General features: G+C 41.5%; 2 protein-coding genes across 12 annotated transcripts; one reads left to right on the top strand and one right to left on the bottom strand.

The window, feature by feature from the left end:
• The first annotated feature begins 29,968 nt into the window (after positions 1-29,968).
• Positions 29,969-41,035, top strand: LOC110079035 (uncharacterized). 11 transcript variants are annotated; one of them, XM_078391486.1, is made up of 9 exons: positions 30,104-30,579; positions 31,035-31,231; positions 32,020-32,094; positions 32,906-32,972; positions 33,164-33,246; positions 33,506-33,632; positions 36,754-36,899; positions 37,087-37,216; positions 39,106-41,035. In XM_078391486.1, the coding sequence occupies exons 3-9, from the start codon at positions 32,071-32,073 to the stop codon at positions 40,347-40,349; spliced, it is 1,821 nt and encodes a 606-aa protein (XP_078247612.1). In that variant the 5' UTR covers positions 30,104-30,579; positions 31,035-31,231; positions 32,020-32,070; the 3' UTR covers positions 40,350-41,035. The 11 variants fall into 11 exon arrangements, with proteins under 11 accessions (XP_078247616.1, XP_078247615.1, XP_078247612.1 ...); XM_078391490.1 differs by lacking the exons at positions 30,104-30,579; positions 31,035-31,231 and adding an exon at positions 29,969-29,988 and having other exon boundaries at positions 32,020-32,289; XM_078391485.1 differs by having other exon boundaries at positions 30,104-31,231.
• Positions 41,036-44,738: 3,703 nt separating this feature from the next.
• On the bottom strand, positions 44,739-56,129 carry VPS18 (VPS18 core subunit of CORVET and HOPS complexes). Its single transcript, XM_020793754.3, has 5 exons — positions 55,864-56,129; positions 52,582-52,723; positions 51,495-51,586; positions 48,261-50,131; positions 44,739-46,958 (listed from the first exon to the last, which is right to left on the bottom strand). The coding sequence occupies exons 1-5, from the start codon at positions 55,952-55,954 to the stop codon at positions 46,230-46,232; spliced, it is 2,925 nt and encodes a 974-aa protein (XP_020649413.1). The 5' UTR covers positions 55,955-56,129; the 3' UTR covers positions 44,739-46,229.
• Between the last annotated feature and the right edge of the window lie 4,819 nt (positions 56,130-60,948).

Below are 60,948 nucleotides of genomic sequence, written 5' to 3' on the forward strand. Positions count from 1 at the left end.
TATCAGAAGTGATTTATCTGCATCTTTGGAGTTTTCTTCTTAAGTACCAAACAATTGTATAGTGACAACATTGGTGGAAAGAGTGTTGTAAGATTCTTCCCAGCCACAAAGCAAAAAACAGTAATTTCACAGTTTGTGACTGAAATTCTGAATATTTATTCTCTATGTTTAAAGGTATCTTTAAAAATATTTTACACTGGAAAGACAAACTCCGTTTAAAATCTGTTTTGCCAGCAAGGAGTTAAAAAGTTCTTCTGAGAGTCATTTGATTTGGTCCTGACTGAGAGGGTCAAAAATTCAGATCTCCATTCACCCCTCCCCCAACCCAACTCTCAAGCTTGCAAGAATTTTCACATTTAGAACATTTATGCTGATAAGAAAGCCAGAGTATTTTTGCCTCTCAAATGGCTTCCCCCCCCCCAAAAAAAGTAGTATTAACCACCCTCCAAAGCATGGATTTCCTCCAAAGAAATTGAGGGGTTTGCGACTAACCATTCTCTTTCAAAGTAAGCAAGTTTGATCTTTTCAATGTATTTGATCTGTTTAAATGTGCTTCTAGAAAAGATTGTCAATGTCTGCAAAGGAGGGAAAACAGATTTACTTTTTAAAAATCATATCCTGAAAACTGTTTGCCCCAAAGTCCCCAAACCTGACACACATCAAGAGCAGCCGGTCTGCTACATCTGTACCAAAGTTGGTGCTGATCTGAGGTCTAGTTCCCATCTGCAACCCCAAACATAACCACATTAGAGAGAGATACAATATCAAGTATTTGTCTTATTTGGTTAGGTCTATAATATAACCTTAACTTAGGAAGACCTATACTAGCTTTTAAGATTTATACCACCTTTTTTTCTTAACCCTTACTTGTTTATTTCCATTGCAAAACTTATTATAAATATTTTGCCAATATTTCAGTTGTTCTGTATTCTTTATTGATAACGTCATGAATTTTTTTCACCTTAAGTAAAATTTCCATTTTACACACCAGTATTTTACCAAACCATGTAAATCAAATCTTCCTAAAATCATCTAACTCATTTTGAATTTCTTTCTTCAATTTATTAGTTTTCTTTTTTTCAAAAATTCTAAATTCTTCTGAATTTTTATATCCAGGTACAGTATTTAATAGACGTTTTAATATTAACATCAATTTTTTCCTAATGGCCTCTTTTTATCTTTATCACAATTGAACAGCATCATTTCTAATTGATACCAGTTTATCTGTAACCCCATTACAGTATCTGTCCAAATTCTTTCAAACATAATTTTACCTGTTCTATATCCATTAATGGATTTTCTGTTGTTAATAAAATATCACTGGTGAATAAACTAGTCTTTATTCTATCCTTGAAACCTATATCACAAATTAATTTATCTTCTCTGATAACAGTTGCAAACAATCCTATAATGAAAGCAAACAACATAGGAAAAAAGGGGACATACTTGTCTAGTACCATGACCTAGAGAGAGCTCTTTGTTATGCCATCATTTACTAATACTATTGTGATATTCTCCAAATATAATTAATTTATCATACCTTTACATTGATTCCCAAAACCTAATGTTTTTATTAGAATTTTTAATATTGGCCACTCCACACAATCAAATACCATTAAAATATTTAATTGTATTATTCCTGCCTTCACTTTTTGTTTTTGTTTTTTGACATTTATTACATTTAATACTCCCTTGGTCAAATCTGCCATTTGTCTTCCTCTTTTGATCTTCTTTAATATATTTAGCAATAAAAGTATTCATTCTCTTTGCTAATATTGCAGAAAGTATTTTAGGACCTTGATTTATTAAAGAGATTGATCTATAAGCTCCAGGATCAGTTGGTTCTTAATTTGCTTTCAGAATCAATATAATTAATGAATGTTTCCAAGGTAATGGAATCGCTTCCCCTTCCATTATTTTATTTTATTAGAAGAAGACTTTGATTAGATATCAACATTTTTCTAAAAACGTTATAATACTTCAGTCCATACCCATGCATTCCTGGGGTTTTCCCTACTTTTATTTATTAATAATTTCTTCTGTATCTTCTTTTCTAATAGGTTGTTCTATCAGATCTCAACCCATTGATTACTGTCATTATGGGGAGGCATAGCAAGGGGTTGGTTTTCTCACCAGTAGCACCTGAACTGTGGAATAATCTCTCCTTGGAGGCCTGACTAGTGCCAACCTTGTCATCATTTTGTCACCAAATCAAAACATGGTTATTTATTTATTATTCATTAGAGTCTTTGAGGGTTGAGGATCTTGGTCTACACAGGTTTTAATGCAATGGTTTTAATGTGTTGATGTTTTAACAATTTAATTTTAAGTTATTTCAAAGAGGTTATGTTTTAAGAGAGATCTTGTGACCCAGAGTAGGCTATAAATATTTTAAACAAACAAGCCGGCAAGCTCATATTGTACAGCCACTTTGCCTCACACGAAGAACTCTACAGGGGATCAGAGATCATTGTCACCTTTTGTTTGTAGGCCCCAGAAAATGCTGGACCAGATAGGTCTTGGGTTTGATACACCATGACCTTTCTTATGTTCATATACAGACCTTTGGAAAGTAATCCTCAGACAGCACAGGCATTGACTCTCCCAAGCTCTGTTCCTATGTATCCTATGCCACCGTAATGTGGACAAATACTATTCCAGTTATTTTATGTGTTTCAAAACCATCTTATATATGTTGGGTTAGATTTCAGATTTGAGCCATACAGCTTTTGCCAGGTTTAAAGCTTGCCTGTTCTGGAATTAGAAAAGGTTCAATTTTAGGGTTTAATACCATTTGTTCAAACACTTTGTACAAGTGGCATAGTAGGGAGATTGGCCTGTAGCTTTGGGGGCTGGGAGTAAGCTTGGGAAGGTGGTGAACCAAAAGAAGGGGCCTGATGGTTCTTTGCCTGGTTTCAGTATTTTTGTCTTCCTCCATATTTGGGGTATTTGTTTGCTTATCTAGCAGTTATTGAAGAGCTGAAGGAGTCATTCCTTTGCATTTTGCCCAAAATGTTTAATTTGCTCAATTTGAATATCATTGCCTTTCCTACGTCTTCTTATGGCTTCCTCTAGTTTTGCCAATTTGAGGCAGTAGAAAGTTTGTTGGATTCAATATCCCTTTGAGATTTAATTTCTGTTATGTGTTCGTTGGTCTTCCCTGCCAATATCAGTTGGTGTGCTATTTGGTTGGGGGTTATACTTTCATACAGTGTCTTTTTATTTGGATCATTGTTTAGTCTTTTCAGTAGTCTTAAAGCTTTCTGGCTGCTTCATACCATGTAAAATTCTGTTATAGTGTCTATCCAGCAACTTCTTTTTGTTTCTGCAACAATCAAGATCAATTTTCACCCAGGTTTTATTGCATATTCACTAAAAGGATTTTCTTTGAAGTGTGAAATATAATCTATGTATTGGGCGTCTGTTTCTGGAGTAAGACCTGGAGGTAGTTGATCAAGCACTATCCTGGAATGGAGGCATGATAATATTCCAAAATGGAAGTTACAAATTGCTCACAGTCCTCTGGTTGAAGGGCAATCTGAAGCACAGCTGCATTGTTGTAAACTTTTCTCATTCATTCATTCATTCATTCATTCATTCATTCATTCATTCATTCATTCATTCATTCATATGCCACTTTTCTCTCCATAAGGTGATTTAGAGAAGATAAAACAACAGATTTTAAAGCATGGTATAAATATCATATTAAAAATAAATAAAGATATATTAAATTTTTAAAAAGATAAAGCATTTAAAAATTTGCCAGTTCAAAACCAGCATTCCTGAGACAATGTACTGCTTAAAAGCCTGTCTAACAAGGAAGCCTGTGGACAGAAGGGGCCAACCTGGCTTCTTTGGGCAATGCAGAAATCCAAGTCATAGCTGACCTGACAAATGGGAGCACTCACTGCCTCCCAAAGTTATTGATTCCATTGTCATGCTTCTCTAACAATTAAGAAGTTTTTCCTGATATTTAGCCTAAATCTGGCTTCCTGTAACTTGAGCTCATTATTATAAGTCCTGCACTTTGTAATGATCGAAAACAGATCCTGCCCCTCCTCTGTATGACAACCTTTCAAGTACTTGAAAAGTTCTATCAGGTCTCCCCAGAAACTCCATAAATGGCCATTTTGTCCTAAAACAGACAAATAGTCTGGTGGCACATTAAAGAGTAACAAATTTGTGTATGGAATGTGCTTTAATAGAATGCAATAAGCAGGTGTTTATTCATAATGTTTGGTGAGTTTTGCACTATGTGCTAGTCATGCACTGTTTCCTACTAGGTAAGCCTGCGCCAAATCTACACAAGTCAAATCCCAGACTCAGCAGTTGTTTTTACTCCAAATTATGTTCCAGTATTCAGTGACCAAAATCTAGCAATATGTCACAATTGGAGTAGATCTATTGAATCAGTGGAAATTTGGTGAAGCAAATCCTATGTAAGTTCCAATGATTTTATAACCTTATTCTAGTTGTGATTTACTATTGAATTTCAGCCAATGTGTCTCAATGGTATCCAATATTCACTGATACCAAATGTCCACATTTGACCATTAATCCTTCACTGACATCCTCTCTCACTGGTTGTAACACCACAGGTGTCATTTATTTTTGTTAAACTTCTTGCAGGGGGAAGAGATGGGCCATTTTCTTCTCTCTGTGTTTTTCGAGCCTTTGTGGGAGAAGGTGGAAGACTGACTGGATGTGGTCATCTGTCCTCCAAAGCCAATTTCACAGACATTTAACCAGGCTGTCAACTTCACCCATGCCTCTAATTGGGCTACTCATATCACCCCCATGATAAACTAAAACAATGCAGGAAGGCAAAGACAGAGAACTGCTTTGAAAGGAACGTAAGCTGTGTTCTTGGAGCCTCTAGAAGTTTGCCCGCTTGAGGTGCCAAACAAATGCCAGCCAAGATCATTTACTGCCATGAATATTCAAGCCCAGCTGCCAGCAAGAGGGAGCAGCTGTGCTGGCAAAAACTGGCACATCCCCTTCAGGGTGTCCTTGTAAAACTGACCCTAGCATCTGGGTCAGCTTGAGAAGAAAAGGCCCTCTGTAAGCCCCAAGCTTTTGAAGCTGATAAAATGGAGGCCTCGGGCCAACATTACTTTGTGAGGGAAAGGTGTATGTGGGGGGGGGGAGTTTGGGGAACATAGCAACAAGCTGGTGATAATCATCATTACACCTAGCTGTTGCTGGAGTATTCAGGTGAATCATCACATTCCTGAAATGTTCATGGGATCTTCATCGACAGAAGTAGCAGGACTAGGTGAAATAAGAGTAGAAATACAGAACATGGGAAAGTTAATTTTTATGGGTAAAAAAGTTACTTTTTGAACACCTTCCAGAATCCCTAGGCATCATGGCTGCTGGCCATGCTGGCCAGGGATATGAGGAGTTGCGGTCCAGCCCCGAAATCCTATTTCCGCAGCTCTGTAGAAATCTTTAACAAGAATTTAAATTGTATCAGTTTGGAAATAGTGCTTTGGTTTTGGCAAAAATCAGCCAATACCTCCCAACAAACACACATGTAGATCTCAACTGTTGGTGTTAGCGAAGCATGTTGGGGTATTACTGCTGGCATTAGAAGGATACGTGGCAACTTTGCTGGCTTCTGCTGCTGCAACAATGTCCTTAGAGGTGGCTAAGGAACTGCACACCTATGAAAAGGAACAGTAGCCCCAGGCTTTGTCCTTCCCACTAACAAGAAAGCATCTGAGTGAACAGCACCATTCACATTGCTCAGATGGCTTTGGGGCCGATGGGTGGCAATTGACAAAGAGTGGAGCACGTGGGCAGCAATGGACAGATACTCTGGGCCTATAAGGTGCTACAAGACTATTTGCTGACTTTGCAGCAACAGACTAATACTGCTGCCCCCCCCGCGAAATTTCCCAGATGCACTGTGAGTGGATCCCAGCTGCCGCCACTGTCACCACAACCTCATTTTCACATACAGTATTGGCTGTAAATTCAATCTGGCATGAGCTTTTATGGATTTCAGTGGGATGGGGACTTGAGTCACAGAACTTGCTGTTGAAGTGGCACGTTGCCTTGTTTTTTTTTTCCAGTGACTCAGACTCAACTCATGATTCAGACCCATTTTTCTGAGTTGTGTTTTTGAATCCCTATTCTTTCAATGAAGGACACTGTAAAGCTGGAAGAAGCTTTGTGATGCTCCCGAGAAGGCACAGGAGAGGCAGGCAAATGGCATCGAATGGTGGCAGCAGAGGCAGAGATGGGGAGGGAAGGTTTTCAAGAGGGTTTTGTATTGTCCATGATTCTGAACACAAGGGTGTACTGGCTTACAAGCCTCAAACCTCCCTACACACAGCCCACACAAAACACACACACAAAACACACACACACACACACACACACACATTTTTCTGGGAAAAATAACTTGTTTTGAATAGGGACTCAGACTGGTGGCTTGGGACATGGACCCAAAGACTTGTCAACATCCCTGCACGGTGGTCTTCAGCCCATGAAAGTTGGCTGGATTTAGGTATCTGACTGCAGAGCCAGAGTTTGGGAATTCATTTCCCCACTGTGCATCCCAGAAAATCTGGCCTGGGTGACCTTGGCCAAGTGCACAGTCCCAGGACATCACAGAAGAAGGGAATGGTAAACCACTTCTGAGTACTGTCTACTTAAAAAATCCTGGAAAACGGTTGCGTAAGTCAGAATTCACTTGATGGCGCATGATGATTATTATTCTGCTCATGGAAGCTTGTTTTTACCAAGGTTGCACTTGAAGGAGAAAGGAACGGCGCACATTGATATAAGACATGTGCAAAAGCAAGATCCAGGCTTTTTTTGGAATAAAAGGGAGAAAAGTCACCTTTATTTATAAAAATGTAAAAAGAATTCTGCTGAGTTAGGCCAAAAGCCTACCTAACGATGTTCTGTTCACACGCGGGCCAACCAAAGGCCTCTGGGAAGCCCACAAACAGGACATCAAGCCCATAGTATCCTCCCACTTGCATGATATACTGAAATATCCAGTCTATGGCACAGGAAGGAACATGTATCCTTCCTGGCTGGTAACTGGGATCTCTGAGTGTCTCTTTCAACTTTTTAAATGAAAAAGGTTTTATTGAGGGGAGGTATGCTCCAGTTTTGTCATGGGCATCATATTGTTGGGATTAGGAATTTGGATACAAAGGAAGTGCTTTCAGTCTTACGTACATCAAATATGGGAATATTCACTTACTTGAACACAGAGAAAAATGCATTCCTAGCAGCTGAGACTGACCTAAGAGGGTTTCTTTCTGGGATGGGAATAGTCAGGCTTGCTTGAAAACAGTTTTGCTTCCTTGCTTTGTTGTTGTATTTATTATTTTTTATCCTGCACTAGAACAGCCTCCTCTTTCTCTTGATGCCATCTCCTGGAGGCATTCGTCCTTTAAGTTCATTTCCATATAACGGCATGTTCAGTCCCAGGAGATCTAGCAACAACAACTAAGACAACTTCATTGAATCAGTTTGAGTTTCTCCAGCTAAATCTGGACTTGATTAGTCTTTTTCTGAAGGGTGAAGTTCAGAACAAAACTGATATATTTGCCAAAAGCCCATTGGGCTTTTAGCCTGCTTTAGTGCACTTGCATGGTGACCCACAAATACCATGAAAGAACAGGACAAGCCTCTAGCAATGGGAAAGGTCACTATTTGAGCCCTGGATTCACACTGCATTTGAACACTCAACAGGCTATTTCTCTAAGGTTTTTTTTTTGGGGGGGTGGCCCTACTGTCTAGAATCCTGTATGGCCACATCCTCAAGAGCTTCCTGGAACAACATAAACACCTGAGCCACAGTGCTACAGTAATGCCTACAAAACTCAGAAACCATCATGGTGGAGCTTCTCAATAACAATCGCATTCAATTAAATAAGGGATTGAGAGGCTGTGTCCTTCCACTGGTTACACTTACTAGAGTTGACAGAAGTTGCAATCCAACAATGGCTTGAGCACATATGTCACCCAGTCCTGATATTTATAACAAATAACAAACTACAAGATATTCTGTTGTTGACAATTATGGCAGACACATAAACGGAGGTCTCTATTCTGAGGGGTAGAAGTTCCTAGAACAAAAAGAACCTGGGAGATCTGGAGATATTAGATTCTCTACAACTTGTCAGGGGAGAGATTTTTCAGACATGATAAGCAAAATCCTCTTATGTTCTAATAGCCACTAATGCTTTTCCCAGAGGTAAGGATGCTTCAGGCATGACAGGCATTCTCCACTAAAACAGTGGACTGGGAGCCCCAACAGCAATCTTTCAGGGCTCTTTGGTATACTTTACATTTACTTTACATTTATGTGATAAGTCAAGAAACGCTGCTGGATGGGTATGAAAAATGATACCAGGCTCACCTCCTCCATACAAAGGAAGGAAAGAAGGAAGGAAGGAAGGAAGGAAGGAAGGAAGGAAGGAAGGAAGGAAGGAAGGAAGGAAGGAAGGAAGGAAGGAAGGAAGGAAGGAAGGAAGGAAGGAAGGAAGGAAGGAAGGAAGGAAGGAAGGAAGGAAGGAAAAAGAAAGAAAGAAAGAAAGAAAGAAAGAAAGAAAGAAAGAAAGAAAGAAAGAAAGAAAGAAAGAAAGAAAGAAAGAAAGAAAGAAAGAAAGAAAGAAAGAAAGAAAGAAAGAAAGAAAGAAAGAAAGAAAGATTCAAGAAAATATTAATATACCCTTCTGAATCAAAATGAAGCTGGTGAATTCTGGGAGTGATAATCCCAAAAGTAACTTTTCAGAGCCCTGGTTGTTGGTATGCGTTCACTGAAACTTGTTAATAGTACACTCAGCATGATCTCAGCACTGGACACTGCACAAGAAGCGAAAAGCAAAAGGCATCATACATCTGAAAGAGGATCCCTTCCTCTTTTGGCTGTCGTCGCTGTAGTTTTGGCTGGAAATGGAGGCTTTGTCCTTGAACATTATTGGGCCAGGCGTGCTTGGGGCAATGCCACTGACGACATCAGTAAAAGAGCCCAGGAGGGCTTTATTCCTCCATGCCAAGCTCCCTGCCTGTGAGGCCAGCACGGAGCCTCTGTCCTGATCCGTGCAAATGAAATTAGGAAAATGGGCTGTCTCAGTTGCATCTGCCTTGGCACTGAACAAAATGGCATTATGAAGAGAGTTTGTTGACGGGGGCAGATCGTAAATGCAATTTCCGACTCAAATTAGCTGTGCCAATCTGGCATACATTTATTACTATTAAAGGAGTCTAAAACCACAACACATTTTTTTAAAAATAGAATCCAAAAGCAACAACTGACCTTCAGCAACAGGATCAAAGAGGACTTGCCGGCACTGGTCCCTGAAGGAAAGAAGTTCAATGGATTTTTATTTAATTTTTTTTAAAAAAGTGTTTTTCAAATTAAGCTTCAGGCTGTTTGTGGCCTGAGAAGAAAAATACATTTTTTTCTGATTACAGTGAAAAGCCACTATAAGAGCTACAGACATGGCAGTCTCTATCCAAACCATTGTTTGAAAGAACCTTAGTCTGGGGGAAAAATGGTGGGTTTTGCACTGAATATGGAGACATGGTAAGTAAATCAGGCAAATTTTAGAGAAGCGTTCTAGTCATTTCTGTCATTTGCTTTTTTTAAGTACAAAATACAGCCTCATAAAAGCATGTACACTCAGCTCAGTGTTAGTCTTGTCCATTCAGCGACATTGCAGAGCCCAGCCACTTTTCAGAGAAGAGAGAGGAAAAAGGTGGCTGTACCACAATTCTGCCTGCTGGCACTGGCCACCTGGATAGCTTACTTGCTCCCCAGCCAGCTGCAGGAACAATGCTCTGGTCTCAAGGACCTTTTGAACCAAGGCATTATTCACACAGTTGGCAGAAGAGCAGACAGGCTATGTAAGGAGGCAGTAGAGGGGATAGAAGAACTGCCACCACTTCCCTTCCTTCTTCTCCTAAATCTGCTTGGCGAGTGCTGATGGGGCCAGTGAGTGGGAAGAGGTGTACTGGTGCTGCCTGCAAGCACTGTGATAGGAGAGTGGTGGCAAAATTCTTGCCTCAGGTAATTTGCTAAACTTGCCAGTAAGCAAAGCTTAGCTCCCCTCCTTGCCCTCCTGGTCATATCATAATCTCTTGTTCACATAATCCTATTTGGGAATGTTGGTTGTTCCCTCTTGTTAGCAGAGTTGGAGGTAGAAAAAGCCACAACAGCACAGAAAAACATGGAGAGCCCAGTCTTATCAGGTTCTCCTTTGGTTTTTTGCACATACTGTAGACTAGCACTTTGTATGATAAAATCTGTATGTAAACATTTAAAGTGGACAAAAAGGCATTTTTTACTTACAGTGACTATCTGTAGTTACGGTCAGAAGGAGAAAAGGGTGAAATGGGCTCTTCAGCTTGTGGAAGACTCTAAACTTGTTGCTTGGAGGAAGTTTGGAGGAATTAAAAGGCTATCAACAAAGCAATGGAAGCAAGCAAACAAACAGGAAGGGGGACAGTGGTTTGCCTCAAATGCCAGAGATGAGAAAAGAACTTTACCAATCAAGTTAGTGGCCTAGGGCAATCAAATTAGCCTGCAAAATTAGGCTCCACTGATACCCTGTGTTCGTGCATGCAAGATTGCCACTAACCCAACAAATCCCTCCCCACATCTGGCTTTTATCTACTCATTTTAAATATTTTAACCAACAAATTAATTGAAATTATGTGGCATTATTTCACTTTGCCTCTTCCTGTAATTTAGTGTAAGAAAATTCACAACTTTCAGTCTGTTCCTAAGCAGCAAATAAGAAGCCTCCACTATGATTTCTGTGGGTGTGCACATAAGCACCAGGCCAGCATGTCCCCCTCCTCAGGAATCATGGTGAGGACTGTGTATTTGCCAGTTAGGAACAAACTGAGAGTTAAGAAATTTTCTTATACTAAACTGTTACGGTTTTGGCGACAGTAGAAATACGCAGAGTTATTAAAGACACTTTACCAGTTCTTCTTGTGTTGCAAGACGTTTGTATTTACAAGTATTTACAGTTATATACAGACAGGTATCTTAACAGCACGGCAGGAACTCTTTGTACAGTCTGACAGCATGCGTGGCAGCAAGTGATAGTAGAGGAAGAGAGAGAAGCAAAGACACAGTCCACTTATATACATGTACATGGCTTTGTTCAGTCCAATCAGAATGCAGGTGACTTCATCCTTTTGCACCTGGTCTTCTCCTGGTTTCAAGTCATTGCATCAGCTCCAGAGTGATTCAGCATTCTCACATCTGTGCACAATGGCAGCTCGTTAATGAAACACATATACAGGTTCAGGCTTATAAAATTTCTGTACTCTGACATAAACAATAGGATTTCAGCTACTCTGTCTCTTACTGCTTTTCTCAAACTCAGTTGTCATGATGAAAATTAGGTGACAGAAAACTAAGTCTCACAAAAATAGGAATAAATTAGTGATGAGGTTGACTCAGAAAATTAATTTCAAAAATAATTCTTTATTGTTCGAAGACTCACAATTCAGCTACCATTGTTGTCACATGTAAAAAAGTAACTTATTTCTTCCACATTAGTCAAATGTGACTAAAGAGTTATTTATGATCGAAGTTGGTAGCTTCGATGACACTGTCCAACCATCTCATCCTCTGTCATCCTCTTCTCCTCTTCCCCTCACACTTTCCCAACATCAGGGTCTTTTCCAGGGAGTCTTTTCTTCTCATGAGATGGCCAAAGTATTGGAGCCTCAGCTTCAGGATCTGTCCTTCCAGTGAGCACTCAGGGTTGATTTTCTTCAGAATGGATAGGTTTGATCTCCTAGCAGTCCAGGGGACTCTCAAGAGTCTCCTCCAGCACCACAATTCAAAAGCATCAATTCTTCAGTGGTCCACCTTCTTTATGGTCCAGCTCTCACTTCCATACATCGCTACCGGAAAAACCACAGCATTGACGATGCAGACCTTTGTCGGCAAGGTGATGTCTCTGCTTTTTAAGATGCTGTCTAGGTTTGCCATCGCTTTTCTCCCAAAACATCTTTCTTTGGTGTCAGTTCTAGAAGGATTTGTACATCTTCTTAGAATTGGTCAATTTCAGCCTCTTCAGCATCGGTGGTTGGTGCATAAACTTGGATTACTGTGATGTACAGTCATGCCTTAGGAATTGTTAAAAGGAATTTATTACAAGTAAACTTCAATGTGTAAGTAGTTACTTCAAAGCTCTGTGGATCTGCCATCCCTGTTGCTGTTATGCCAGGTTGGTTGGGGCAAGAGGATTTTGTGGTGCAACTTATTTTCTGGTGCATCAGGTCAGGGAAGGCTGGCGTGGCCAGTATGGAGGTTCTCTGGTTCCTTTTCAGCACACAGGATTAAAACTACAGGATGAAGTCATCCGCTGGGGTTTGTATCACTGGATTATGTACAGTACATAATGGAAATGAAGGAGGCAGTTTACAGCTGATGGGCAACCTTTGGAATGTGGACACTGGCTGTTCATCAGGATTAAAAGAATAAGACAATGCAGGTATTTGGTTATAAATCTCCATCGTCTTCTGTTGCTGCTGCCACTGCTTCTCATTCTTCTCCTTCTGGAGGCTGGATGTCACCACACTATTCTGACTATTATGCAGCACCTCTAAATGACAATACCGTATTGTGTTGCATCTAAACCAGCCCCTCAGGTTCCTCAGCCATTAGATTCTCCCCCTTTGTGTACTTCTTTGCCCATCTATTTCACTCCGAATCAACCATTACCAATCTGTATTTTTCATTTCTCAATATGTGGCTGAACTATTCCACTGAAGAGCTACTTCTTCCCCACAAGGAAACATAAGCAAACAGATGCTTAGGAGATTAGGGGGTCTAGCATCCATGGATCCCCCTGGCAGCTTCTCTTCTGTCAGACAACTACATGTATTTGTAGGAAATGACAGTAGTAGTTACTTGTCCCTCACTTTTACTGCTCTCTCTTGCCTTCCCCCCAAAGCCCTCTCTCCACTCATTGATGTCTCCAATGGTCGAAGGGTTATGGATAGGTGTATAGCATGAACAATGGCAGATTCAGGGAGACTCATGGGGAAGATGGTTCCTCAAGCAACTAAGCACTTTAGGGCAGGAGTAGTAAACTTGTATCCTTCCAGATTTTGTTGTACTAGAACTCCTAGTAGTTCCAATGACCATGACCGATGGACAACATCTATAGGATATAGTGTACGTTTCTCCATTCTGCAACATGGCTTTATGGGTATTAACCAGTATTTCAAATTGTGCCCAGAAATGAACCAGCACACTATGCAACTGTTTCAGGTGCTAAGAAGAAGTATCTTTTAGCAACTTTGGTTGACTGCCCAGCTGTGCTCCTACCTGGATAAGAAATGCATAACAACAGTGGTCCATGTGCTGGTAATCTCCAAAATAGACTACTGAAATGCTCCATACGTAGGCGGCCACGAAATCAGTACAAAAACTTCAGCAGGTCCAAAATGCAGTGGCCAGACTGGTTACAAGTACCATATTGCCAGTCTTGGCATGCTTTCATTGGCTCTCTTAGTTTCCATGCTCAATTTAAGGTGTTGGCCAAAACCTATAAAACTCTAACAGTTTAGGTCCTTGATACTTGATGGAACATCTCTCCCAAAAAGCAGCTACTCGTTCCACATGGCATTCACACTTTTTGGTGTTAAGAACTGCAACACCTAAGGAGGCAAAAAAAGAAAAGAAAGAAAGCCAACTTAACAGTCATGGTCCCTTTCATTTGGAGCAAGCTTCCTAGAGCAGTTTGCCAGGTGCCATCCCTCTCTATCTTTAGGAAGTTAATTAAGGCTGAATTATGCAAAGCTGCCTTCTACTAATGTAAATTTGTCTGAGATGGTTAAATGAGTTTTAAATGGGTTTACATTTGCATATTTATTTAAAGTAGCTCCAGCTACTGACACCTTTAATCACTTTTTTCTAGTTTTAAATTTATTTTATTGTGTTGTTATGTTTTTACTGCATATTGTTATGTTTTTACTGCATATTGTAAATGGCACCCTAGAGTTGGACAGGAGTGGACTAAATGTCAAGGGGAACCTTTACCTTTAATCACTCCTCAGACCCCAAACTATCCTTTTCTCTCAGATTCCTAACACAGACTCTCTCTGAGTCCTCCTCTCTCAGGCTACACTTTTTAACATCTCTTGTGACCCCACCTTTTAACCACATTAGCATATAACTCATGAATAATACATAGCTTATTGTGTAACAAGGGTGAACACTACAATTATAATGCAAGAAAATAATTTTCAAAGACTGATCCAGTGAGAATGTTATATTGATTAGTACCCTTAAACTACTAACCAAATTCTTTTTACAAGGCATACAACCCCATCCAGAACATGTCCTGTACAACTTCCCCCATCACAAACCTGTTCTTCTTGGGATTAAGTGTCAGTGTATTGGCCCTCATTTATAATTCCCAAAAATACAAGTCTTGGCACTAAGTTCTTTTGAAATGCCATACAGATTGGACGTCGTTCCTGCTCAGCGTCTCATCATAATTAAGTATTGCTAGCTACACTTCAAATATACTGAGCTGTGTACAATATTAATATAATATTGTATACAGCTCAGTATATTTTACAATATATATTGTATTAATATATATGTTATTCTAAGATAACATTTAAAAAAAAAATCAACTATGGCCTATTCTGCCTGAAGGCAGAGAAAGCATTTGAAACAGCTGGTTGCCAAACAAACAAGAATTAATTTAGTGTAATGAGTAAGGTTCAGGAAGTTCCCAAGATCAGTTTTGGCCTCTATTGTGAATTCACTTGGCTGCCTGTTACATATCAGACTCAACAACCTACCTGTGGTATGAAAACAATAAACTTTCTTTATGCATGACAGAGTGCTGCACAATTTAAAACTATGGAGATATATAAAATACAAAAATCATTCAAGCAAATTAAAATATTAAAATGATTAGTTTATTTTTGACCAGAAGTGAACTACAGTACTTCAATAGTGTTGTCTCGACTGGTTGCTAGAACTTCTTTTGTACATGCAGTGGGGCATAAATAGCATGCACACAAATGCTGTACTGTATTATTGAATTTCTCCACATACAAAGACGGACAGTTTGTCCTATATCGACATTGCCCTGTTTTACTTGATTGTTCTTTTATCTTTCTACTTCCCTTTGAAGTTTAGTAAATGACTTTCACAGAGTCCAGCCAGAATCGTGTCCTGGTAGGAGACATTCTTCAGCATTCATCCATTCAGTGAGGTGTGTTGTTTTTGTTCTCCATGGGTTTATCCTAGCCTCTTTTGGTTCAATATTTTGAGTCTGAGAGGCGTGCAGAAAACATTTCCTCCATTTTAGCCATCATCTAGAGAATTGGTGTCAATGACGTCAATAGGTTTGGTTTTGTAGTATCTTATTTTATTCATTATTTGTTAGCACCTCTCAATATATTTCTGGAGGGACAATGCCAGCCAAACAATAGGTGTTTTTTTTTATGGGTTTCAGGCAGATAGTTCTAATCCACATGATTCATTAAGAGCTACATCCACTTCTTTGGCATATTCTGATTTATACCGTAGGCCACTAGCATATTCTTCTATGGAGTAGAACAGGGACTAAGCTGAGATTCTTATTAATATATTCGCGAAGGTTGTTTTGGGTTTTTCAGGTTCTTTGGCCGTGTTCTGAAGGTTGTTCTTCCTAGCATTTTGCCAGTCTCTGTGGCCGGCATCTTCAGTTGCTGTCCTCTGAAGATGCCGGCCACAGAGACTGGCGAAACGTTAGGAAGAACAACCTTCAGAACACGGCCAAAGAGCCTGAAAAACCCACAACAACCATGAGATTCTTATTGTTTGCTGGCATGCACCCCAGTCTGACCCACCCAGTTTCCTAAGTAAGTTATTTCTCATGGTAACTTTCTGTTTGGGGTTTAGACAATATTTTTTGTATGTCAAGGTTCAATCCAGAGTGATGCACAAATACATTGGGTCAAGCCAATGTCCCAAAATCTTGCCTTTCCAGCTAACTCACAACTTTCCTTCTGCTTCTCTGTTCTTTAAGTGGAAAGTGCAGACCTATGCTTTTAAAGGGTTTGGTTTCAGCTGCTTGCTTTTAATAATATAAGGAAGGAGCTTCTAATGGAAAGGTCAGCTAGCTAATGCTCAATAGATTCAAAGGATTTCCCCTGGATTGTCAAGGCAAAGATCATCAGCATAGATGAAATTCTTGGCATATGGGAATCTTCGCTGATCATTTGTTTACATGTATAAAAATAATGATGCCAAGACACCAGTGGCTAACCACTAGATGGATGAAATATAAAAACAAACGAATGAATAAAATAAGACACAACCCTGTAGGAGACTGTTCCATTGGTTTCTCCAGCAACTGTGCTTCCCATGATATTCAACAAAGAATCTTGCATTTTGAAGTAGAAAGACAAACATTTCTGTTAATTATGATCTTTAGTAAGGAGAAAGAACTTTTTGAGCAGTAACTTATGGTGGACAGTATCATATGCTGCTATAAGGTCGACAAAAACCAAGATCACTGAGCTTACTGGAGAAGGATTATCTATTTATCTCTATCAATTGATTGATAGATTTGTGTATGTGTGTATACATGAGATACGCCACTGACCTCACAAAACTTTCTCCAAGATGAATAAATAAGTGTATACAATCACAGTACAGAAAAAAATAAGAAAGGCAGTTTTAATGAACCTCTGGTCAAACCCAAACACTGAAGAAAACAAAATTTACTTGAGCAGATTATACATAAAACAGGCTTAATTAGATGCTTTAGTTATCATTTTTAGTAGAATGCCCCTCTTTTCAGGAGTGAATTACAGAGGACCAAGAGTAGGAGACAGTAAAAACAAACTATTCTTGGTATTCAAGAAGGTGGTAGTCATCTGAAAGACAAAAAAACAAACAAACAAAAAAACAAAACCCAGGAGGAACATGTACCTTGTGATTGATTATTTAATGTTAATGTTTCAGGATATGTAAGGAACCTCCATTCCACCTTCCTCTTTGTGGTGGAACTGATTTTTCATTCCACTCTGATCCATTGGTCACATATTTCTCTTGTTCAGTGTTTGCTCTGGTGAAATTTGCCTGAGAAGAAAGTTTTTGTCAGAGTCCCAAAGTCCCAGTGAAGAAGGAACAATTCTCAAAAGCTGACTGTTACGCAGATCAATCAACATTATCCTTTCACTCATTCCTTCATATACCTTTTGGCATTCTGCAGTATTAGTAAGAAACCTGCATTTGGCAGATCACTCCTTGATTTGGGCTCCTTTAGAACCTGAGGTGGAAGCTCATGGTAACAGTCCAGGCAAGTAGCACAGGGAAAAGCTATGAGTCCAAACCTTATAACTAATCAAAACCTTATAACGAAATTCATGTCAAGCAAGGAAAATGACTACAAACAAGATAATCTACTTCAGCAGCTGAAATCCAAGTTCAGTAGACTCACTGAATCAGTGCAAATTTGGTGACTCAACTCCTCTGTATGTTCCATTAATTCAATGGGTCTACCTTAGTTATGAATTGCTACACGAATCAATAGGATTTCAGTCAGTGTTTTATGGAGTATAGATAGTTCTTACAGTGATTCCTAGTGAGCCAATCCAAACCACTCCAATAAGTGGTTTTCCAAGTCTAATATTTATTTTTCCCTCTTATTAAGATCAACATGGAGGAAAAGGCAAACATGGGAGGGGGGTAGAAATATGTCACTCCATCTCTTTCCCCCTGCTGGTTAGAGCCTGACAGGGCTTTGACAAAAGCTACACCATGGTGTTACCTTGCCCTCAGTGCTGGGACTGGTTTGCCCAGAATGTAAATATGGGATTCCATGGTTGAAAGTCCACCCAGGATAAACACTCCCATCTTTGGAAGGCAGCCACAGGAAAAAGAACAAATCCAACTGACACTTTTTCTTGAAACACTAACTTGCTCTACATACGGAGTGCTTAGTTTCCTCGTATGAGGTGAGAACACATTCAGGAATGGGATATTCAATCAACATTTGGGAAATGTATAATCTTGGAAACTTTACTATTACAAGTTTTTAACAAAAAAATACATTAAGGCACTTCAAATACTGTAAATTAAATCCAATTGGTTGGGCACAGTAATTCCATGGGGGGGGGGACCAAAGGCAAGAACTTCTTTTCCTGTGCTTTGATTAGTTAATGGTGGTGTTTGTTCGTTTTGTCTTTGTTTTTTGTTTTTTAAGTGAATGACTCTTTTAAAAAATCATTCTGTGTCTCCTGATGGAAGGGAAATAAACCAAATCAGTTCTAGAGATGGGATATGTCCCACTACCAGCACCACTTTGGGGGGCAGACAAATGGGAGGACTTGGGGTCCTAAGGATCTAGTGCCACCCAATGCATCCTGCTTCCCCTCTCCCATAAAAGGTTGTGTCCTTGCCGCAGCCTAAGGAGATCAGACTTTCCACTCCAAGTGCCGACTTCTCTCCTCGCATCTAGAGAGTAAAATCCAAGAAATGCTATGGGATACATAGAGACCATGGGGCTGCATCCCATGTAAACCATTACTTAATGGCTGAAATATTTTTGCACAGCTCTGCATGTATAACTTGAAATTATTGAAGCAGTAGGGATGATTGTACCAAAGAAGTGACATTCAGAAAGGACTTCTGCAAGTGTGCTGCAAAACAGTTGTGCCGTGAATTGCACGATCAGATTGCACAATGCAGACTGCCTGGGCATAAAAGCGTAATTTTACGTTACACCAACCTCAGAAGGATTTCAGCCAATACCTCTTTTTTTCTGCAGAAAACAAGTAGTGGAAGCATTTACAACAGCATCAGAAAGACATGTGTGCATGCATTATCTCTTGTGGCCTTTAAAATTCCCTCTAAGATGTAAAAGCACATGCTGTTGTCATGCCAGAAGAATGCCCACACCATGCAATGCCCACAGGTGGCAACCACCTTCTCAATTTCTTTACCAGAATGGCAATCCGCTTGCTCTTGGGACACCAAGTTTGTGTCAACTTTCAGCTGGATAAGAGTCAACAAATGGAAGCTAATAAAGCTGCTGAGAAAGTAACTGCGGCATGCTTAATTTGTCTTGGGCAGGGTCAATCTTCTTTGACAGATCAGGTTTGGAGTTGGGAAAGGGCCAATCTATTGGACTCAGCTCCAGTAACATTTCTAGCCCTAAGTTTCACTTTGTCTGGTACACTTGCTGTAGCCCTTCCTGAATTACAATGATTCAGTGAGCATGAACCATGCCCTAGGTAGCTGCGAGACTGGATTGCTGTAGAAGGCTACAGGCATGGTTGCCTGTGAGCATTTAGAAACTGTAGCAGCTTAAACTGCCAGCAGAGAAAATCCTTAAAAGCATTGCAGTAGTTGGGATGTTTCAAACCTGAATAATCTGAGTCCAGTGAATCTGAAGTAGAGTATGAGTATGCCCTGCTTCTCCTCCCTGTTCCTGTACATAATTCCTTAAAACTATTCAAGGGAACATTGCTTAGGATGCCCACCATGAAGTGTGATGTAAGATGGTCTAGGTTAGAAAATAACTAGGGGGTAGTGCCATTACAATGTACTGTAATTCCTAAGCCATGAAGATCTGTCTAGGTGATTCCTTCTCATCCTTTAGGAAAACTCTAAGATTAGCTTTATATGGGTAGTCTTTGAGTGGGAGACAAGAAGTCTTTGTTTAAACACCAATGGAACTTCCAGAATCTTATGGCCAAAATTCAGAATCCTACAGTATCGTTCTCCTATCTGAGGTATTCTGGGAGCAAAAACCAAACCAAACCACAGTGTTCTCCATATTTGATTTGATCTCTTCTCTGTTGATTACTGCTATTATTTTAGATTCAAATATTTTAGCATTTAAATCTTATTGTTTTAATTGGTTCATTGCTTTAATGTGACTTTGGTAGTGGTTTCACACCCCGGTTTTTAAGCCACACCTATGTATATTCACTAGAACAGAGGTTCCCAACCCCTGGTCCACGGCCCGGTTCCGGTCTGTGGCCTGAGCCAGACTGGGCCGCGGAGAGAGACCTGCCCCACCCCCCCGCACACACTCCCCCCCCACAGCCTGTTTGTGCCTGCGCGTGAGCAACCTGCCCAAGCGTTGCGCCGCCCTTCGCACATGCACACGAACGCAGGGGGGTGCCCCACCTTCCCCAGCCGGTCTGTGGGGCTAAAAAGGTTGGGAACCACTGCACTAGAACATCGGTACTGTTCTTCCTGTTTATGCGCACAGACCATACATGTGTAGGCCGGATCTCCCCAGCATGTGTTTAATTTGTGAATGCAGCAGAATCTACTGATTGGCTGCCATCTTTGGTATTTCAGATGTTTTAGACTACAATACCACAACACAACCTCTTCAAAGTGGCAGTCTACTACAGCTGATGGAGGAAACATCTGGTGGGCCAAAGACTTCCCATCCAAGGTTCTTCAGGTGAACTGAGAGAGCTCTGACCAGGACCGGATCCCACCACTTCACTCTTCCACCCACACTCACTTGAAGCACTATCACGTGAGTAGAGTTACTGTGATCGGTGATGTAGGAAGGCACCTCTCACCTCTGCCCTGAACCCAGACTTTACATTGACCTTTCTCAGCTTCAGTCTCCCTTCTGCTGTATAGGAAAATAAGGTGAGGTTTGTTAACTGTTTTGTAAAGAGGGCTGAGACTGCACATTGAAGACTCCTAAAGCCCTAACTGACTTCAGCCAGATCCTGGACAGCATGCAAACAAGCAACCTGTAGAACAAGGCACCCAGATGAGAACCTAGGCTGCCTGGGAGCAAGCTTGAAGGGGAGGGGGGGGGGGTGAAACAGCCTTTCTGCTCAGCTCAAATTTTCTCCAGAATCAATAGAGGGCACCTGCAGGCCGGGGCACACGCTTCTCATTACGTCAGCACATAAAGCCCTTGATTCACCTCTATATTAAGGAAGAACAATGCCACTACGAGGAAGCCAGCAGCAGGCATCCCCCCCTGTCAGTCACACTCCTTTCAGAATTATTTCCTTCTTTTCTTCTCGGCTTCCCAAGTTCAGTTTCGGAGAGTTTCACTTTCTTCCCCCACCTGCTCTTCCCATATGAAACATTGATGCTGGAGGGGATACCTGATAGCAGCGGTGGTGTTTCTTTATCAAAGCAGCCAGTGGAGGAAAGGGAGGAGTGAAGGATGGATGCTGGGGCAGAGGGTGGGGGAATGGTTGGCTGGCTGGCCTGCTTCTGACAGAGTAACAGAGAGGAAGCGAGGGAGACCATCTGGCAGGCAGAAGCACGACTGCCCGTCAGGTCATGAGCAGGCCTTGTGCTGCGGCAGGTCATTCTATCTGCACTTTGAGCCTGAACAGTGGAAAGAGGAGGGTGTAATGTTACACACTTTTCTCTCTTAAACACGCCAAGGTACCACACTCTGAATAGTAAACTGTAGCATTTTCAGAAGCAAATACAGTGGTGCCTTGCCAGACAGTTACCCCGCATGACAGTTTTTTCGCTAGACATTGACTTTTTGCGATCGCTATAGCGATTCGCAAAACAGTGATTCCTATGGGTGAATTTCGCTGGACAATGTTTGGTCCCTGCTTCGCAAAACGATTTTTGCTAGACAACGATTTTGACAGCTCCCCCCGCGCTCGCAAACAGGTGTTTTCGGGACCTAAGCTTCGCAAGACAGCGATTTAAACAGCTGATTGGCGGTTCGCAAAGCGGCTTTCCTATGGCCGATCTTCACTAGACAACGACGATTCTTCCCCACTGGAACGCATTAAACAGGTTTTAATGCATTCCAATGGGGAAATGCTTTTCGCTAGACAATGGTTTCGCTAAACAGCGATTTCAGTGGAACGGATTATCATCTTCTAGCGAGGCACCACTGTATGTTTTTGAACTGTCCTGAACCTCTACCATGGGTGCAGTATTTAAAGTCACCACCCAGCAGAGTTTGCAGAATTAACTCTGCTGGACTAGTGCTCCCAGAATCTCCCCACCAGTCACGGCCGTGTACTGGTAAGAGTCCTAGACTATGACTCAAGAGGCCTGGATTAAATCTTCTCTCAAAACTCACTGAGTGACCTTGGACTACTCATGCTCCCACATCCTGACCTAGTTTATAGAGTTGTTGTGCTTCCACCAACAACTACCTGGAATGTTTTAGAGGAGTTGGATATACTGTAAATGTAACAAAGAGAACATTTTCAAAAGACTCATCAGGCTTGTAGAGTTACAGCCTTTTCTGGACAGGAATTCCCTAATCACACTGGTCCATGCGTTGGTAATCTCCAGGATTGACTACTGCAATGCTGTCTATGTGGGGCTGCCTTGAAGGCAATATGGGATCTTCAGCAGATGCAAAATTTTGTAGCTAGGTTAGTATTGGGAGCAGGGAGGTACTGTGTTTCCCTGAAAATAAGACAGAGCAAAAATCAATATTTTTGCTCCAAAAAAACCCACAGTAGGGCTTATTTTCAGGTGATTTTTTTTCCATGTACAACAATCTACATTTATTCTGTCATCTTCTGGTTGCTGCACAATGGTGGAGGACGGGGTTTCACTTAACTGGGGCTTATTTTTGGGGTAGGGCTTATATTACAAGCATCCTGAAAAATCATACTAGGCTTATTTTCAGGTTAGGTCTTATTTTTGGGAAAACAGGATATCATCACATCTCTCTGATCCTAGCACACCTGCATTGACTACCTGTCTGTTTCTGTGCCAAATTCAAAGTGCTAATGCTAATTTATAAAGACCTCAATAATCTGGGACTTTATTACCTGGTGGAGTGTCTCTACTTAAATCCATCTATCCAGACCACCTGGTCTACCCAGCAACATTCCCTCTAAGCTGTGCATGCATGGCATGTGCGCAGAGCTCCATTGGGGCTGCGCACTGGCAGCTAGAGTTGGCGCCTGTTTAGCTCTGGTTTCAGCTGGAACCCCACCCCAGACATGCACAGGGTCTGACCGAAAATTAGAGGGAATGTTGCTACCCAGGCTTTGGAGTTGCGAGTGGCCACACCTAGAGAGGCCTGGAAAATTACCACCAGAAACTGGGAATTTCTCAGGAATGGCCACAACACTATGGAACACACTGCCTGTTGATATGCACTAGGTTTCTACCCTTCTGACCGTCAGGAAATGTGTAAAATCCGAACCTTTCAAATAGGCCTTTAGGAACCTCCCTCTTTGATATTCTCACAAATCCATGTGCTTCAATTTGTATCTCAATTTGAGTTTGTTTGCTGTTGCCTCTGGATTGATTGATTGATTTGTTTGTTTGTTTGTTTGTTTGGGGGTTTTTATTATTTGTGGGTTTGTATATGATGGGGGCATACCATTTTTATTATCAGTCACCCAGAGTAGTGCTCTGTCATTTGATGGGTGGGGTAGAACTGTAACAAACAAACAAACAAACACTCAGAGATCCAGAACACCTGCCTTAGCGCGCTGGTTTTGTAGTAGGTAACTGAAGATGGCCAAGGACATTAAAGCTATGCCAGCACCTGGCAGATATAGTATCCAGCGATGGTCTGAACTCCAAAGAAGCCATGGCTGGAAGCAACAGAAGTACAGTATTAGCAATGTGCCCTATCATGTGTTAATAACAATTAATGTTATGACAACCTTCAGAAGACATAAACATGTCATCAGCTTCTGTTTGCATCTGTACATAACTTTCAACTGTTATAGTCTCACAGCAACAATCTTCCACTCAATCATCTATGTATTTATTCAGTGATTTACAGTCTTATTACATGAGTACAGTATTAGATTCAAGCTGAAAGCAACAATTTCCTTTTTCAATATTAGGGGTAGGGTAATGGTGGCAAGCTAGGCAGTAAAATTACACAGCCAAGGCTACCCATGTGGGCTTGATAGACCTTGATCTCCACCGCTATTGGAAAAATCCTTGACCCACATGAGTCGGTATGATTTCACATGTGAATGCCGCTTGTGACAAGAACTATTTGTTTACAGCTAAAGCTAAAACAGGCTGGTTGTAAAACAGTCCTAGTGAAACAGGGACATCTAGTGTCTTGTGTCAGTATTTTTATTCCCACAAGAATTTGGCACTTCATGAATAAATGGTGGAAAGCTCAACAGTTGTTCTGGACAGTATTTAAATGTGCATTCTTGGGAACACTTTCTATTGGCTGGACTGTTTGAGAACTCTCTTTCCTATATTTCTGATTATTGATTAATGGAGTTTTACTAGAATGCTATTTGCCCCCTCTAGCTTTTACAATTACACGGCAGCTTATTTTTTGCTTTACAGTGTGGTGAGCAGTCTGCTCACTCTTATGAATTTTACAGGAAAAGCCAGTATCTGTAAGTGATCAAAAAGCACTGGCTAAAACCCTGTAGTAAGTCACAAGTAGAGTAGATCCACTGAATCAATGCAACTTATAGAGGAGTTGACTTACCAGATCTCTACTGATTCATTGGGTCTACTCTAGCTGTGACTTATTGTAGCTAATATGAGTAGTCTATAAAAATGATCACCATGCCGTTTTCCTAAGCAGATCAATGGGTCGTAGGCAATACTGCCTTAATCACAGTTGACAAACTGTAGTAGTAGTAGTAGTAGTAGTAGTAGTAGTAGTAGTAGTAGTAGTAGTAGTAGTAGTAGTAGTAGTGTGCCATCAAGTTACCTCTGACTTATAGTGACCCTATGAATGAGCAAACTCTAAAATGTCCTGTTCTCAATTGCCTTGCTCAGCTCTTGCAAATTCAAGCCTGTGGCTTTCTATTTAACTGATACACTTTTAGCCCTTCAAATATTCCTAGGCTACAATTTTGAGCAGCCTGACCAATTGGTGAAGTATGCTAGGAGTATTCAACAATACACGGAGAGGTAGAGGTTTCCCACCAATTCTAATTAAACAGTAAGTCTCCTGTTCCAGATAGGTACTATTTTGTCTTCTGTTCTGGCATCAGTGCTGTTGAGTTTAAAACTAGAAAACTAGGACAAAAATTCTGTTTTCCTTTATAGGTAACTATCGTAAAGCATCAGACAGGCAACAGTTTTATTTTTATTTTAAGATTCCTGGTTCAAGTTACATTTTGCCATATTACACCCACAGGCAATTAAAACCAAAAGTATCTCCCTTGTTTCACACTTGGTCATCTGTACAGCTACTGTTTTTAATGATATGCATGACAGTCTCTGCAAGCAAAGAGAACTACCACTCCCTGAGTACAATTTGGATTTGGAATATCGAGAGACAGCAAACAGAATCTTATTTCTTGTTTACATAGGCATAAATCCCATGGCTCTGGCTTTCTCCCCACACCAGGAGAAAGGCAGCTAACAAATGATACAAAATCAATCAATCAATAAATATAGAAACAAACTGCTATAAAGAATAAGTCACTGCTTGTATACCTAGTTATGCACCAAGGTGTAAGTCCCAGAAGAGGGAGGAAGAGAAAAGCAGCCTGTTGGGTGCATGGAGGAGCTGCAAAAGGATTAGAGGCACCAGAAATGGGGGTTATGGGGAAAAGGAAAGACTCCACTGGGTGGGTGGGGGTGTCACTGATCCATGCAATATTCCTGGGATCCCGTATGTGTTCTGGACACCTTCTGGACTACCACCACTGCAGGACTCCACCTTTTCTTGTTGTTTACAAGGTCCTGCAGGTTACCTTTCTGGGCCTCCATCTTCTGAACCACCCCTTCAGCAGAAGTTCCTGAGAAAGCTTTGGTCTTTATTCCCTGTCTATTGAGGTGAATTGGAAGGATAACCCATTGTAAGGATTTCCTTCTATCCCTGTACAAAAAGAGCATCTCACTGTAATGTTACTGTATATGAGAGGGAGACTCTTCGTGAGCTTTGTCAAAAAGAAAGATCTGAGAAGGTGGGCCCAGGCAATAAGCTATGCCTCATGGATTGCACTCCACTTTGCCTTTTCTTCTTAGGAAAGTAATGCCCTGCCTCTGACCCTTACATGGGATATTTGTTTCTTTTTCAAAGGTTGGAGGTGTTGTTCCTGGAGATGTTTGCTGATTCCTGTGAGTGGAGGCTGTTCTTAATTTTATGACATGGGGCTTCAAAGCAACCATTGGTTTATTGTACTCCAGGGGCTGGTGGAATATTAAGAGAGATCCTGGAAAAATTGGATTTCAAAGGGCAAGATGCATATATTTCATAATATTTCACAAGTGGAGACACAGAAGAGGGCCTTCTCTGTCACTGCTCCCAGACTCTGGAACTCCTTCCCACAGGAGGCCAGGCTTTGCTTTCCTTCTGCAACCTTTCTCTTCAGGCAGATGTTCCCTTAGTGCCTTTAAGGTGTTTTAAATGGATTAGCGTGACTTGTTGCTTTAAATATGGTTTTTGGTATTGATTTTGTTTACTGTTTCAGTGTGGTATTTATTTGATTCTATTTAAATATTTGTATAATTACTCTTTTTAGCTTTTAAATATTATATTTATTGATCTAAGCCACTTTGGGACATTTTAAGGAGAAAGGTGGGATTTTTTTTAAAAATAAACAAATAAGAATGGGGAAAACTTTTCTTCAGTATTTTGAATGTGCCTGTTGCACCTGTTACCTGTTTCTGAATTGCAAATCTTATGGTAAATATTTTGTGTTTTTTTTCCATGAAGATTGTATGATGGGGGAGGAAGAGAAACTAACTGTAAAGCTCCGTAAGAAAGACAGATGAGAATACCAGTGCATATCTATGTAGAGATGCAGAGAGAGGTGAAATTCTATGTAAACAATGAAATTCTATGTAAACAAATGCATGAAAGAAAGTGAAGATAACCAACACTGAATTTGAGGAAGGGGAAGGAAAGCAAAAACAATGTAAATTTTACTAGAAATACTACCTTATTACTGAAATGCTCCTAGTCACCAAAGGAACAATTTCGTGCATTATAAATAAAACAAATCAGCAAATAAAATTTCAAGCACAAACTCCTGGCTGCCACTCAGATGACTTCTAGCCGAGGAATGACTGGATTCTGACTGGGTTTCAGGTCCCCACCCCCACCCCAGAAGATTTGGCCATGCAGTATGAGGTGCCTCAAGAAAGCAGGGAGATAATGAGGTGATGTTAGTAGACTGGCCTCATCTAGCCTAATTAGGTCACATCTGCTGCAAGTAGAGGGAACGTGTAGCCCTCCTGATGTTACTAGATTACATCTCCCACTATCTTTCACCAGTAGTTAGGGCCAGAGGCAGTTGTAATGCAACAACTACAGAAGGAACACACTTTCCCTAGCTCTGATTCATTGCACCTGGAAGCTGTTTTCCTAAGTCACAGGGGTGGATATCACGGAGGAGGATTTCTATGATACGTCATATTTTTTTCTGCAACCTATGATTGAATTTATGGGGGTGTTGAACATGTTTATGAGTAATCTGGTGAGAAAGGCCAGATTACTCATAAATCTGTTTGGTCTTGCTTAGGGGTTCACATGTACAGTATATCACAGAAGTGAGTACACCCCTTCACATTTCATAAATAGTTTAGTATATCTTTTCATGTACCAACACTGAAGAAATGACACTTGGCTACAATGTAAAGCAGTGAGTATATAGCTTGTATAACATTTTAAATATGCTGTCCCCTCAAAATAATGCAACACACAGCCATTAATGTCTAAACCGCTGGCAACAAAAGTGAGTACACCCCTAAGTGACAATGTCCAAATTGGGCCCAAGTAGCCTGGTGTCATGAGACCTGTTAGTGTTACAAGTCTCAGATGTGAAGGGGGAGCAGGTGTTATTGCTGTCACTCTCTCAGACTGGTCACTGGAAGTTCCACATGGCAATGAACCATCTGAGGGTCTGAAAAAATGAATTGTTGCTCTATATAAAGATGACCTAGGGCCATAGGAGGATTGCTGAAACCCTGAAACTGAGCTGCAGCATGGTGGCCAAGACCATACAGCAGTTTAACAGGATAGATTCCACCCAGAACAGGCCTTGCCATGGTTGACCAAAGAGGTTGAGTGTCCATGCTCAGCGTCATATCCAGAGGTTGGCTTTGAAAAATAGACGTATGAGTGCTGCCAGCAATGCTGCAGAAGTTGAAGGGATGGGGGGGTCAGCTTGTCAGTGCTCAAACCATAGGCCGCACGCTGCATCAAATTGGTCTCCAGGGCTATCGTCCCAGAAGAAAGCCTCTTCTAAAGATGATGTACAAGAAAGCCCGCACACGGTTTGCTGCAGACAAACAGACTAAGGACATGGATTTCTGGAACCATGTCCTGTAGTTCGATAAGACCAAGATAAACTTCTTTGGTTCAGACGGTGTCAAGTATGTGTAGCAGCAACCAGGTGAGGAGTACAAAGACAAGTGTGTCGTACCTACAGTCAAGCATCATGGTGGGAGTGTCATGGTCTGGGGCTGCATGAGTGCTGTCGGCACTGGGGAGCTACAGTTCATTGAGAGAATCATGAATGCCAACATGTATTGTGACATACTGACATGATCCCCTCCCTTCGGCGACTGGGCCGCAGGGCAGTATTCCAACATGATAATGACCCCAAACACACCTCCAAAATGGTCACTGCCTTGCTAAAGAAGCTGAGAGTAAAGTGATGGACCGGCCAACCATGTCTCCACACCTAAACCCTATTGAGCATCTGTGGGGCATCCTGAAATGGAAGGTGGAAGTGCTCAAGGTCTCTAACATCCACCAGCTCTGTGATGTCATCATGAAAGAGTGGAAGAGGACTCCAGTGGCAACCTGTGAAGCTCTGGTGAACTCTATGCCCAAAAGGGTTAAGGCAGTGCTGGAAAATAATGGTGGTCACACAAAATATTGACCGTGCCCAATTCGGACATTGTCACTTAGGGGTGTACTCACTTTTGTTGCCAGCAGTTTAGAAATTAATAGCTCTGTGTTGAGTTATTTTGAGGGGAACAGCACATTTACACTGTTATACAAGCTCTATACTCACTGCTTTACATTGTAGCCAAGTGTCTTTGGTGTTGTCACATGAAAATATTTTAGATATATTCAAATATTTATGAAATAGATGAGCAAGATATAAATTCAATAAATAAATAAAATGAATTAAACATACTGTAGGTTGCAGAGAAAATGTGAAATGTCACAGAAATCTTCCCCCAGTTTATCAGTATTTTTTAAAAAGTCTTCCCATACTTTCCATAGTGATTTTAAACAGGAGATAACTATTTGCTTCACAAGCAATTCCCCAGATCGTGTGGTGTTTTTTTTCCTCCTGTAAACCTGATGAAACAAAGCAATAAAAACAGTAACTTATTGGAAATAAAGAACCATGTGATTTTAACACAGCTCTGTATTCAGCCCACTTCTCATGCTTAGTAATCTGGTGAATTTCTCCCTTTAAGAACTGGTTGGGAGAGGAGATAGGGCAGGATTGTCTAGTACAGTATTATCAACCCCTCTTGGTACAGTATTCCAAATGCTTAAGAAAATGTAGCTGGTGGTCAGTCATGTTGAAAGCAGAAATCTTAATGGACTCTGATCCCTTTTCTTCTGAGGTAAATTTCTTCTCACATACATAAGGCATGGGGGGGGGGAGAGCAAAACGATTCACTTTCAGAAACACCCAGGGAAAAAATAGATTCTTCCACAGAGCTGTGAAATCCACATGCGTTCAGTAACATGTAGGATCCTTTTCCTTCCCTTCCGATTGCAAGACTGAAGGAACCTACCAGCACAAAAACCGAAAAAATAAAGCAATACAGAAGTAAATAATGCAAAGGGGAGTCATATTATTTATTTATTTATTTTGTTTCCTTTACTTATGTTGGCCTCAAGAGCAGCTCACACAGCCCATCACAAAACGGCACCTCACAATGAGCAGATTGCGGTATATAATTAAAAGCACAAGGAGCTTTTAGCGCGCTTCTTCCCGGTGGAACATATTTTGCACCATTTAAGTCGAAGACATTTGAAGTACCTCTTTCCAACTTCTATTTTCCTGGCGTCTTCTCTTTGCACCCTCCTGAAGGGTTAAAGCCATTGACTAACGAGTCCTAGAGAGACATTCAGAAAGGTGAGAAGGGGCGCTGAAAAGCTACTTCCTGTTTCCACTGCCAAGGTGCTCCGCTTTTGGCTTCAGAGATCCCCCGGGGAAGTTCCAGGGGACGGGTCTGCCGGGGCGGGGTTGGGAGGCGGGTGGGACCCATTGGAGGAGGGGCCGCGAAGTAGGGAGGCGCCGGGGCAGCCCTTGGAGGTGGTTTCGATGAAGGGGCGCTTGGCTTAGCTTTGCGGGGAGGGCAGGGAAGCGGACAAGGAGACCACCACCGGACGAGGGGGAGGCTGGAAGAGCCAGGAGCCCCTCCCCGGTTTCCTTCCCAGCTCCCCCAAAGGAGCGCCTTCCCTCCAGTCTGCAAAGCCAAGCCTCCCCGCAGGGGTTCCCCCTTTGAACTGGGACGGCGGCGGCAACCCAATTTCCCTAGCGATTGGCATCTGCATTGATGTCGGTTGCATTGGGAGAAAGCATCTGCAAACTGGAAAGGTGGGTGGGGGGTGAGGAAAGTGACCCTGTCTGTGCCAGACCTAAAGCAGATGGTTTACGTCCTTCTCCATGTACAGGAAGAAGGTCCCACGCCTGTTGGGGGCGTTAGAGAAAGGCAGTTGACGGGTAAATAGCAGGAAATGTCCTCCTTCTTGCTTTATTTACAGGTGGCTTGAGAGATGTTGAGAAACAAACGGAGATAGCAGGGGATGGGAGAGGCAGAGCTTTAGGTGGCTTGTAAAGAAGGGATGGGCCATTCATGGAAAATGATGTTTCCCTGCATGATCTTCCTACTCAGAAGTGCGAAAGTGCTTCAAAGTTGAGAAATTCTGAAGCACTTTCTGTTTGTAAGCCAGATGTGATTAAGGAGTAATTCCTGGTGTCAAAGATTGAGGGAGAGGTGAAGTGCAAAGCTGGGATGACTCTGGAGAAGACTCTGGAGAGATTCTATAGAGCAGTGAGAGGGGTCAAGGACAGAGTCCTAGCAGCCATCACGCTGAAGGATTCTTGGATTGGGGACCTTAATATTTATTTATTTATTCATTCATTTTATTTCTATCCCACCTATCTGGTCATATTAGACCACTCTAGGCGGCTTACAATCAGAACAACAATATAATTTTAAAATCATTACAACTGAACGAAATAAATCAAGGAAGAAGTATAAAAAGAAAGAAAAGTCGTCAGGGGTTATCTGTTGGGAAGGCCTGCCTAAACATCAGTGTTTTTAGTTGTTTCTTAAAAGTACCCAGCGAGGGGGCCGCGCGGATCTCAGGAGGTAAGTTGTTCCAGAGGCGAGGAGCCACCGCCGAGAAGGCCCGATTTCTAGTCTTTTCCTTCCGGGCCTCTCTCGGCGTTAGGCTCCTCAGCCTCACCTCCTGGCTCGCACGAGTGACACAGGTAGATCTTGGTGGGAGAAGGCGTTCCGCCAAATATTGAGGTCCTAAACCGTTAAGGGCTTTATACGTGAGCATCAACACTTTGAAGTCGATGCGGAAATGGATGGGCAGCCAATGCAGTGCGGCCAGAGTGGGGGAGATATGTTGGTATCTTCTCACTCCACTGAGTAATCTGGCCGGGGCATTCTGCACCACCTGTAGTCTCCGCAGCAGGCTCAAAGGTAGCCCCACGTAGAGCGCATTACAGTGGTCTAATCTTGAGATTACAAGCGCATGTACCAAAGTGGTGAGAGCCCCAACATCAAGGTAGGGTCGCAACTGGGCTATCCGCCTAAGATGAAAAAATGCGGTACGGACCACGGACGCCACCTGAGTTTCCATAGTGAGCGCCGGGTCCAGATGGATCCCCAAGCTGCGAACCCCATCCCTGGCAGGCAGGGTCACTCCCCCAAAAATGAGGGAGTTCCCCAAATCACCAGCTGTTGGAGCTCCCACCCTCAGTACCTCTGTCTTGTCCGGGTTCAGCCTCAGCCCGTTCTCCTGCATCCATTCCCGTACGGTCTCCAGGCAACGCTGAAGGGACAGAACGGCATCTCCTGTGCATGACAGAGCCTTCTGGAATCTAGCACTTCCCCTAAGTCTTGTTCTGTGTTTGATTTTCCTCCAGAGAGAAGAATTTTTGGCTCCTTTTTGAAGGAGGTTAAAGAGTCTGCTGGTGATGAAACTGGGAAACAGCCTGAGGGTATGGAGGCTTGGAGCAATGAGGAATTCCTAGAGAGAGTTGCACAGACCAACCTTGATGGGGACTCTCCTGGCTCAGATATCCAACACCAGTACTGCAGGGGCACAGGGAGGATGAGAGGTCCCTAGCAGTCCTTTCAAGAGCTCAGATAAAGCCCAGGCCCATTTCACTATGTAAGGCCCCCTGGATTATTTGGTAAGTGGAGTTCCCCCCCCCCAAAAAAAATCAATGGAAAGAACAACATGCAAAACAAATTTTGTAGAATGCATAATTGTCATTTTTTAAAGTTTTATCTTCAGGGGCTTTAGCTTGACCAGCTTTTATATTATAGTGCACATAAATAATGCACAGAACTAAAAATCAAAAAATGTCAAGTTAAGAAATATAGCTGAAGGGCTGAAGTGGAGGACCGTATATCCATGGCTGAAGTGAAGGTTATGAGATGAGGCTAGGAACAAATGGCCCAGCTACCTCCACCCACTATAGCACCTTGCCCCAGCAGTTTGTAGCCAACTCTGCTATCTCTGCTGCCAGTGGCTGAAGCCAGGAAAACACACTAAGACTGAGATGCTTGATTTGATCATCCTCAAGCAAGAATTGCAGCTGATCAGAGGTCTGCTTTTCCTGAAAGTGCCTTTTGTGGCAACTGCCTTCTGCAAAGATTTTTCCATCCAAAGCATGTTCCCCTTTCTTCCTCAGTCTGAGTTCCTTTCTTGTGCTTATGATACTGTTAATGTCTTTCTCTATTTCTCTGCTGGGCGTCCGCATTTTGTTTTGATAGGATTGGTTACCTCAGAATTTGTTCTCCCAGGACCCAGGCTCCAGGCTGCCTCTTCTGAAGAACACACAAGAGAAAGGAGAAGAAGCTGCCTTACCAGGTTAAGGAATGGATCAGCATGTTCCTACTGGGTCTCTCTTTCCTATATTTTCTCTAGTTTAATGAATGGCATTGGATGTCCATGCATGTATATGTTTAACCTTTTGATAATCAAAATGGGAGAAAACTCTTCCCCTCCATACAGATATGAAAAAGAATACACATTTTCCACCCCTTTGGTCTCCTTTGCAGACCCTGGAAACAGACTGGGAACACGTCTTCACTCATCTCTTGTTAGTGGAGGAATGGAGACCATGTCTGTTCTACAAGAACAGGTAGGGAAGAATAGATGGGGGAGTGCAGGACCCTGGGTGTTTCTCCTCTTCCTCCATTTCCTTAGACCAAAAGAACCATCCCTCTTCCATTTGCTCTTGTCAAAGATACTCCCTAAGAAGACTAAGACTATGAAGGGTTGAGTCTTGTACTTTAACTGTTAGTGAACGTGTTGAGGGACTTCTTTTTTGCTGTTCTGTACTTTAATAAGGGAAAATAATTTGGATCCCTGCAAGAGTAAAAAGTTCCCTTTAATTTCAGAGGGCAGTAGCCCTTGAGGACCTTGCTGTGCATTTCTCTGAGGAGGAATGGGGTCTACTGGATCCAGGCCGAACAGCTCTGCACCAAGAGGTCATGGAAGAAAATCTGGCCAATGTAGTATCCCTGAGTAAGCTTTCCTTTACATTTCATTCTAACTGTTTTCAGACAGGTACACTATGTATGTATGTACTTACGTACGTACGTACGTACAGTGGTGCCTCGCACAACGATGAATTCACACAACGATGCCTTTTTCTGTTAAATTTGCCGCCTCACACAGCGATGTTTCCTATGGGGGATTTTCACACAGCGATGTCTCTTTTTCCTTCCTGTAAAAGTGTCTTACAATGTTTGGAAGCTGTTTTAAATGGTTGCAATGGTTAGCCCACCTCCTGAAACCTATGCAAACTGATTTTGGTGTTGTTCTGACACTTCGTTAATTTATGGTAATTTTTTGTTTTTCCCCCTCATTGAACTCCATGCATTTCAATGAGGGGGGGGAAACAAAAAATTACCATAAATTAATGAAGTGTCAGAACAACACCAAAATCAGTTTGCATAGGTTTCAGGAGGTGGGCTAACCATTGCAACCATTTAAAATGGCTTCCAAACATTGTAAGACACTTTTACAGGAGCGAAAAAGGACTTCGCAAAGCCATTGAAATGTATTGAGTTGGCTTCAATACATTCCAATGGACGAAACATTGTTTCACACAGCGATGTTTCCTATGGGGATTTTCACTCAGCGATGGCAATCCGTTCCAACTGGAACGGATTAACCGCTTTTCAATGCATTCCTATGGGAAATGGTGTTTCACAGAACGATGTTTCACACAACGTTGATTTTTTTGGAACCAATTAACATCGTTGTGTGAGGCACCACTGTATGTATGTATGTATGTATGTATGTATGTATGTATGTATGTATGTATGTATGTATGTATGTATGTATGTATGTATGTATGTATGAATGAAAAGGTCATTCCACTAGGGGAAGGAGCCAAACTGTAGTTCCCAGCTTCCACCACCTTTTCCTCTGGATTGGGTGAGACCTAGAAGGTGTGTGAATGGGCAAGCTTCTGTCCCTAGATTTCCAATTACTTATTTAAACCTAAAACTCTTCAGCTGTGTACTTTAAACCTTGCACACCAGCCTTACCAGGTAAGACACTCACATAACAAAAACCGCAAACATAGACCTTGTGGCCAAGGCTCTTTCTTTAGGCACTCTCACTTTTGCCCCCAAGAATCACACTTGGGTTGGATATAAAATATTTATTCAAAAAGAGTAAAAAGTTATAAAACAAAAGAAAATACAAAAAGATACAATTCTACAGGCCTTCCCTCCTGCCAGCACTTAATCTAATTTAATTTATCTTTTTCTTCTTTATCTATCTATTATTTATGATCTTTGTTATGTATGGTTTTATATTATTACTATGGTATATATCCTGTTGTTAGCCGCTCAGAGTGGTATAAATATACCAGGTGGGTGGGATATAAATCAAATAAATAAATAAACAAACAAACAAACAAACAAACAAACAAATAAATAAATGCCAAGCATCTAAGTATTAAGTAAGCTCCTGTAAGACTTTCCCATAAAACAATAACATGATTAATTAGCTAATAGCTTTACTATTTAATGATTAGGCTATTCTAAGTCATCATGGCTAAAGTCTCTCAAACAATCAACGAAGGCTTTAAACCTGTCACCTATCTTCTCCTCCAACTTACACGTACACGCACCTACTTAACTCTCTATAACTTAAATCAAAGTCTCTGTTTTGTGATGGTATCCTATCAGCAGACATTGTTGTTCATAACTTCACGCCCAACTTGCAACTTTCCACAGCTCCGTCTTTCGTTCCCAGGCTGGTAGGCCATTAGCAAGTGATGTTATGTTTATCAGTCTTGAGATGGGGCCTTGGTTCTTCTTCCACAACACCTAAGCCGCTGGCTGAGACGAAACACCCACAAATCCTGGGAAACAAATACTACAAAACCCATATCCTCACAGTAACTATGAAATGTCACACTGAAATAAATCTGTTCATCTTAAAGGCTTTATTCTTTGTTATTAAGCCACTTTGAAGCTACTACAACCCTATGAAAATGATCCTGAAAAGGTTACTGTCATCAACAGCTCTGCTCAGCTATTGTGAACTAAAGGCTGTGCCTTCCATTCTGGTGTCAGACTATTTCTTTTTGGTCTTACTCTTTTCTGTTGCCTTCAGTTTTTCCTGGCACTTTATCTTTTCCAGTGTGTCTTGTCCTTTCATGAATCACCCAAAGTATGATAGCCTCAATGAGCTCCTCTCTTCTTCCTCTGTTATCTGTTGTGGGGGGTGGCCTTTATTGCTGATTCATCCGGGGCCTCCTTCATTAGGAATACAGAGATTCTTTCCTTCTTTTTCCAAAGGCTGAAGGTCCCTCCCCCCCCCCTCCATGGGGTATAGTTCAGTTTTAGTTCAGAGGTTGGCAACTTCACCCAATTTGTGCCCAGTTGACAACGCTGGAGTCATCTGAGGAGGAGCCACACAAACTACCGTCCCTCAGATGTACAACACCTGCCCTTTAGATAGATGGGGAGATGTACCACTCAGTAAGGCTGGCAGACATCTCTTCTGATCTTTGGTCTCAGTGGCAGAACCATTCAAACATACCCAAGACTGAGATCCTAGATTGGACTATCCTCCAACAGTTCTTGGCTATCTGTGGAGATAGAGGTCAGAGAATGTAGACATGAAATCCTTTCCCAAGTGGTGTCCCTGGCAGAAGTTTTCCTCTTCTCCAAAGCAGTGAAAGAAGAGGAACAGTTGCTGCTGCTATTGAGAGCTTTTTGTCCTACTCATTCCAAGGGGCTGGAAGCCAGAGCAAACATGTCCCCTTCTCTGCACATCTGATACCACTTGCTTCTTGGATTTTATAATTATTTCCCCCAGTGCCCAAATTGTGTTGATTTCCCTGCAGAGGCCTTCAGAATTGGCCCCTGGCTTCCTGCATGGAACACCAAAGACACAACTGTAGAGATGTCAGAGGCACCAATTCCTGAAGAATACCCTGGGAAAGAGTAGGGTAGGCATTTTCCAAAACTAGAAGTTGATATGTGTCTATCTACTTCAATTGGTGTCTGTGTCTCCCATGTACGTGTTGCTTTGTTAAAAGAGAGAGATTGCTTTCCCATGTAGAATATGAAAGGTATATGAACATTAAAGTTTTTTCTCACCCCCTTAATCTTCCTTACAGTCATTGGAATGATGATGGGAACATATCCTTGCTCATCTCTTCTTTCTGGAGGAGTGAAAACTTCTGCACCACCCAATCTGGCTGGTATGAATCAGTGGAGTGGTACTGGGTGCTTCTCTGCCTTGGACATCTCTCAGAACTTGAAGGTATCTGCCCTGTTCTGTTTACCTTTGCATGAGCCTCCCATTAAGAAAGTTGAAAATCTGGCCCATGATGGGTTGAATCCTGAATCTAAGCAGCAGTGATATGGATCATTTCATTTTTAATCCTGTCTAATAATGAGTAGTGGTATAACCAGTGTATGAAGCTAAAACACATTTTTGCTTCTTTCAGGGTGTAGTGGTGGCCTGTGAGGATATTGCTGTCTATTTTACAGAGGAGGAGTGGGCTCTGCTAAATCCAGGCCAAAGGGCTCTGCACCAAGAAGTCATGGAAGAAAATTTCGCTGCTCTAATCTCTCTGAGTAAGCTCTCCTTCCTGCTTTGCTTGATAAAATCAATTTTTCAAAAGGGACCAAAGATTACAGTTGTGTTCAAAATTATTCAACCCCCACTGAAATTGAATGTTTTGGCCATTTTGACATTGATTTTGATCATTCAGTCACCTTGCTTACATTTACATGAAAGAGGCACTTGTAGGTCAGAGAAATATAACCTTAAGTTTATAATGAAATAACCACAAATGTCTTTTCTGTGCTCACATCATTATTAGTTTTTATTCAACCCCCAAGTGACATTCAATCTTAGTACTTAGTACAACATCCTTTTACAGTTATAACAGCTTTTAAACGTGAAGCATAGCTTGACACAAGTGTCTTGCAGCGATCTACGGGTATCTTCGCCCATTCTTCATGGGCAAAAGCCTCCAGTTCAGTCAAAATTCTTAGGCTTGCGCACTGCAACTGCTTTCTTTAAGTCCCACCAGAGGTTCTCAATCGGATTTAAGTCTGGTGACTGCGATGGCCACTCCAAAATGTTCCAGCCTTTCCTCTGCAACCATGCTCTAGTGGACTTGGAGGTATGCTTGGGATCATTGTCCTGTTGAAAGGTCCAACGTCTCCCAAGCCTCAGGTGTGTGACGGACTGCATCACATTTTCATCCAATATCTCCTGGTACTGAAGAGAATTCATGGTACCTTGTACACACTGAAGCTTCCCTGTACCTGCAGAAGCAAAACAGCCCCAAAGCATTATTGACCCTCCGCCATGCTTCACAGTAGGCAAGGTGTTCTTTTCGTCATATGCCTTGTTCTTCCTCCTCCAAACATAGCGTTGATCCATGGGCCCAAACAGTTCTAATTTTGTTTCATCAGTCCACAGAACACTATCCCAAACCATAAATAAACTTTTGTGGTTTGCCCACATGACTTTTGGCATACTGCAGTCGACTCTTCTTATTCTTGGGAGACAGCAAGGGGGTGCGCCTGGGGGTTCTGGCATGGAGACCTTCATTACGCAGTGTGCGCCTTATTGTCTGAGCTGAAACTTCTATACCCACATTTGACAAATCTTTTTTCAGTTCCTCAGCAGTCACACGGGGACTTTTCACCACTCTACGCTTTAGGTAGCGCACAGCAGTCGAAGTCAGCATCTTCTTTCTTCCACGACCAGGTAGCATTTCAACAGTGCCCTTTGCCTTGAATTTGCGAATGATGCTTCCTATGGTGTCTCTTGGTATGTTTAACTTCTTTGCAATCTTCTTATAGCCATTGCCCTTCCTGTGAAGACAAATCACCTCTTCTCTTGTCTTCCTGGACCATTCTCTTGACTTCACCATGTTTGTAACCACACCAGTAAATGTCTAGAAGGAGCTGAGTATCACAGTCATTTTAAAGCTGCCTAATTGGTGCTTATTATGCTTGATTGGTGCTTGGTGACATCCACAGGTGTTTTCAATACCTGATCGAAAACACCTGAATGAACCTCTCTTCTTCAGAGTGGTAGTCTTTAAGGGGTTGAATAATTGTGGCAATGAAGAAACCACAAAAGAAACATTTACTACTGTATTACATAAACAATTGATGTTATTTTAGTTGCATTTGGTTCTTTAAAACGTCCTTGTAGGATTTCATTCTGAATACAATTCCAAATGTACACTATAGTCCCGAAACCCCTTTACAGCATTGGGGGTTGAATAATTTTGAACACAACTGTATATTCCTTCACATATAATTTCTCCCCTTCCAGTCTGCTATGCCTCTGAGCTTTCTTCCAAATGAATATTGTGGATAATGGAACCAAAATTCTTCAGTAGATGTTGTATATCCTGTTACATTTAGTTAGTTTTGTTCCCTAACTTGAAATTTCATTTTCCATTTTGGCCCTAATTCAGTTCTTTTTTTCCCCCCTTCAGCTATGAGTATGAGAGAGAAGAGGACTGAAGAAGGTAGCATATCCTTGGGAGCGTTCACTGATAAAAAATGGAAAAAATGCCTGCAACGTTTTAAGAGCTTCAGTGGTAGAAACAACCTTCGTTCCCATCAGCAATTCCAGGCAGCAGAGAAGCCATCGAAATGTTTGGAATGTGGAAAGAGCTTCAGTCACAGCGCCAACCTTGCTCGCCACATAAAAATCCACACGGGGGAAAAACCATTTAAATGCTTGGAATGTGGAAAGCGTTTCAGTGAGAGAGGAAAACTTGCTTCGCATGTGAGAATCCACACAGGAGAGAAACCATTTAAGTGCTTGGTCTGTGGAAAGAGCTTCGGTCACAGCACAACTCTGGCTCGCCATACGAACATCCACACAGGCGAGAAGCCATTTAAGTGTTTGGAATGTGGAAAGAACTTCAGTCACAGTGCACACATTGCGTGCCATATGAGAATCCACACAGGGGAGAAACCGTTTAGTTGCTTGGAATGTGGAAAGAGCTTCCGTGAGAGTGGAAAACTCACTTCTCATATGAGAATGCATACAGGAGAGAAACCATTTAACTGTTTGAAGTGTGGAAAGTGCTTTCACGAGAGTGGAAAACTTTCTTCCCATATGAGAATCCACACTGGAGAGAAACCATTTAAGTGTTTGGAGTGTGGAAAGAGCTTCAGCCAGGATGCGCACCTTACTTCCCACATAAGAGTCCACACAGGAGAGAAACCATTCAAATGCTTAGAATGTGGAAGGGACTTCAGTCGCAGTGCAAGCCTTTCTTGCCATGTGAGGATTCACACAGGGGAAAAACCGTTTAAATGCTTGAAATGTGGAAAAGACTTCAGCCAAAAAAAAAGCCTTCCTTGCCATATGCGAATCCACAGAGAGGAGAAACCATTCAGATGCTTGGAATGTGGGAAAAACTTCAGTCAGAGCACACATCTTGCTTCCCATATGAGAATCCACACAGGGGAAAAACCATTTAAGTGTCTGGAATGCGGAAAGAGCTTTAGCGAGAGTGGAAAACTTGCTTGCCATATGAGAATCCACACAGGGGAGAAACCATATAAATGCTTGGAGTGTGGAAAAAACTTCCGTCAGACTGGTCACCTTACTTCTCATATGAGAATCCACATGCAGAAGAAACCATTTAGGTCACAACATCTGGAAAGGGCTTCAGTCAGGCCATATGCCTTGCTTCCTGTCAAAGACTCTATGGAGGTGGGATGAAACTGTTCAACTACTTAATATATGGAAAGATCTTTAGGCAGAAATCAAGGAATTCACAAAGATGTCAATACACAGAATTTTTCTGCTGAGCATTTTTTAAATATATCCAGGAGGAAATAAGGGTGTTTTTTTTTAAAGACACAGTGTGAGGGAAAGCTGCAAAGACAAACTGAGATTATTATTTACTGTTATGGCTATAAAACACAGAAGTGCCCAAAGTATTCCAAAGCAATAGGGATGACAAAGCAATTTATAGCTATTTGTTTTCACATGTGCATTGGTTTCCTTAGTGGAAAATGTGCCGAATGTCCTTATTTTGGTTACTTAGTCTTATGCTTTCCTAATCTTGTCTCTCCAGAGATCTTCAGCTTACTGAGTTTGCTTTTCACAAACTTAAGTCACTTTCTGTTGGGAAAATTGCAGTCTTTCATGACTAAACATTGGGTATTAGTGGGAGTGGCTGTGTTGTTGTTTTGTGCTCCTGTGTGCCGCTTGTTTGATTGATAGAGGTTTTCCCTTTTCTGCCTCTTCTTCATGTTTTCTTGTTTGTCCTCTTCCTTGACCATCTTTTGAGAAGCAAGCATAGAGTCCATCTCCATCTATGACTGAAACTCCATTTTATTTATCATTTTCTGATTGCAGCTACAGCTAAAAAATTCAAGTAAACTTCACTTCTTTCTTGTAAAGTTGCATCCAGAGTGATCATTTTACTACGAAAGAACTAGTCTTTGTGTCCCAGAGAAGGCTGGTTAGACTAGGTTAATCTCTCACACCACTGTTTTTCTTCCTTGTGCTCTGCTGATGAAAGGAATAGCTTAATTCCTAAAATAATTTTTGATTTTTTGCAAAAAATAAAGTTGCCAATAATTTTTGCAGTTGATGGCTACCTAACTGGATTTTTATTACTCAGGAAGGGATTGAAGGAACTATAGGACTGTAGTTCTGTTGGAGTAAATGAATGAATGTAGGATGCATTTGAGGTTTACAATTATTTTAGTCATGGGTAATTTTAACACTACATTTAACTAAGTCTAGTCTCCATTCAATAATAGAAATCCCTGATTGTTGGGGACTGTGACCATATTTCAGTCTTGTTTAGCTGTTCAGCTAGAAATCACATAAGGCTCAAAGGATGGTGGTGAAAAGCAAGTACAGTATACAGAATGGGTAGCCCTTCTGTGAAGTTCATTCCTCTGGATTGTCCTCTTTAAGCCCCAGCCACCCTTGAATACTGTGCACTACAAACAGGCATAGCTTGCAGCAATATCTTGTTTCTGGGAAAATCAGATTGGAGCTCCACTTAGAGGGAACAGGGAAGCCTTAAGGCTGAGATGGCTGATGATGCCATAGCTCCTCATAATCAGTCATGAAGCTTTGACCCTGCATATCCTAGCTTCATGACCTCCCTGCAAAACTCTGTCATCATGCCCTGATCTTCTCCCTATCTCCGAGTAAATCCACACACCCCTATCCCTCCCCACTGCATACAAAGAGAAGAGGACGCAGTGTCCCGTTCCCCCCCTCCCGGTACATTGCTTTTCTCCTTCCAGGGCAACAGGCCTGGTGGCTACAATGGGCAGCCTTGCCCTATGTTTGATATCCTTCTCCATCTTAATTTCTCCAGAATTCTTTGGCGTACGTAGGGGTGGGGAAGACATGAAATTTTAACGTGGCCCAGTGGCATTCTGCAGAAATTAAGATTGTGGATTGGGTGAAAGTTAAGTCACTCTTGCAGTTTACAACATGCATCTCTGGTTAATCCCCTCCCTTTCATGTTTGAAGAGGAAGGGGCACAGCTACATAGCTGCAGAAGAATCTCCATTTTATGCTCACCTTCCTTTTTAGCAGTCAACTCCTTGGGACTATTTTCTTCCTTTCAACTGCACAATGAGCTCACATTTCTGCCGTGTTCTCCACTGTTATGTCAGGAATGCTGGTTGTCAGTTTAAGCTTTTATTTCAGGCCAAATAATGCATGGGTATCCAATTTAGAAGTAATATGGGATATTCTAAATATATTGGGAGACTATTGGGACCCCATAATGCATATAAAATGTCCTTGTAGATATTCTACAAAACTTAAGGTATTCTACAAAGGCATGGTGCATCTCACTTTTGCAGATAGCAAGCATGCCCACTATTTTTGGAGCCGGTTACGTAAATTTAAAGGTACAGAAATATCATATGAACCTTGTTTACCCATAAATTAGCAAATATAATACCATAGTGGTAACTGTGATTGGAAGAAAAAATGGCTATAACATCTGATTGTGATTTAAATCCAAATGGAGTATCTGGACCCAAGGAAAATCAGCAACTAAACATCCCTCTTTTCAAGTGTAGATGCAGATATATTTTTCCCTGAACTTATTGAACTAACTGAACTCATTGAACTAATTCATTGTAATTGCACTATAAAGAATATAAGTATTCCTGGGAAAAAAGACAGCCATTTTAAAAGGTCTACTGATCCCATTTAGATCACTCAAAAGGTTATTACCCATCTTAAACTAATAAGGAAGTCAATGCAACTGACTACATTCTGGCGTTACCTGTCATGATCCCTATATACAGTCTTCATAATTGGTTACAGACATAACAGTAACACACACACCCTTAAGAGCAATCTCAAAAGCCAGACCATAAAATGCCAAGTTATTTACAAGTGTTCTCTCAAAACTGATGGCATCCCAGTGGAACTATTTAAAATCTTAAAAGTTGGCACTGTTAATGTGCTACATTCAATATGCCAGCAAGTTTGGAAAACTCAACAGTGGCCAGAGGACTGGAAAAGATCAGTCTACATCCCAATCCCAAAGAAGGGCAGTACCAAAGAATGCTCCAACTACCATACAGTTGCACTCATTTCACATGCTAGCAAGGCTATGCTCAAAATCCTACAAGGTAAGCCTCAGCAATGTGAACCAAGAACTCCCAGAAGTACAAGCTGGATTTCGAAGGGGCAGGGGAACTAGAGACCAAATTGCTAACACGCACTGGATTATGGAGAAAGCCAGAGAGTTCCAGAAAAACATCTACTTCTGCTTCACTGATTACGGAATAGCCTTCAACTGTGTGGACCACAGCAAACTATGCCAAGTCCTTAAAGTAATGGGAGTGCCTGACTACCTTATCTATCTCCTGAGAAACCTATATGTGGGACAGGAAGCAACAGTTAGAACTGGATATGAAACAACTGATTGGTTCAAAATTGGGAAAGGAGTACAACAAGGCTGTATATTGTCCCCCAGCTTATTTAACTTATATGCAGAATACATCATGCGGAAGGCTGGACTGGGTGAATCCCAAGCCAGAATTAAGATTGCTGGGAGAAATATCAACAACCTCAGAAATACAGATGATACCACTCTGATGGCAGAAAGTGATGAGGAATTAAAGAACCTCTTAATAAGGGTGAAAGAGCAGAGCAAAAAAAATGGTCTGAAGCTCAACATTAAAAAAAATCATGGCCACTGGTCCCATCATCTCCTGGTGAATAGAAGGGGAAGATATGGAGGCAGTGACAGATTTTACTTTCTTGGGCTCCATGATCACTGCAAATGGGTGACAGCAGCCACGAAATACCTGTTTCTTGGGAGGAAAGCGATGGCAAACCTAGACAGCATCTTAAAAAGCGCAGACATCACCTTGCCAACAAAGGTCCGCATAGTCAAAGCAATGGTTTTTCCAGCAGCGATGTATGGAAGTGAGAGCTGGACCAGAAAAGAAGGCTTACCGCCAAAGGATTGACGCTTTTGAATTGTGCTGCTGGAGGAGGCTCTTGAGAGTCCTCTGGATTGCAAGGAAAACAAACCTACCCATTTTGAAAGAAATCAACCCTGAGTGCTCACTGGAAGGACAGATCCTGAAGCTGAAGCTCCAATACTTTGGCCATCTCATGAGAAGACTCTCTGGAAAAGACCCTGATGTTTGGGAAAATTTGAAGGCAAGAGGAGAAGGGGACAACAGAGGACGAGATGGTTGGACAGTGTTATCGAAGCTACCAACATGAATTTAACGAAATTCCGGGAGGCAGTAGAAGACAGGAGGGCCTGGCATGCTCTGGTCCATGGGGTCACGAAGAGTCGGACACGACTTAACAACTAAACAACAACAAAAAGTGCTAAGGCTTTCTCACCTCACAAGGAGAAAGGCAGGCTACAAACGATACAAAATAAATCAATAAATAGTCCAGACAGGCGGGGTAAAATCAAATAAATAAATAAATAAAATAATTAAATGCAGGAACAAATTGCTATAGTGAACAAGTCACTGGTCATATACCTTTTTGTATACCGAGGCACAATACCGGCATACAATCTGGAACAGAACCAGCAGTAGTTGTATTTCACCACTGCAGTTACACCAATATATAGAACTCTGGTCAATGTTTTATTTAGTGGAATCTTATCTTTAATAAGGATAATGAATACTAACAGCAAGGAATGCTAAATATAATCATAATATATAGATCTGGAAAGTATACATTAACAAACTCTGGATTTAGTTATGCACGATTCCTTGTTTTCAGACTGTAGATGAATATTTGTGCCCAAGTAATATTTTTAATTAATTTTTGCAGGCCCTCAGTTGTTAATATCACCAAAATCCAAAAATATATATACTCCAAGCATCAAACAAAAATGGAAAGGTAAACTTTACAGATTTTAAATATGCAACAACAACAATGAAAATCAATGGCAATTAGTAACCAAAGTACACCCAGAAGGAGCTTTGCTACAGAAACATTCTGGCACAGATTTAACACATGATTCAAAGCATTTCAGACCCACACCCAATATGAAATATTGTCCTGGTAACATCCTTAGGTAACATTTCTTGCCACCCAAAATCTAGTTCTAGCATAGAAGATTATATCCTTTTGACCTGGCGAAATTAATTTTTAGCTCTGAACATCCACCCAACTATTGTAGCAATTAGATGATCTTCCTAAAATCTTTTAAACATTGTAACCTTTAAACTAAAATTCATATCATATGGTTCTGATCAAATCATAGGGGTGATGGCTGATGAGTTTCACAAGAGCTTCCAATTTTTTTAAGCTCCAGAAAAAATATGCAGAGAGCAGTGTATGAGGGATGCTATTAAGACCACCAGCAGGCAAGTGCAGATCTAATTAGGACAATGGGAGAAGCTCAAGTTGGGGATTCAACGTTAGCATAGATTTCACTTGGGAACAACCACTAGCAAAATTAGATCACTTTCATCTGAGATCTGCAAATTACTCTCAGTGAACAACACTATAATGTATTTGATTCCAAAAACATGAAGAAACCATACAAAAAAATTAATGCATTTCAGTTACCCAAAATAAATATTTAGGAAACCAGAGGCAAAATAGTCCTGAAACAAAAACAAAACAAAAAAGTAAAGTAGCCTTTGCAAGGAATTACTTTGCCTGAAAACTGAACACTCTGACACTTTACGACTAATATAATGGATGTGTGTTCAGTAAAAGAATTTTGTTCACAACTATCCTCCTTCATGTTGCAGAGAGGACATGGTTTCAGTCTTAGTACCAAGTATGAAAAAGGAGAAATTCCACCTTTGAAACATGTTTTCATATCTGGCCATCCCTACCACTTTACAGAAAAATGGCAATCATTCAGATATAACACAAGCCACAATTGTTGGTTCTCTCAACAAGGGTCCATTCTGAATTTATATCGAGAATGTCCCCAGCATCTTGAATGCTTGGCGGCCTGAAGTCAAAAACAAAGGCATTACTCCATAGAGCTAACTCACATAAACAGAGGCTCGTTATATCAAATCTCTGTAGATTTCATGTGTTTCAGATACCTGGAGATTAGCTGCCAAGCGGGTGGTTTCATGCTCTTGCACAGGCAACAATGTCTTGTTCCTACAACCAGCTCTGCATCTCCTCATCATACCTTTGTGGATCAATGAAAGGTTTGTCAATTGATCGGATCATTAGTTCTCCACAATATACACATTCAGGTGCCACAATATCATCAATATCAGCTTTCATCTGTTCCCTGCTTGGCTGGCCTTTCCCTTGACCAGCATTATCTGTGTCCTTAGAACGATGGTGGGATTTGGAGGGTTGGTTTGTAGCTGAAAGCTTCTTCTGAAGGTCCTCCAATTTAGCTTGCTTATAAGCAGGCAAGTTGGGATAAACTGCCTGGAGAAGGCAATCATAGTGGAACATGTGGCCACAGAGAAAAAGATAAAAGGGACGATTTAGAAGGGGAAATTCACATGCAGCACATTTTTCCTGTGGTTCCACAGAGCCATATTTGTTTCTCATTTCCTGAATGTCTTCACGTATCCTTTTGGCACTCTGGGTTGCTTCTTCCATCTCCATCTTTAGCTCCTCTATGTGCTTGTTATAGGCTTCTAAAGAGTTGCAGATGGCTTCCTTGAAGTGATCAATAGTGACAAAGTCTGGGAAGAAGGGTAGGATATCTTCGATCTTCAGCAGGTCACAACTGGAAAGGCACGCCATGGCCTTCTTCACATCCTTCTCTTCCTGGACCACATGCCGTGCAATTTTCAGCCAGAGTTTCTTTCTCAGCTCCTCGTCTTCCTCAGGAAGATCTGCACAGGATTTTGCTAAATCTACATCGACCTGGTGAGAGAGAGAGAGGGAGGAAGGAAAGAGTTACCATTTCCCTCATTCTTTATCACAAAGCACCCTATTAGTAACAGGAAGGCACTGCTAAAAGAATCAGTTGCATCAAAGTATGGCTATAAAAACCAAGCACCTGTTATCTCAGGCCCGGGCAAAGTGCGGCTCGAGGGCCACATACGGCCCGTGAGACACTCCTGTCCGGCCAGCAGACAGTTTTAAACATCAAAACCATTTATAGTTTTTTCTCTAAACTTGATCAGTTGCTTATCTTTAACATACTGCAAAAACCTCTTTAGTATTTGTGAAAATTAACAAGTTTAAAATAAAAACAGTCATAACATCACTGTTTCATTTCATTTTTAAGTAAAGTTGGTTCAGCACCTGGACACAGTTCCAATTTTTCATGCGGCCCCCTTATAGAAATTAATTGCCTACCCCTGTGTTATCTCTGCTGAACAATACCGGATGTTGCTTTTAGTAGTTACGGCTCAACCTGCATGATAACCTAATGAGACATGTGAGAACCAGTTACATCTATTGCAAAGAACTCCTTCCTCAAATGAAGCAAGAAAAGGCTTTTGGTGCCTCACACAAGGCTCTCAATTCAATTCTTTCTTGTCCTTTGTTCCAACAAGCCTTCACTCATTTTTCCTTCTCATATTCAATGCTCTGCTTCCTCATCCTCCCTCGGTCTTTTCTCATATGAACATAGTCTCACATGAACATCATCCAGAAAGAAAAACCAGATAATGGCATGGTTGGAGGAATCCTAAGGTTTGTAGAAGGGGGGCCAGGTTGGGAAAGTAAACTCTCAAGAATAATTCCCTTTAACCTCCTGAAAAACATGAAAAGGCAGCAACTGCATTTATATATGGTTGTGTGAAGGAGAGGGTAAACAGGGAAGGAAACAACATCAGATCTAAAAGTGTGGCACAGCTTAACCATGCCACTGGTCATTTCAGGAACCAGATTTAAACAATAAAACACCTCCAGTCTCCCAATTACCATGTTCTGGGACAAAGCATGGAAAAATGACTGCTTTACTGCAAGGCTTCCCAAAAGCAATTGCTGGCTACTGCTGAAAATAATGTTAACTCTGATCTGATCCAGCAAAGTGGTTCATATTTTAGAGAGTTTTAAAAATGCAAGATTAACACTAGTACAGGGACTAGTCCAAAAAGGGTTCTCAGTTCCTCCTCTGCCTTCTACCATCACCTAAGTCTCTCTGTCCTTTCAGGTCTAAAAGAGCTTATAAACCTTTAGCAATGTAAATTATTGTTCAAACAATGGTACACCTACCTGTAAAGCAAGACCCACAGCTTCCTCATACATTTCCATAACTTTGTACACATGGACACATGCACGGTGGTGTCCATGTTCTGCACAGAGCCTAAGTGCGTATTTCAGGTCATAGTGGATATTGTCAGCATAGGTTCCTGCTTGTTCCAGGTACGACAACAGTGAGTCCGGGCGACACGAAGCATAGAGGGACAACAGATAATTGTGAATTGCCTGCTGAGTTTCCTCCAGCTCAGTCACGCAGAACTCCATGTAGCGAATGGCTTCGTTGACCTGCTGGGTGCTCCCACTCTGACTGTAGTTAACAAGGGCAGGGATGAGCTTCTTGGCATCCAGTTTCTTGCCCATTTCAATCCAAGCATCCACCACTTTCTTGGGGATATGGTGAATCAAAATGGGAGAAAACTTGTAAAAGAGATCATTATCCTTGATTTTGGACAAGATTTCTAGTGCTTCATTGAAATTTTCGTGTTGGCAGTAATGGGCTATCACCCGCTCATAGTCTTGCATTATGACTGCAAAGTACACCATGTGCTCAGTGTCCCCATGGCTGGCCAACAGCTCGTGAATAGTGGCTCGGTTGTTGAACAGGCACTTTTCATTCCTGGGGCTGCCCAAGAAGCTGCGGAAATTGTCCCTGGTCTTCTCATACAAATCCCTCTTGGAGGCATCGCCTTCCAACACACCCAGCCGATTTAAGTAGAGCTCCGTTAGCCAGGTGGTCAGCAAGGTAGTCTGAGTCTTTTCAGAGGGCTGAAAACTAGCCAGTTTCTTAATCAGAAACTCCATCAGTGCTTCTTCTTGCTGGGCTTCAATAAACTTAAGGGCAATTTCCTCAAAATAATTTTGCGTCAATGCATAACACTTTGCACTTTCCATGTATCTCCTGTTCTGGAAGCAGTATTCTGCTTCCTTTGCCAACACAACGTCAAGGCACTCGGCACGGTCCCTGCAGTACTCTTTAGCCAGATCAAACTTATTGATATTCATGTACATCTTCCATACATCACGGGACTCTCGCTGTACATTATATCGAAACACCACCTTTTCTGTGTGAATCCAGATTTGGCCAAAGGTAGGATCTTTGATCATACGCTTCAGCGAGCCAAACTTTTCCAAGAACACATCTTGGAAGACCACCTGTCCATTCAGAGTGCAAACGGCTTTCACTCTGTCAGGGAACAGCAACAGGAAATGGAACTGGGTGAGGACTATAGAAATGGGCTTATTGGCAACTGCGTCTACATCAGAAGGATACTCCCAGACCTGCTCATCACTCAACACAGAGTCCGGACGTCCATAGTCCAGGGATCCATACAAGACACCATTTCCCATCATCCAAGCAAATGTACTTGGTGAAGAGCGGAGTTTTGGGGTGTAGAAGGCTATTTCACTGTAGCCCAGGCTGGCTGGAAACTCACGGAAGCCAGGCAAGTGATCTACAGGCATGCTAAAGATTGCACCAAAGGTTTGCTGCTCTGATCCTTCTGGAATCTTGCCAACAAACTGAAATAGCCTCTTGCGTGTAGTGGCAATGATGAAGCACTTCCCATCAATGCCCCGCTCTAACTCAAGACAGCAGACTGGGGCAGGTCCTGCCTCCTCCTCGAGGTTGTAAATGAGACGGAAATATTGGTCAGGGCTAGTGCCAAAGAGGCTGCCTTCACTGATGGAAATCTCAGCCTCGTATATGTGGCCTTGGGAGGTTCCAACCAAAATGGGCCCTGTGTTAACCTCTGTACCAAATAACTTGTTCCACCCTATGCTTTCAATCAAATGACCTTTCCAGCGGGATAGGACCCGCACCTTCTGAGCACTTCGGTTCAGATACAGGCATTCATTGGTATTCAGGGCAATGATAAGGTGAGAACCTGGAAGGAAAAAGGAATGCAGTAACTAAGATGAAAACACTTAACTGAGAATCATGACAAGGACCAAAAATGCTTCTCCCAAGACACAGCCTCTGTTGCTTGAGGAAGATTTCAGAAGGTCACGAATTGAGATAAGAATAGAACAAAATATTCCCCAAACAAGATACGTCTTGCTAAATCAAACCAAAGATTTATCTAGTTCAGCATTGTGTTCCTACAGGGGCCAATAAAGCGTCTATAAGAAGCCCACAAACAGGAAACAAGTACAAAAGACCTCTGCCACCATTGCTCCCCATCATCTGGTTTTGAGAAGCATGTGATATCTCTGGTACTGGAGGTAACAGACAGCCATCAGGATTAATAGCCACTGATACCCCATCCTCCATCAATGTGACTACTTTCCTTTTAACAAGAAAATAAATGCCCAGTAAGAACACACGATTAATTAAATCAACAAAAATCTAGAATATCACTATACATTTATCAGCCACTTGTTTTGAAAGAAATAAAGGTATAAAAGGGGCTTGATTTTTTTCCCTGTGGATCTTTCTACTTACTTTTAAGCAGCTTGTATAAATATTAAACATCTTATAGTTTTCATCTAAATTAATACACTGATTAATATACAATGCTATAATTGGACTTCATTTGATCTCAATAAACATTTGCTGTAAAAGTGAACAAGCACAGCCAACCTTTAGAGCCATTAGAAAGATAGCTGTGTATACGTTACGTACCTGCACAGTACTGAGAATACACATATTTCAACATTAAACCTTTACTCACATACTAATTATTGTGAAAAGTCAGCAAACATTCTGTTAAACAGCAGTTTGTAGAAGGGCAATCAGACACCCAGGAAAATTATTGGAACATAACTACTGTGCTCTTATAGGAACTGAAAACTTCAGAATACCTCTGGAAGAATACTTTATTTCTCCATAGGAAGACTGACCAAAACACACAGAACACAGAGGGAACTGACATGCTAACTGGGGAGGCCAAATATTAAATACTTCAGACTATGATCAGATTTTATATGAACGTACAGTTTATCAAAAACTAAAAAAGGAAAGAAAAAAAGCTACATATCTTGTTAATAAATTTAAAAAGCTAGGGAAGGATGCTCTACTTATAAATAAAAACTCATTGTTCCGAGTCCAACTGGTAGTCTCAACTCAAGTAGAACCACTGAATCATCAGGCTTTACGTAAACATTGACTTGCCGTTCAGCAATTGATCCATTTATAGGATCCATCCCATCCTCTAGATGGGAGTGGAAAATGGATTTATGTTGATATTTATAGCATTTACTAAACAGATCAATCAAATAGCATTTTTGCACCCCATATTTTCATCTTACCTGTATGATCCAAAAAGAGCTTGTAAACTTTGGCCTCATCCTTTCGTCCGAGCTCTACCTGGTTAGGCTCATCAGCTTTTGCCAAGTCAAGTCTACATGAAAGAGGAGAGAAAGCAAACTGTTTAATGTTACTAAGAAACTGAATGGATAGAAAGAAATGTTGCTGACTGAGAAGTCAGCATAAACTTGCTTCATATAAAACTTCTTAAACTGACATGACTTTTTTCCCCTTCATACTGTGCATGTATATGTCTCAACAAAGTAGCTGTAGATATTTAATTATCATAATGCCAAGAACTGGTACATTCTAAGTTAACATCTAGTTTGTATGGGACAGAACATTGTGAATGGTGTGTTTTTTTAATCTCAATCATGATTAACTTTACTCAGGTGATAAGTTTGTTTTGTATGATCAAATCACTGTTGGGGGAGAAAACCTTCTAAAGTAAAGAGATTTAAGTGTTAAAAATGCAGATCTCTACAATAAGATGTAATATATGTTAATACAGATGTTTAAACACTTCTGCCCAATAGTACTGCTTTCTGATGCTATCTGCAGGATCACATGTTTGTGTATTACAGTTATGAAGCAGCTCATTTGCACAAATCCATTCTTTTTATGACAGGAGACAGGTAAAGAACCATAAATTTTGAACAGCTTCCCAGGAGCATATCACAGGCTTTTCTTTCTATCTTTGCAAATTCAACAGGCTGTGAGCAGGTTTTGATTCATTTAAATGAGTCAAAACATGCCTTTATTCAACACTGTATATGTTTTGTGAAGTGAGGTATATCAATGTCTGGTTTAAAACCTGACACAACAAATTCTATCAGGCATTCGAAGGAAAAGTATCTTCCTCCATTTTAAAGGCATATTTCCAATTATACTGATTGTGTTTTGGTTTTTTAACATCGCCATCACATACTGATGTTCACCATGCCATTGCCATATATTGAAAACAGGCCTTGAAAACCAAGGCATCAGGGATCAGAAAATATATCCTGGGATGGTTATACGCCTGTTCACCACACTCTAAGCCTATAAACCTATTCCAAGTGTCCATAATGGGATTATAACAAGCATTACCTAAAAAGTATGTCTTTTCCAAGGCTCATACACAATTGGTTGGAGGAGACTACAAGGCTATTAATCTTCTCAGGAGGGGTGAAATCAATCCTCTGTTTGTTAAAAATCGGTGTCTCCTTTTCCCACCGAGCATTCACATATCCTTTTTTAAAAAAGAAAAGAAGAAGCTGCTAGTTTGAAAAAACACAAACATCAAAGCAAACGATTGTTAAAACTTTATTAATACATGGAGTTTTTCTTAAGTAATTCCATATTAATTCTAAATGCTTAAAAAAAAAAAAAGAAGTCCACTGTTGCTTGTACTCTCTCAGTAGCATCTCTCTGCTCATTGGAAAGATTAAAAACCCCTTATATGAGGTTGGACTCTTTCCTATACCTACTCCAGTTTCACTTACACTGACAGGCAGCTGCTCTTCAGGGCCTCAATAGTTCTTCTTTCTATAACTGAAGAAGCCAAGACCTAAACCTGGGATGTTCTGCAGGTAGAATAACTGCCTTATCACTAAGCTATGGCTCTGCCCCAATTGATGCTACACTATACGGGTTTTATGTATTGATATTCACTAGCACTCTACATTATGCAACCACTTACAGTTACTGAACTGTCCTATGTACCAAAGAAAAAGAAGAAAAATCTTGGTCTGTTCTTCCATCCTTTCACAAATCACCAACACTGCTTCTAGCTAGCAAACGCACAGGCACTAAAAACCCTACAAACTCATAAATATGTGTGATGGAAAGAAAATTTAAGTATGTGCAAGCAATAATTCAATGAAGTTTGCTACATAGATAAAAGTGCAGGGCATACTGCAAGTTAACAATTTGATGCTTATAGGAATGTCATGGCCAAAATATCCACTCAGAGAAATGGGGTTTTCCCGGGGGAGGGGGGTTATTTTCTATATTATGCATCTCCAAAATCAGACATACAAAGGAAGCCACTGCTCATTTTTCAGATGTCACACCTAGGGAGTATAGCAGGACAGTTGTGGATCCATTTATAGTTTTTTGCCTCAGTTACTATTTCTGCACCCCCTTGAACCTGATTTTTAGTTAGGCATCCTTCAGTCTCGAAAGACTATGGTAGCGTGCTCTGTGTGGAGGACTTGGAACAGCGTCTAGTGTGGCTGAGGAGGCCAATTCGAGAGTGACAATCCCTTCCACACTGAAGACAAATCCAATCTGTCCCCTGTCCAGCTCCCTGGTTTTGCTGCTTTTGTGATTTCCTCTTTGCCTCGGCCTGCTGGGCAAGGGTCGCTTCAAATTGGGAGAGGCCACGATGCAGTGCCTGCCTCCAGGCTGAACGCTCAGATGTCAGGGTTTCCCATCTGTTGAGGTCTGCACACGCATAACTATCTTCTCCCACACAGACTTGCCTGCATGTTGCCATCAGTAGGAGATTCCCTGCCACCTGTCCCATCATTATGTTACATGGAGAAAGGAAGAACACAGGGTCCAGCCTCTTCCCCAGTAGCAGGAAATCTTGGAAATTCATCTTCCACGTTGATCCACCTCTTTGAGCCTTTTCAGAAGATTTTGTGATGGTAATGACTTCTGCCCCATTATTTTACAACTGCTGAATTCTTCATTTTACAACTGCTATTTTTCAATTCTGAATTCTATTTCACTATTGCAACGTTGTTTCTATGATATTTGCTGTTAACCAATCTGAGAACCCTACTACCTCAGTAAGGGCAAGATTTTAAAAGCATATACATAAATAAATAGTCTCAATGTGAAGCTGAAATGCTGTTAATCCTGATTTTAGAACAGCAGTTGTGAGCGAACACAGGAAGGCACTGGGCTAACCTTGCAAGAGAATAATAATAATTTAAAAAAGAGCACAACTCAGTCCTGGTTGTTCCCAACAGACAAAACCAAGGGCTACTTACTCAGGATAGTGCACTGTTAGTTTGGTATAGACACTGGTGAAATGGATGTACCCGTATCTACTGGGGAAGAGATGTCTTGAGCCAAAAAAAGCTCTTCCAAAAACTAAAATCTTTGCTGGACCTTCTGATGGGCCACACACTATACCCAAACAAGCTTCAAGAAGTGCTTAATACAGGGTAAGCAGAACCCAGTGGCAGAACACCTGCTTTGTATAAAGGTCCCAGATTTAATACCTGGAAACAATACTAGATTAAAAGTCTGAGTCCGTAAAAGGCAGCTTCCAAAGTTCCTACGCAGAGAAACATGTCATGTATGTCTCTTTGACATTCCAAGAAGTCTGGTTAAGTTTAGCTTGAATTCTGCAGAAGTGAAAAAGTCAGTGATATATTTATGCCTTCTGAAAAGAAAATATATCTGACTGAAGGAGAGAAGTTGAAAGGATATGCCATACAGTACAATGCAGTTGCAAAGTATTTTTAAAAGTGAAATGCCAACAGAATGCACTTTTATTTGAAAGAAAGGACTTGACAAATCTAAAATATGTATTATCACACTGTATGCAGCTGATGGAGCTGTCCAAATATACATAGATACCCCTGAGCCTGGACCTCAGGTCCTGTATGCTGTACAGATTTCTGCTCTTCATTTTTCCCTAGTACTGCTTGAAAGAATGTGGTAGTTAAAGATCTGCCAGCATAAAGAAAATGGAGGAGGAGGAAGAACTTCCTCAATCATTACTTCCTCTGTCAATAAAAATGCTGTGCTTTACATCTTTGTTAAAACTGAAAGACCTCGTATTTATTGGTATTCATTAAAATCAGAACTAAGGAATGCATTTTTGGACTTGAAGTAAACTCATGATCTCACATCCAACCTATCTTTTTATCCCAGTAAGACATAATAAAAAACAAATTAAGATCTGAAAAATCTGGGTCTCTTCAGAAATTTTAATTTACAAGATTGAATTTTTTGTTGTTGTTATGGAATACAATGAGGTTTGTTTACAATCAGTTTTTACCAGTTCTCTAGTCTAGCTGATCCAGATAGCAGTTCAGAAAGAAATGCTGATTGAAACATTGTCCAGATCTCCGAGAATAGCAGAGCAACCCAATGAGTCCTGATGGGCCCGACCGGACTTAACTCTAGCTAAATGTGTCTTGGACTGCAATCTCAGACTCTGAGGGTCAGGAATAAGGCGAGTGCTTTCCAACCTTAAATACTTGGGGGGGAGCCAAGAATTTAAGTACAAAAATATATACTACTGTAACTCAATTGCCTTTTGAATGAAATATGGAGCACAGGCCCGCTTCCCAAAGGCTGCAAGACGGAGGGGCGGGAGGAGGCGGCTGCAATGGCCCAGGACCTCCCGCAACGAACCCGCTCTCCTACCCGTATGCGGAATGCCCAGGCTGGCGCGGTTCTGCTGCGAGGAAGCGGCGTGCGATAGCGAGTCCACGTACTGGTCCAAAATGGAAGCCATGGAGAGGCCGTTGCGGTGACAGCAGGCGGGCGTCCCACCCCGACCGACCCGGCAAAGCCCCTCGGAGCCCACTCGCCGGCTGTGTCGCGCTCCGGGAAACGAGGCGCCCCGCGACCCACCGCCTCCGGACTGCAGCGCTCAGCTGACCGGCTGACCCGGGAGGCGGAGCTCGCGACCAGAGATTAAGAGGGGAGCAGCTTCCGGTTTCCGGGTCGAAATTTTGACCATAGAGCTATTCTAATGGAGGATGGGGCTGCGGTCGTGGGCGCCCTCTTTTCCCCGATTAAGACTCTCTCCGCAGAGTTCTACTTACCGTACTTCTGACTAAATGTACAGGGGTCCGCTGAGAGTATATCTCACCTCTTTTTCCTCCCCAAGAAAGAAGCATTTCACGCCCATAAAGAAAAAAAGAGAAGAAATCAATACAGTTTTTAATGTACCGAGGAAAATGCGCACGGCGCAATGAAGATAAATATTGCTTCCTAGTTTCCCACCTTTTTATGGGAGGATCCGAGTTTGAAATTACTGTACACGAACTTCTAGCTTCGTTTTGACTTTTGGGGGGAGGATAGCAACTTGCATATGGCCCCACAGTGCAAGAGCTTTCTGGGCGGTTCACAACACGCTGAAATACATATAAAAATGATGCAAATACAATGATAATTAAACAAACCAATATCTCAGGAAGTAAAAGAATTAATAAAAGATGAATACAGACAAAAGTTCTAACTCCTGTCCTCTGAAGATGCCGGCCACAGAGACTGGAAAAACCTACAACAACCATCGGATCCCCGCCGTGAAAACCTTTGAGAATACAATAAAAGATGACTAAATGCTGTAATTTTGATTTTACTAACTTTTGAAAAACAGGGAAGGCAGCTGACAAACCTCTGTTGGAAACTTGTTCCAAAGGGAAGGGGCTACAACTGAGAAAGCAGGGTTCCTGGTGTTAACTCTTTTGGCTTCCTTAGGGTGTTACAATTTTTAACATCATGGATTGTGAGGGGCAGGTGAGACAGGTAGCTGTTTTGTGAGAAAGAGATTCCAACAAACATCAGGGTCCTAAACTCTGAAGGGCCTTATAGGTCATGACCAGCACCTTGCCTTGGGCATGGAAAGGAACAGGAAGCTAATGAAGGTGTGTCAAGACTCATATTTGTGTGATCATATCGGCAGGTACCAGATATGTGAGCAGTCTGGCTGCAAATTTAGGACCTACTGAAATTTCTGTACTAACTTCCAAGGGCAGCCCTACATAGAGAGCATTACAGCAGTCTGTTTTAGGGATTTTACAGATTACATGAATCATTGTTAGACATTTCTTCTCCATGTATGGGAGCAGCTGGGTAATCAAAGTTGATATAAGGTAGTCTTGACCACAGCAGATTCTTGCACCTCCATAGAGAAACCTGGGTCTAAGAGTACCCTCGGGATGCAAACCTGATCCTTCAGGGGGGATTTCCTTGGAGATGAGTCCTGCTGTATTCTCTATAACTGACTTCCCCAACCCAACTAATGCTGTCTGTGGACAATTGGGGCTTTCTAGATGTTATAGGATTGCTGCTCCTAAAATCCCTCACCATTGGCTATCCTGGCTAGGACTGACAAGAGCTGAAGACCAAAGAACAGTGTCATAATTGCCTACTTTGTCTATAGCAGTGTTTCCCAACCTGGAGGTTGCGTTTTCTGGGGAGTGGGGTTGTCATGAGCTGCCTTGTCTGTGTTGTAGCACTTATTAAATAATTTCCTTGACCTTTTGAAGCCAGTTATTAAAGTTAGCGCGCGCACACACGCACACATATACTGTACATATACATACATATATATACATATACATATACACAGAGGTGGAATTCAGCAGGTTCGCACCGGTTCCATAGAACCATTTCCTAAATCTGATAATAGTTCGCCGAATAGTTCGCCGATCTGGTAGCTGGCCTGAGATGAATGAAGGAGGACCAGGTGACCGGGGGGGGAGGGGGGCTATGTTTTTTTTCCCCAAGTTAAACGTAACTAAGGCTGTTGCTCTGACAATTTGTGGAGACAAATGGCACACATTGATTGCTCACTCAAAAACAGGAAGACAGCTATCAGTTTTTTAACACTAGTAAGATTTACCACCAGGCCAGGGTTAAAGCAGAGCAGATCAACATATCAAAGGGAAATCTGAACTATCCAGACCTTCAGGCTGGGGGTGGGGGTGGGGGTGGGGGCCGGAGGGACTGCGAGGAAGAGGAAAGGGCACACAGAGCATGTTAATTCAAGCATGCTGCATTTGTCTCTGTGACCAGCATCTTCAGAGGACTGTTCAAACTGGCTTTCAAGCTTTCATTTTTAAGATTATTCAAGTAAGTAGGTAAGTATAATACATAAAGCAGACTATGTCTGAGCATAAAGCCGCTTTTTATTAAATATTTCCGTGCCTTAGCTGTTTGCCATGCAGTCTTGAGAAATGGAAGGAGGAAAATGAAATGATATTTTATCATGTAAAATATATTTTGAAAATTATTTCAACAGGATTCCCTTTAGGACCTTTTAGCATTTATGTAATTGTTATTGTGTTTGAGTTTAGAAAAATTGATACTTCTATTTTTTGAAATAAATAAATACCTGAACTTCGGAGAAAAAAGGTCTGAAGCCTGTTGGTGATTAATTAGTTATGCAAAATTAACTTACAGCAACTAGGTTTTCAAAGAAAGTATATGTTTTTAAAGAGTGATTTTACAATTTCCACTCCTAGTGAATTTCCATGGCTGAGTGAGGATTTGAACCCTGGTCTCCAGAGTCCTAATATGCCAGACTATTCCTGTATTTGTGATTAACACATGCTTAAGTTTAATTGTGTTCATCAGGTGCCCCAAGAAACATAACCAAATTTTGCCACCATGAGTTAATGCTTTTTAACATGAAGTTAATTTGCCTCCCTCCAGTGATGTCCTTTCAAGGGAAAATGAACATTTATGATATAGGCCACTATGTTTAGATTTTCAGGGAGGGAGGGCATAACATGCCACTTTTTTTCATTGGTATGCAGAAATCTAGTATTTAGGATCTATGGAAAAACTAATGGGGAACCAGGCTTGGTCAGGAGGAGGGGATGGTATTATATTTTATTATGATGATGGTTAAAAAATTTAAAAGCAGGTAAGGGCATTTATTTGCAAAGGCTTTCATGGCCGGGATCTGATGGTTGTTGTGGGTTTTTCGGGAAGAGCAACCTTCAGAACATGGCCAAAGAGCCCGAAAAACTCACAACAACCAATTAAGGGAATAACCTTTCAACTTTTTTGGAATTGGCAGTTAGATGCAGGGAATCCATACAAAGCCTGTGGTTGCTGTTAGTCAAATTCCACCCCTACTTAGGGTGACCCCAGGGATGAGCAATCTCCAACATGGCCTAGCCTCAACAGCCCTGCCCATCTGTTGCAAACTCAAGCTTGTGGTTTCCTTAGGGAGTAGGTCTATCTTGCATTTAGCCTTCCTCTTTTCCTGCTGCCTTCCACCTTTCCAAATATTATGGTCTTTTTCAATCTATGCCTGCCTTCTCATGATGTGCCCGAAGCAGGACAGCCTCAGGTTTGTTTGTTTGTGTTTTTTTTTCTTTTTGCCTCTGGAGATAATTTAGGCTGAATTGGATCGAGAACCCACTTACTCATCTTTTTTGGCAGTCCAGGGTATCTGCCATACGATCTGATCAGGCCAAGGGTGTCTGCAAAGATGATCGTAATTTTGTTAATTGGGACAGTCCTCTTTGAAGAGCCACGTGTCAGCAAGCTGTTTTAAGCTTCTGTTGTTGTTACATGCTATCAACATTGCCCCTTTGCGCTGTCCTCAACAGCCCTGCACAGCTGCTGCAAACTCAACCCTGTGGGTTCTCTGATGGTGTCAATCCATCTCACATTTGGTTTACCTCTTTTCCTGTTGCCTCCAGATTTTCTACAGAACCTGGAATGGGGAGGGATTAAATGACTGTGACGTTGTTCAGAGACCAGTTCCAAATCCCAGGGTGGCAGCCCTCTCTTGCTTGTGCTATAGAAAAAGCTTTGTTACAGTTGCTTTGTGGTAAGAACTTTTTCTTCAGAAGGGGTCAGAGAATTTGAGAGTTATTCTCAAGTTCATATTTGCTTTACATGTGTGTTATGTGCCATTCAAGATGACCCTAATGGGCCTTTCAAGGCAAGTGAGATATTTAAAGATATTTGAGATATCTAAGGAGTGGCTTTACGTTTTACCAGTTCCACACCCTCAGTGAGTTTCCACGCCTGAATGGGAATTCGAATGCAGGACTCTGGAGTCCCAGTCTGTCCCTCTCTGAATTGCATTACTTAATGTTAAGGGTTGTTGTGAAAGGCAGGATGTTATTATTTGCAAGCATATAAGCATGTCCTATTTTGTCTCTGAAAAATTTGATTTCTCTTGAAAAATTTCTCTGGAGAGAATTCTACTTCACTGTCATCATTAATACTACCAGCTTACAATTTCGTTACAAATGTGGTAGCTTTGGAGCATGAAATAGGAGCAGTCTAGAGGTAGCTTCCAGTAAACATTTATGGAAACAAGTCATTGATAATGTTAAACTGCAGTTAAGAGAACAAAAGCCAGAGGAACTTCCAGAGAAAAAAACACGACAACCACATTGTTGGTGAATTGGGGGGTGGGGGTGGGGGGAGGAAGTGTCTGGCAGCCTACTGCTGAGTCAACATGTTTTTACATCCCTGTCTTGTTCCTTGTTCAATCTGTATATTTCCATAACTAGATAGTGCTGTAGTAGATAATAATGTACTGATGAAGGTATGTGAAATCATTCAGGGCCACCCAAAGACAATTTGTGAAGTAGTGTTAATGACACATGAAGCAGAAAATTCTGCAAGCACCTCTCCCCAACCCTGTCAGTAAAAATACAACAAGTAACCCTAAATTACTAATAATTTCCTGCCATTTCATGACATGAGGTAGTTGTCACACTCTGCATAACTACAGGCTTGACCCTGAGG

The sequence above is a fragment of the Pogona vitticeps genome, chromosome 1, assembly GCF_051106095.1.
Source record: "Pogona vitticeps strain Pit_001003342236 chromosome 1, PviZW2.1, whole genome shotgun sequence".
NCBI lineage: Eukaryota > Metazoa > Chordata > Lepidosauria > Squamata > Agamidae > Pogona > Pogona vitticeps.

Coding starts and splice junctions, on each gene's coding strand:
- LOC110079035 (XM_078391485.1), top strand. CDS start 32,071: ATGAAACTGGGAAACAGCCTGAGG. Junction 32,095..32,905: donor AACTGGGAAACAGCCTGAGG/GTATGGAGGCTT, acceptor TTGTTCTCCCAG/GACCCAGGCTCCAGGCTGCC. Junction 32,973..33,163: donor AGAAGAAGCTGCCTTACCAG/GTTAAGGAATGG, acceptor TCTCCTTTGCAG/ACCCTGGAAACAGACTGGGA.
- VPS18 (XM_020793754.3), bottom strand. CDS start 55,954: ATGGCTTCCATTTTGGACCAGTACGTGGACTCGCTATCGCACGCCGCT. Junction 51,587..52,581: donor GGAAAAGACATACTTTTTAG/GTAATGCTTGTT, acceptor TCTTTCATGTAG/ACTTGACTTGGCAAAAGCTG. Junction 46,959..48,260: donor CTGTGGGTCTTGCTTTACAG/GTAGGTGTACCA, acceptor CTCTCTCACCAG/GTCGATGTAGATTTAGCAAA.